Source organism: Apaloderma vittatum, unplaced genomic scaffold (genome assembly GCF_000703405.1).
Source record: "Apaloderma vittatum isolate BGI_N311 unplaced genomic scaffold, ASM70340v1 scaffold9314, whole genome shotgun sequence".
In the NCBI taxonomy this organism is placed as follows: domain Eukaryota; kingdom Metazoa; phylum Chordata; class Aves; order Trogoniformes; family Trogonidae; genus Apaloderma; species Apaloderma vittatum.
In genome coordinates, this window is record NW_009712079.1 from 1 (window position 1) to 50,466 (window position 50,466).

General features: G+C 39.0%; 3 protein-coding genes across 3 annotated transcripts; 2 read left to right on the top strand and 1 right to left on the bottom strand.

Annotated features, from left to right (window-relative positions):
- Nucleotides 1-7: 7 nt before the first annotated feature.
- Nucleotides 8-5,142, top strand: POLG2 (polymerase (DNA directed), gamma 2, accessory subunit; the record flags this gene model as incomplete). The annotated part of the gene is made up of 8 exons (XM_009867848.1): nucleotides 8-119; nucleotides 512-638; nucleotides 788-893; nucleotides 1,212-1,385; nucleotides 2,413-2,553; nucleotides 3,346-3,426; nucleotides 4,013-4,113; nucleotides 4,941-5,142. Coding segments are annotated over 8 exons (1,008 nt in total), but the record flags the coding sequence as incomplete, so codon positions are not given.
- A 238-nt stretch (nucleotides 5,143-5,380) lies between these two features.
- On the bottom strand, nucleotides 5,381-13,443 carry MILR1 (mast cell immunoglobulin-like receptor 1). The gene is made up of 10 exons (XM_009867850.1): nucleotides 13,405-13,443; nucleotides 11,381-11,684; nucleotides 10,022-10,066; nucleotides 8,919-9,206; nucleotides 8,315-8,599; nucleotides 7,696-7,809; nucleotides 7,161-7,250; nucleotides 6,012-6,074; nucleotides 5,635-5,691; nucleotides 5,381-5,490 (listed from the first exon to the last, which is right to left on the bottom strand). The coding sequence occupies exons 1-10, from the start codon at nucleotides 13,441-13,443 to the stop codon at nucleotides 5,381-5,383; spliced, it is 1,395 nt and encodes a 464-aa protein (XP_009866152.1).
- A 4,416-nt stretch (nucleotides 13,444-17,859) lies between these two features.
- Nucleotides 17,860-48,300, top strand: PECAM1 (platelet/endothelial cell adhesion molecule 1). Its single transcript, XM_009867849.1, has 16 exons — nucleotides 17,860-17,893; nucleotides 18,024-18,050; nucleotides 19,876-20,169; nucleotides 21,110-21,409; nucleotides 21,492-21,761; nucleotides 22,150-22,410; nucleotides 23,399-23,680; nucleotides 25,735-26,016; nucleotides 26,428-26,535; nucleotides 27,380-27,407; nucleotides 27,862-27,932; nucleotides 28,566-28,622; nucleotides 30,828-30,896; nucleotides 35,952-36,008; nucleotides 42,896-42,918; nucleotides 47,745-48,300. The coding sequence occupies exons 1-16, from the start codon at nucleotides 17,860-17,862 to the stop codon at nucleotides 47,772-47,774; spliced, it is 2,193 nt and encodes a 730-aa protein (XP_009866151.1). The 3' UTR covers nucleotides 47,775-48,300.
- Nucleotides 48,301-50,466: the final 2,166 nt, after the last annotated feature.

Below are 50,466 nucleotides of genomic sequence, written 5' to 3' on the forward strand. Positions count from 1 at the left end.
GCTCCTGCACTCGGAGACCGTGCGCGAAGCCCGCCGGGGCTGTAGCCAGGAGCTGGGCGGTCCGTCTCTCGAAGAAGTGCTCGGGAGGGCGGGGATGCTTCGGGAGAGCCTGCTGCCAGGTAGGTCCCTCGTCCGGCACCGCAAGGGTGAGGCGGTTTCTCGGGGCTGCCCAGACTCTGCTCGCGTTTCTTGCTGGGAGCGAAGCAGCTGCGTTTAAGGGAGTTTTGCGGGTGTGTGGTTCCAGTTTGTGTCCTTTCCGAGGATCTGAGCGGTGTGAATGCCGAAGTGCGCGTTGGATGTTTTCCCTCGTATTTAGAGGAAAGGCACGTTAACATCACGGTTGCCAGCGTACTCTGAGGAATCAGGCTGCTGAGCTAATCCCTGCAAAGCGTTAATGGTGGTGGGACTGCACGTGCAAACAGCACATGTGTCATATGTGCTACATTCACTGTCCATAGAATTAATTTTTTTTTCCTGAGGCTGCTAAAATTAATGGTTTGTGTTTTCACAGGTGCTTTGGCGCAATATGTTAGCTGCTTAGAATTGATGAACAAAAGACTGCCTTGTGGCCTTGCTCAAATTGGAGTGTGCTTTCACTCCGTTGCAGAAAGTGAACAACACAACAAAAACGTTAGAAGGTAGAGTAGTAAGAGGGATTAATCCCTTTCCATACTTAAACCAACTGTATGTAGTTGTTTCACTTCTGGATTATTTTTGAATGCTGTCTCTTGCTTTTTCCCTGTTATTTTTGAAGGAGTTAACTTGCTGACCTTGCTATTGTTTAAAGAATAGGCGAAAGGACCACATCTTTGCTTGCATGGTTTAGTTCTCCCAGAACTTCAGGACAGTGGCTCGATTACTGGTTACGCCAGAGGCTCCAGTGGTGGAGAAAGGTAACAGCAGTGCACCCACAGGAAATCTTGGCCTGCTCCTTTATATCTCAAAGAGGGGAAATAAACACCACGGTCGTTTGGCGTTTCATTGCTGGCTTGTTCTGGTCATTGAAATATACGTGCTCTTGACTTGCAGAAAGGCAAATGTTTTGTGTTCTTAAGTGATTTCACATCCAAATGCTCTGAAGCAACAAAGATATTTGGGCTGTAATTTATAAAAATCTTTTTTGTTGAAAATCACAGGCTTCAGCTTGTGTTACAGACTTATTTTTTTCTGGTTAATACGGCATGCACAGTAGTGATCTCTTTTCTTTTTAGTTTGCAGTGGGCCCATCTAACTTCAGTAGCAGTGACTTTCAGGACGAAGAAGGAAGAAGAGGATTTAAGTTACATTACAACTTTCCTTGGGGGACAGAAACAATAGAAACTTTGAAGAATCTTGGTGATACTGAGCTGTTACAGATGCATCCAGGGGATAGTTCAAAATTACTTGTAAGCTTTACTATATTAAAAATATTTTCTGATAAAGATGATACTGTGTGAGAGCAGTGGTTTCTTTGCAGGTCCATGCGCTTAGCCCATAACTGTCTTTTTTTATTTTCTTGTTGTAAAAATAGTACAATTGATACTCTGCAGTCAGATTTTCATATTGCAACACAGATAAAATAGTGTTTGTTTGGTTTTTTTTCCCCAGGAGTTAATTCTTTATAATTAGAAGTGAGGTGTATTGACAAGATAGCTGTTGTCAGTTGCACTGCCTTTCCCTGTATGTGTGAGTGGATGGCGAAACAAACACGTTCTGTGTTCTGCAGCGTGAAGTTTGCATCAGGAAGAACCTGTAGCTTGTTCAGTTACATATATGTGGATTATGGATTATAAACCCTGCAAATGGCATTATAGAAGTTACCACACTCCGCAGGGAGAATGGGCAGAGGGAAGCCTGCCCACTGAATATATTGGAGAAGGACAAATTTCTAGTGAATGGCAATGTTTGAAAAGTCAGGTTGAATAGTTAAAATGAGAGTAACTTGGTATTTCACCAGTAAATTACAACCTCCTCGTGACCGTGCTGTCTGACTTCCCTGATTTTGCAGCTTATTTCTATACAGAAGGCAGGAGACTGTAATTTAACCTACAAAAATGTGGGTTACCTAGTAATTTATCAAAAGGTGGAGATAGATCCTTGTGGTCACTTGAAAGTAATCTACAAATCTCCAAAAGAAAATTCAGAGCTTCAGGTGTATTTGCCCTGGGTTTAAATTTATGATCAGAGGCAGGACAAGAAAATAACCTCATCCTGCACAGATCTTCTGTTTTCCCTGGTGTTACAGTCTTACCTAGTTAGTGTCATTTTTAAGATTGCTGTTAACTTTTTAAAGTACATGCCTGGTTGTATTTGGTTGTATTTTAAATATAATAAGGGTATTTGAGCTCAGTGCCTCATTATACATTTAACGCGAACAAAAGGCTTTTTGGGACAGTGTTTGAGGGATCCCTTTGTGGTTTTTTTCCTTTTCAGGCCCGAGATGGAAGGAAGAATGTTATTCCTCATGTTCTGTCTGTGAGTGGAAATCTGGACCGAGGAGTATTAGCCTATCTTTTTGATTCTCTACAGCTAGCCGAGAATCCAATAGCAAAAAGAAAAAATTCACAGAGAAAGGTAACTTTTCATAGAATGCGTAAGGAAAGTACAAAGCCCACAGACTGGTAAATTTGAGCATGGAAATACCTCCCTTTTCTACACTGCTTTCCTACGTTCCCAGCCCCAACAGGGGCAGTCAGAACACTTCTCACTGGTGGCAATAGGCTGGTTCCGTGGGACCGCCTTTGTGCTCCTTTTCACCCACAAAAGCAATTTTTCTCTCATTCTGAGGTTACCTTTTGCTGTTCTACCTTCTTTCTCTCTCATGAGCAGGCAGGCTCTTGCCATGCAAATGGTAGAGTTAAGAGGAATTGGAATGTAGATGCTGTGCACAGGAAGGAGAAGTTTGTCTCTTCTGGCAGTGCTGGAAGGTTGCTGAGAGGAGTAGAGAAGGCAGTTTGCAGATGGCAATGGGACATTTCCTCAAGGACCACCATTATTCCCACTTGTACCCTGTTTTTCTGGAGTTAGAGTGCTAGCTTTCAACAGCTCTTGTTAATCAAAGAGCCATTTGGTCCTTAAGAACAGGCAGTAGAGTGGATAGTAACTGCCAGTTGGGCTGTCTCTGATCACTCTGACTCTATTAAAGATGATGGAGCTCTGATAACAAAACATAATCTCTTTTTTGGGGCTCAGCCAAAACAGAGTAGTTTCTTGCTAACCTAGCTGGCGTGTCTACTAGTTATATAAAATACAGCTTGCATGTTTAGAACCTTAATTTCAGTGAAAAAAAACCAGTATTTCTTAGTTCTGTTTAGAATGTCGCATTAAATGCATTTAGTAATCTGTTGCTTTTTGTAAAATTATTAGGTACTTAAGCTTCACCCTTGTTTAGCACCTCTTAAAGTGGCCTTGGATGTAGGAAAAGGTCCAACAACAGAGCTGAGGCAGGTAAGTTGTAAGAAGATATTTTAATTTTCAGCATTGACTTTCCTTAAACCTTCTGTTACAATTCAGACACTGCTTACACTGGGGAAAATCAAGGTGCTGCTTTGATTCTTGGAGATCCATGGCTGTACAGATTTGACAGTGCTTCCAGTGTGCACCTCGTGAGTCGTAGCCAAAGGCATACCCTGCAGGCAGTGGGCAGCAGATCCCTTCCTTGCTTTAACACGCTGCTTTTAGTGCTATTGGTAGAGTTGATACTTGTTCCATGCAAAATTAAGGAAAATAACTAACACAATCCCTCTCCGCTTCTTAATCTTTCAGAATTATATTGACACATGGGTCACATCTTCAGAAGGATTTTTAAAAAGATTATAAGTCAGTCATTAAGGCAGTCTCCACAGAAGGCAGGAAACTTACACTGATGTGTTTTAAAATACCAATGGAGATTTAATTGAGATTATTTCAGCCAGAAAATTAACACCAGATAGGAATGCTAATACCATACAGACTAGAGTTTTAATGTTTTCTTTGTATAGGATTTCACATCCTCAAAGTCTGTCTTTTAACTTTTCTTTTTGAATAAACACAGGTTTGTCAAGGATTGTTCAATGAACTGTCAGAAAATAGAATTTCTGTATGGCCGGGTTATCTTGAAACCGTGCAGGTATCTCTGGAACAGCTTTATACAAAGTAAGGAAAAAACAGTCTTTTGTAAATTAAACTATGAAGGTGAAAGATGACTTTCTGTGGACTAGTGAAAGTATGCCTCTTTTCAGTAAGAAGTCATCGAGTGCAGTAACTACATGACTGAAGGCATGTATCCTAAACTGTACACTTGGATTCAATTAGTTAGAATAGCAATGTCAGATAGTTAATTTTTTAAAGTACAATATAAGCCCTTCACACATAAGTGTGGTTTGTCTGGAACTATGAAACACCTTTTAGAGACTCTCCTATGGAAATTGCTTAAGATGAGTCATAAGCTCCCAGAACTGTTCCCACTCTCACCCTCTGTTTTTGCATCTGAACTGGTTCCATGTTTCATTCTTAAGTACTCTTTCACGTAGCACACTGCGTCTAGTCTTGAACTTTAAAGTTCTTCCAAGTCTGAACCATTAGCGTTAGTGTATGTGATATAATTCTTTGTGCAGAAAAGCCTGCTATTGTGATTGTTGATCAAAAGTGAATTTTTTCCCAAGAGAAAATAAATAGGAGTATTTGTTCTGTGCAGTAGTCTTCAAAGTAAATCTGTCCATTCAGAAAAACACATTCTGCTTCTACAAAAATACTCTTGGAATAGGTCACCAAGTAATACTGGTTTTGTGTACTGCAGTAACTAAATAATTTTAAAAAATGTAATCAGGAAAGCAAAGAACAGCAACAAGAAAACCAGTATCACACTGGACTTAGTGCAGTATAGAAGAAATAAATATTTACAGCTTATGGTCATTTGTACCTAACTTAACGGATTTTTTTGTACACCAAAAGCAATAACAGCTGTGCTCTTTTCTTTGCAGGTACGATGAGATGAGTGTTCTCTTCATGGTCTTGATAACTGATGCCACTCTAGAGAGTGGAGTGGTCCAGCTGAGGAGCAGAGACACCACCATGAAGGAAATGATGCATATTTCTAGACTGAAGGACTTTTTAACTAAGTATGTGACGTCAGCCAAAAATGTATAAACTTAAATTTTTTGAATAAAAGGAATTTCTTAAACATTTGTGCCTAAACTGGCTTCTATGGTGTCATGGACTCAGTGGTTTCTCTGCAAATCGTTCTGCTAAAACTTGGTGGTGCATCTGTTTTCTGACCTATGCAGACCATCTGCATCTCCCAGGTCACCTTGAAAAGAGTCCTTTCTGCTTATTCATCAGATGTGTATAGTGCCAAGCTACGTATTGTGTCCAGCAGAATGTTACCTGACAAGGATTGCTTTGTTTTGTTTCATCTTGGTTTTTATGCTGCTGTTTGGACAGTAAACTGCTGTTTGTCTAATGGGGTGGCTGTCTGTTCTGCTTTTTCTTTTAAGTTCAAGTCCTTAAGAGACTGTGACTTGGGGATTTTGCCTGTTCGTAGAGAATGAGTTGTATTGCCTGTCTACAAAAGTACTAGGCCAGGAAGCTAGTATCTAAACATCATCTCTTTCTGTGCAGACTTGGTACTTACTGCATCTAAAAGATTGTTTAAAAATACATGATTAATCACCTTACCTTGTACTGGAGCTCTGATGAGGACCTTTGAATAGTCTGTAGCACATGCCCTCTTCTCTGCTAAACAAATGACATAATTTGGAATTTATTTTTTTTTAGATACACAACAAAAAATTAGTATTCAGCAGCTTGGTGACTAATAGCATCTCTTGCATAGTTTCATAATGAGACTGTTGAATTTTTGGGTCATCAGATGATTGATAGCCTTTTTACTTGCTTTTTTTCCTCCTCAGAAGAGTCCTATTTTAATTTCTTCACAGTAAGTAAGCGATTTCAGTATGTAACTGCTACTGTCTACACCCTGCATCTCAGCAAAATCCCCCCCAAATGTATTTGTGTGCATCAGATGTTTCAATACTATAGCTTGAGGTTTTTACCTTTTACGTCGTCTCTTCTAAAAACAGAAAAGTTGATGTATTCTTCTTCTGGTTTAAAAGGCTCTAGATTAAAGACAATGAACAGCAGTTAACTTACTTGTAAGAGACTGACCAGATTTATTTTTTTTTAAAAAATCTTGAAACAATTTTTTGAAACAAGGCAATGAGATTGAATATAAATCTACCATACTTTTGTAGCATTTGTGGACCCTATCAGAGCTGTTATCACTGTCCCTGCAGGCTACGTGGGCAAAATACTGATTGATATCTGGCATGAGCAGCTGCACAGAGCACAACTAACAAAGCAGGGCAGCTAGAATTGTACCTGTTCACTACATGGACAGGAAGGGAGATTGGTTCAGAGAAAGTGTTCCCTTTTTGATACTTAGAAACTGGAAACAGTACCTTAGGTCTTGGTTTGTTTTGGGGCTTTCTTTTTCCCTTGAACGTATTGACATTCACATATAAGGCAAATATAGAAAACTACAAGATAACGGTATCGTGGCTTTCATGTGATATCTTCATTATTGTGTGTTTTCTTCAGTTGAAGTAGTACAATGCCTTAAGGTGGGTTAGTTGCTTTGTTCTCTAGCATTACTTCACAATTTCAGTTTGAACTGACTTTGAATCTTGTCAACGTTAAGAAACATGGAATGAAGAATGATCATGTACTGAACAATTTTGAGCAGAATGCAGGAGCTACATAAGTTTTATTTTGCCACAACTTACAGCCCGCTTTTGTCTCCTAGTAAATGGGCATTGCGCCTTTGATCTATTTATTGTCTTTTAATTTTATTTTCCTCTGTAATAGCTATTTCAGTCCTCACCATGAGTTGCCAGGCGCAATTCTTCATTTTACTTCTGTTTACAGTAGATTTTTGTATAGAAATCATTTAACCAGTTGCAGTTTTGGCTGCACAGCTGACAGGTAGTGCCAAATGTGTATTGTGAGGGACACGAAATAACGCCTCTGCCAGGCACAGTCAGTAGGAGTATTGGCTCACTGACTGAGTGGCAGTAGTGTCCCCTTCCACTGCTTTTGCAGTACCTGAAGAAATTTGCCCATGCTAGCTACAAATAGTATAGCATTCTTCAATCAAGCCCCTGCAAGTAAGGTGCATGACTGCAGGGGAAGTAACATGAACTCACCAATCTCTGCATATATGACGTCGTTTTCAGACTCGTCCACACTCATTGTTGAAGTAAGGCCAGCTGGGGATCTAGCAGACTTCAATTTTTCTGCAAATGGGAGAAAAACACATGCCTATATAAATAGATCAGGGTTTCTTAGAGAGAAATAAACAGCTCCATGCTATTTTTTGAATACTTGGAGATTTTAGATAACACTATTTTCATGATAAAAATTACTCCTTAACCAAGGGTGATTTTAATAGAATTTTCTTTCTTAGAACAATGAGATCCTATTCCTTCCAACATTTATGTTTATTAAATTAGATGTTACTTTCCTTCCCCCATCCCAGGCCTGCCAACTAAAACATAGCTCAGAGGTTTTTGCCTTGCAAATATCTTGTGAAGTTGGCTATGCTGGTTAAGAGGAGACTTGACAACATCCTAAATTATCAAGAGCATAACTCTACTTGTAACTTGACGCTCATGCACTAAAATGTATTGACAACATAAATGAGCAACTCTGGAAAATTAAACAGACATTCAGATAACTCACTTGATTTATATGAAGGAATTATGACAAATGGAATCACCAGAGCAGATCCTATTATGAATAGTAGTAGGATCAGCCCAAGAGAAATTATTAGGGGTCGAGAATGACTCCTCTCTTCTGTCAAAAAAGATAACAAAAAAGTGGTTATGCATTGAAAAAAGGTTATTTCGTATACGAAGTATTTCTGTAAATTAAAATCAAGACTTTGCATTTCTTTCAGCTTTTGGATTAACTGGTTAATGGACAGTCCCAAGTGTACACTGCCACGGCAGAAGGAACAGAGCTTGCTGGTGCGAGGACACTCTCTTCCATAGAACCAGAGAGAAAAACGAAACGACTCTCCCCAAGGTGGAGCAAAGCGGACCAGAGGTCTCTTGTAAAAATTCATCTTTTACAGTCATCCTTCATGGTCACTTCAACTTCTATCTAGGCTGCATGGAATTCTATCTTTTTGCATTAATTTTAAAAACTTAAATTTCTTTTTTTGGGAAAGAAAATATATTTTGAACATTACATTGCAGGAACAAAATTTCTGGCTAAAAAACTTGGGTTGCTACAACATTCTGAGTTTTGTGTGGCCCCGTGTTTATGGGCTGTAGTAAAATGTTTCACGCATGCATACCTGCTAATGTAAAGTTGAAACCGTTACTGTATTTTGTACTATTGCAAAAGCTGCTTTTAGCTCTGCATTTATAGGTGCCAAAGTCACTAGAGGAATTGATGAACAGAAAAATCACAGCTGCTTCCTTCTTCTGCATCTTCACTGGAGGAGAGATGCTTTCTTTTCCTTTGAAGAATACATATGTGATAGGAAGAGAGCCATTCTCCGAGAGACAAGACAGGGTCACATTCTGGCCTTTCTTTGCTTGAGAGGTGGGTGAGCTCAGCACTGGTTTGGAAATTGGCTCTGTGAAAAGAAAACTGAAGAGACTGCATCACTGAGTACAGGACAAGCTCCAAAGCAAGCCTTGGAATTAAGCAGCAACATTAGCAAATGATGTGAGCATCAAGGATGGAGGCCTTGGTGAGTCAGATTGGAATAGCGCTGCCAACTCCTGCGGAAACAACAGCCGTTTGCAGTAAAGTTCTGCTCTGCAATTGAAGCAGGTGCATGCTTGCAGTCCAAAACTGTCCCACTGACTCCTGCTGCTCCAGATACGTTCCATCTCATGTGGCTAGGTGCCCCTAAAATGAAATGTGCTGTGAAGGTATACAGCAAGACATACCTATAAGGGTGAAGTTGAGACTCTTGCTGTATTTTTCACCTCTGGAGATGTTATTCTCAGCTTTGCATTTGTATTCACCCAAGTCGCTGGCAGAGTTGATAGTCAAGTTAAACAAACTGGGAGTCAAGTCTGGCCTACGTGAAGCAGATACCTTCTGACTGTATTTAAACAACGTGTATCTGACGGGTGGAGATCCAGAGTCTGAGTGGCAGGAGAGGGTCACGTTCTGGTTCATCACGACATTCAAAGTCCCCTGAACAGGTATGAGCCTGGGGTTGGACAGCATCTCTGGAAAGAAGAAATTTATGAGTGATTTCACCTGTTCAAGAAACACTCAGATTTTTCACAAAATACATTGAGGACCAGGCTCTACTTATTTCTCTTGAAATATGAGGTGGTATTTTTTTCCCACTTCTGGTAGCATTCAACACAATTGTGCATTTATAGAAATCAGTATGCAGCTTCAAACCTTGGTGCATGTCTTCATGCCAAAGAGAGCACATACAGAAAGCCAATAGATGTATCCAAATGAACCAGCAAAAATACTTTTGAACTACAGCAGCCATGAAAATAATGGAAATACAGAAGAAAAATATTTATATTACGGGATGCTAATTTTAGGAGAAATTAACCTTATATGCTAGTTAAGAGGAAGCATGTCAGCCTGAAAGGAAAAGCAGTATTAGTGGCTCTATGTGAACAGGCAGAATTAGCTTCCTGTACATAGATTAAACTTTTGAACAGTAGCAGCAGGAGCTTTGACCACACATCAAATTAATTTGCTTTTAGGATATTATGTATATAAATTTGTAATAAAAACTGAAAAAGTCCCTTTGTAGAAAATGGTAATAAATATGTCTTGACTAAGTTAAATTATGACACAGAGAGGAAAAATATGTTGTAACAAATTAAAGCAATTTTGACTGTACATACAAGTCAGCAAAGAGACAGTTAACTTTGTATAGAAACTTGTAAACTAGGTCACTGCACAAACAAGGCAAAAGATTCAGGTGAAGGTTTTGGACGTTTTTAAATCCCTCCCCCACTTTTCTGTTAGCAGTCAAGTTCAGCACATAGCACAAAAGCAAAAAAGGAGAACCTACCTTTGCCATTTGCAGTAGCTTTCTGAGTCTGCTGAGACATTTGAACTAAGAGAAGAAAAGAAAGCTTTCAGACAAGAAACAGCGATTCTTGTTTAGAAAGGTTTGTAATATATAAGAAGTTTGTCCTTGGCTTACGGTAGGAAAACAGCAGAATTGTGAGAAAACACATCTTCTTGACACTGAGAAAGACAGCGGGTGGAGTTACACTAATGAGATATTTGAGGAATAGCTGTAGAGTTTGAGGAAGTCCTAAATACGGAGAGGGCTGATCTTTACAGATGTTGTGTAATGACTTCTATTATATCCCACTTACATTTAGCCTATGGCAGACAGAGCAGTGGGCAGAAGAAAAAGCTGTGTAGTGAGGATCAGCAGTTTGGGGTACAACTAAATGTTACATACAGTGCTAAGATGTAGCTGAAGTAATCCGCAGCTTTTCCATGTAAGAAAGAGCACTGTTCTATAAGAGAAAGAGATCATGGACTCCTATCAAAGTCACACATTTGCTGGAGATAATGCAGGAGATCACATGGCTGGCACTGACTATGCAGTACTGTCTTTGTAAGCACTAATATAATTTTTTTTAAAATGTCAAAAAAAAGACTAAAATCTGTAAAAGTTTTAAGATACTAGTAAATCGCTAGCCAAATCTTTTGGTCAAACTTCAAATATTAAGCTGTACTAGAAGGTACAAATCTCATCGGGAACTTGAATTCAACACCACTGCAGATACAAAATTGATGACTAATTTTATTATCTAACTAATAATCCAAAGCTACATAATTACAGTTACAGCAAGTAGATGTTCTTTATTTGTCATCCTCTGAGTAAATGTAATCTTTAGCTGTACATGGGCACTGAAGAACTCTAGGCCCTGTTGCACGAGAAGTGACTACTTGAATATTGAATGCTTTGAAAGAGATTTTATTTTTGTGCACAATCCTTGTTTCTTTGTCTCCACTTCATGAAGATAACAAGACAAGGCCCTACAGAGCCTGTCTTCTTCTCTTGTGTAATACAAAATCCCTCACAAAAGCCTGGTCTGCTACAGCACTTCAAAGTTTGCTCGGAATTTTGTGCGCAGCTTCCTTCCTCCTGGCTTGTTTGTTGTTACTGTGGGGCTTGTTTGTTGTTGCTGTGGGGTTTGTTTTTTTTTTTTTTAATTATCTCTTAACGCAACCTCCACCCTCCCCTCACAAACGTTTCTTAAGCGGAAATGCTGACAGCGAACCACAAGACTGAAACTTTTTTTTTTTTTTTTTTGCAGCTGGGAGGAAGCATGTGTGGAAACACAACCGTCAGGAGAAGAACTGGGAGCGTTTGTGTTGTGGCAGCCCGTTCTTTGACAGAAAACCTCACACACAAAAATAAATAAAAAGCCCTTATGACGCTGCCCGCCAGGTGAGGGGCCCGGGCCGCTCTGAGGGAGCTTCGTGTTCCCGCCCTCCCCTCCCTGACGAGGCGGAGACGGGAGGGGCTGCGCGCGGAGCCGAGGGCGGGCTGAGGAGGGGGCACGAGACTCTTCCTCCTGCCCTGTGGGGCCACTGGGGCAGTGGCGGGTGTTGCTCACCCGGACCGAACGCTTTCCTTTTTCGGAGAAGCCGAGGCGTTTTGCTTGTGGGTAACGGCAAATGGTTATTGCAAGTGGTGAATTTGTCTGTAGCTAAAAAAAAAAAAAAAAAAATTGTCACCAGGATCTCCCATGGATGGCAGCTTGTTTGGTTCCTCAGGGCTGGGTACCCGGGGAAGGCAAGTGCTGGCTCTGGGTTTTGCTGGGGAAGTGAGGAAGCCCTTCCAGAACTGTTTGTGCCTTTCTCGCCTGGTTTGGGCTCTGCCAAGCAGCCCTGCTCTCTCTGTTTCCTTGGGTGGAGGTCCCATAGTTCAGTGCATCTGTGTCCTCAGTGTTTGGTTTAGTTCTTGTTAGGTTCAGTTTGCTTTCCTTGAAATGTGGATTTAGGGGCTGAAATAAGAGGGAATGTGGGTTTTTTTTGACACCATCCATCTCAATTACACACATGTAGGATTAGGGTGAAGAATTGCATTTCATTTAACTGTCCAAAACTTGGACCTAGCTATTACGTTTGCTCAAATATCTGTTTACGTTTCAACTTTTGTGATTGTTTTGCAGAGCACTGATGGACATAATTTCTACATAAAGACATTTTTGAACCATTATGATAGGATTTGGTAGCTGAGGCTTACTGATGAAGTTTTTTTAAAACCCAGGCTGCAATGGCTAGATCACCACTGGAGTAGTAACATGTACTGCCTAGAAAATGAGACTTTAGGGGAAGTTCATAATGTAAATTATTAGGTTGATACAAAGAAGCTTCCAGAAAAATTTAGCTGGCTACTCAGTCCTGTAGGGCTGGATGTACTACAATTCTGTTGAAAGCGTAATCCAGCAGGCTGTGTGTACTCGTGGGAGTTATGTGTGCCAGTGATGCATTATTGTTATTATTTTCAAGCACTGCTCTTGGAGTAATGCTTTTAATTTCTGCTGGTTTATGTGAATATACTTGTGATGAGTACTCAACAGATCTGAAGGTGATTAAAACTTTGTAAAAGGCTTTAAGGCAGTATTCTTTTCCACGTGTGCTGAAAGTGTCCCAAAAGTAAGAGGAGCTTCATTAAATCCTGCAGTATTACTCTGAGACAAAATATTACTGTTCTATTTTGCCCTTCAGCAAGGAGAACAGCATTCATATTGTCCGTATGGCTTCCAGGTAACATTAGCCCTTTCTGTGAGGTTTTGAATACTAACTTTAACTCCTGGATAATAATAAATGAAGCTTACTTTCATTTTGATTGATTGTTCGGCAGACTTGGCTATTGACTTTGGACTAATATATAACGTTGATTTGTTCAGCATATATACTGTGCATGCTTGGAATTCCCGCTTTATTAGATTTACAAATTTCCTGCCTGGCATTAATGTGTTGTATATGTAAGAAGAACTGAATAAATGTAATGAAGAGTAATGAACAGAAGTCATCCAGTCAGAACAAGTAAGTTAAAAAGTCTGAAAGCAAGATGTTATCACTTGCTGCTGTGACAGTATTCTGCCTCAGGCAAGCAGGTGGAGGAGAATAAAAGCCAAACTGAGCTTTCATTCACAAGATCAATTCCTTGACTTGAGAATGAAAATAGTGTGAGATAGCATTCTTTAGTAAGGGTGTGAAGGCTTTGAGAGAAATTTGCATGTTTCAGCAGAATTATAGAAGTTATTTCCAGTCCCAGTGTCTCATACAGGGAGGTTCTCTGTTCTGGAAGAGTGTCTGCTACAGTAGATGATATACTGACAGTTACGTCTGGTGATGAATTAAATTAAGCACTTCTGTTTTGTCTGCAAAAAGGTTTTACTGATAGAGCTGGATCATCACCAAAGACCGTGTTTTTACACTCCTACTCAAAATGGCCATGGTGGCAAGTCTGCTCTTTGTTTTAACTACTTGGTATTTCATTGTGAGAAGAATTCATTCCCTCTCCAGCCAAAAGATTCTGACCTTTATTCTGGCACTGTCCATAGTCTGTGATGAATATTATTGCAGAGCTCAAGGCTGTTTTTCTGCTGCATCCAGAAGTGCTGGATGTTTAGCAAAACAAGTGCCAATTCTGGAATGTTGCCAGATAAGCACTGTGTGATAGTGACAGTTTGTAATGTCTGTGTTTAAAGTGAATAACTTGTTAACCCAGTAGAAGACAGCAATTTAAAACATCCTCAGGATGTAGAATCTATCACTTATGTACACTACTGGAACACAGGAAGTTTGAGTGGTGGTATTAGAGACCACAGTCATAACATAAAGCAACAAATAGATTTCACACCTCTGAATAAATTTCTAAGGTACGTGGAGATGTGTGATATATGAAATACAATTCAAGACTTCATATTCCTAGTCTTTTCAATGTTTTGCTGTGTTGGGAAGAAAGTGTAGAGCTAAACAGTAATAATTAACTCTTGTTATATTCAAAGGGAAAATTTCAGTGTGAAAACCTCAGTAGTATTTCTCATTATCAGCTTCCTGCTTCCTTCCGTTTGTTTTTTGGATCTGATTTATGCTGCTGTTTGGAGGAGGTGTTGGTTTAATTGTGAAAGAGAGAAGTGAGGGAACCACAGTGTGCTTCACTGTATTGGTCATCTCCCAGCAGATGGTGCCATTGGGAAATGCAATTTATTCTGAGAAGCACAAACTTTTTGGCAATCAAAAATTTCCATAAATTATAGATTTCTGGAAAAAAGTGTTCATTTTTTTAATGTTCTTTGTAAATATTCAAATCCAGGGATAAAATTATTTTTTTTACTCCTCTCCAGGGAGGTATAAAGAGACATTTTTCAAGTAAAGACAAATGATGTATATCTAACATTCAAGAGAAGACAATATACCCCCAAAATGTTTGTAGAACAAACTCAGCTCAGTCCCAGTTCTCCATGGATTTTGTCTAGACAAGCAACGCTTGTTTTAATTCTATTATCTATGAGTATAGTGAAACAGGAAGTGATAATTAAGCAAAACAGGTCACAGTTGTAAGGAATCAAAATGATTACATGTTTATATGCATTAGGGAATGGGGGATTAAAAATCAGAGCTGCTTTTCTATTCCTGATTTAGTTACTGAAAGCTTATGTTGACATTGGTATAGATGGACACATATCTCTGAATTTTTATGAATGTTTAAATAAAATTTAGAAAATCACAGACCTTTGTAGATATAACTCTATAGCAATTAACTGCTTTTCAGATCAGTGAACTTACACAAGAAATTATGTGGGACAGAATCGGGGACAAGACTTGATGACCCAGAAATGATGTGTTAAGAGAAATGTTTTGCAGTAAACCAGTGAGATAAAACCTGAAAGCAATTCGTGTAGATGCTTCATATTTTCTAAAGAAAGTGAAAGTCCCATCAGGAACTGGGCATTTGAGACCAGGAGACAGAAGATTCGCTGTAATCAGTGTGTGCTCTGCGAGGAGGTAAGATGTCAGTGCTAAGGATGGGTACTGCCGTGTGCTCTGTACCGTCACGGCAGGCAGCTGCAGAGGGAATGAAGATAAACAGCTGGAGCGTAGTGTGAACTCAAAGCTTCGTTTCCTGTCATAAGGGTCTGGCTGAAAACATTGTATTTGCAGAGGGAAAAATTTGAAAATCCTGTTTAGCATTTTGCTCTTAGCTAGGAAAATAGGCTTTGCCTCTGAGTTTTAGGCAAAGCTCTGTTCAGATGACAAAGTTGATGGTTTTTAGGAAATATCACGTGTAAGCAAGTAGCGGGGAACCCAGCCAGCAGAAATGGGATTTGTGAATTCTCGGGTGAGCAGAGTTTTAATGATTAAGGGTCTGTTTCGTAGGTAGTAAATTAAATGTAATGATTCCAATAGATTATAAAGGGTATTACACAAGATTATAATGACATTCTGCCTGCTTCAGAAGGTGTGTTGCATTTTTGAGGTCAATCCTACTTTTCCCACAAATATAGTAGCGTCTGAATAGAATTCTTTATAGGGTGTATATTAGAATAGCTTTGTATGATCTTGGATATTTCAGAAAAACATATCTTGAGAGATTACAGTAAGATGACTGTTAGGAAAATATGCAGCTGTATTACTTGCACAGGTATTTTAAGTTTAAATTCTTTTAAGTCAATCTGATTTCCAGTTTAACAGTGGAAGATGGTCTCAAACAATTCTTTTGCATTTGAAATGCTTTTCTTCTCAAATTTCCTGATACTTTGTCTTAAGTTTCTGTGTTTGAATTTACTTCTGGAATTTTTTGTTAGTACCAGCTAGATTTTCCTCTCGGGTGCAGTGTCGAGGGCTTATCAAGAATATGAGGGTCTTAATGGCCCGTGAGGTCTTCCAGAATATCTCGCAACAGCCTCAAATTTTTGACAACATTAAACCTAATTCCTGACCTAATTCATGTTAAAAGCTGGCCTTTCCATCTCAGTCTGAAACTAGGCTGGTTCTGAACTTGGCCATATTGGACCGCTTGACCACGTTTTCTCCTTCCCTCGCAGTAGCTGAGAGGAGAGCCTTTGTCTCCATCGTGGGAAAGCCTGTTGTGGTTTTGCTGAGCTTTGTATGTCCTGCTGAATTCTTTTATGGGGCAAAGGGGAAGGGGAAAATCTCCTTCCTTCCTATTTTTTGTTATCAATAGCAGAAGTTGATCTACTTTTGTTCTCCCCTTGCCACGTGTCCTCCTCCTCTTTTCCTTTACCTGGCTCTGGAGACCGTTGTTGGCAACCAGCCAAACCATCAGTCTTGTTATTTCAAACAGACTGGGTTAAGCAGGACAAATACTATTGCTAGTTAACCAGCTTACTTCTTAGTCTTTAATTGCTGTGCCTGTTGTGCCATTTTGTAGTCCCTCCGTGCAAAACAGCTAGACAGATGCGTGTTCATATTGCCAATACCTTGTTAAACAGATGAGTGTTTCCCTCCTGTTTCCTTTTGCAAAATAACTGTGTGTGTAATACAAGTATTAGAGCATACTTACAGCTTTAAACTATCGGGTTTTGGGAAAAAATGCAATTTTCGTTTACCTCAGGAGAAAAAAAAGTTTCATATAAAAAGTGAAGCTCATGAGAAGTATATGTCTCATTTATAGGCTTCTGTGAATGTATTTAGTAGTGTTTAAACAAGGCTGGAAAATGTCGCTGGAAGTAAAAGAAAGCATTGATTCTGTCTATAAAGGAAAGAAACAAAGGGATTAGAAGTTGAGCACTCAATTTCCAAGAATAGCTAAATCACTGTTTGAGGAGTTCTGGGACACAATCTGAGAAACGCTTTTTGAAAGGCGTGATTTCAGCTCCCTTTATCAAGCCTATAGACCGAGTCAGCGTTAGGGCTCAAGTGGAATGACTTAAGTCTGACTTAAAAGTGGACTGATAAACCCAGAAGGGAGTATCTTGAACAACTGAAAGTTACTGAGCATTGAATTCCTGAAAGTTACGGAGTAAAATTTTTCTGGAAAAATGTAATTGGTTACTTGAATCAGCCGCCTTGTTGTGCCAGTGCTGCTTCAGATTTCTGCTGAGAATTTAAATCCCAAACAGTTGTTTTCACGCGAGGTTTAAGTTTTTTGATTGTGTATGTTCTGCACTCTCCTAACTACATAGAATAAAATCTTGTGCAGGTCCATGATTTTGATACTTGATGGTAGTATGAGAGGTCTGCCTGCCAATATTCCAGTCTAACACGATAGTAGGTATGGTTTCTGGGATAATTTGAATTTATTGTGCACCCTACAGTAAAACTATTCTTTGCCACAGCAAAGATGAGAGACCTAGAAATGAAGGTAAAGGAGAAAAATGAGTAATTATGTACATATATTCTCTGAAAGTGTTCTCCATGTCAGGATGAAAGGAAATATTTTCTCAAGGATCTGCTGAGGTCAAATAGTGAAGGTAATTTGTGTTCATAAATGGTTAATTGTGACTTAAAAAGACACGTATATACAGGAACGTCAGGATAAATGTCATTGGAACTTCTTGTTTTTTTAATACACCTTAAGAAATTAAACAAAGCAAATGCATTTGGTGGTGCCCTCAGGAAAAGTCCAGTCACTTCCTGAACAGTAATCTGCCTGTGAGCAGCCGATAGATTCTCATTGTTTGCCATTTCCATTTTCCAGTAATGGGAACGATTACTTGATCTAGCCAGTTTCTGTTGCAGAGCTGGGAAAACGCACATTTTAATGACAACATTTCTTCTATTTCCACAAAACAACACAGAAAAAAACCCCGAAAAGCATAACCTGATTTTGGTACCGAGAGGCATCACTTCTGATGATGAATATTGTTTTATTTTGGAATTAAGTGTCTATTCTTCAGGAACGAGATGTATCTTGCTGTTCTGGTGATTTTCTTGCAGTGTAAGTTTGATAACTAAATATCTGGGTGACTGCATATGTTTCTGGTCTGTTGGGGCTTTTTACTGTTTTCCATTACTGTCTCTCAATCTGTAAGCTTTGAAAATAACATTTTTTTTTATTTTTTTTCCAGGTTCAGAAATTTACACTCAGGAGAGAGGTAGGTAATGATAGTTGTGGGTTTTTTTCACATACGAATTTAAAATAAGTGCTTTAACTAATTCTTCAGCCATTGTGTATCTATAATATAGTTTATCTGGATTTACTGTACTATAGCTCAGTATGAAATTTGACCATATAAAAAAATAAAAAGTCATTATTTCATGCCGTTTCTTGGCATAGTGTTTAAATGAGAGATGTGCTGCTCATGCACTAATAAATGTTTTGGTGAAATCTTTCCTAGAGCAATTTACTTTACTGAGGCATACGAGAGAAGAGACGGGAGAGGAAATTTAATTACTAGCATTTTATTTTTGTCTTTAAAAAACTCTTTCATGCCCATAAGCAAGGAGGTAGGATAAAATTGCAGAATAGAAGTTAATGGCACTCTCTCTTTCTCTTGCACAAGGGAAGATCATGTCTGAGCGGAGTACAGAACTTGGGTGCTGAAAGGAATACATTTACTTTTTACGTTAGCATCTTGCTGACTTCCAGCATGTACACTCTGCGTGCTTCCTTTTTTCTGTCACCAGGGAGAAATGTTTGCTTCTTGTTTTCATGTAGTCTCTTCACATGAAAAACATTCACAATTTTTGCAGTGGTTATATGCCCCAAACTCTCTTTAATAAGGACAATTTATAAGTAGCTGGGAAAAAGGGACTTCTTTAGGTAAAGGAAAAATTTCCTATTCCTGTAGCAAATTTCTAACAGAAATCCTGGACAAAATGGCCATGCCCAAAAGCTGCAAGTTCTAAAGGAAGGAAGAGGGAATGAACTCATAAATCTTTCTCTATACTTCTTCATCTAGCGGTGTGAATAAAAACATTAATTGTACTAGCATAAAAAAAATATTTAAAAAATTAAGCTGCAAATTAATTGTCATTGTGACTATAATCACAGCTCTCTCTGTATAGATTAATGCTATTACAAACTTTATTTTGCAAAGTGCTTGTTAATTATTTAAAAATAGGAGTATTGTATTCAGTATACTTTTTTCAGGGACTAACATGTCTAAATTAATTGGAAGCACTGTTTCTGCATATGATTGTGTATTTGAATTAATCAGACTATGAGTGTGAACGACTCTTGAGAGTATGCTTGCTAGAATGCCAACAACTTAAAGTTAGGCATGTACATGTTTGCGTGCAGAACTTGAACCCAAATTTCTTGTTACGCTCCAGTTATCGTAAACTAGAGATTTAAGATTATCCCAAGCTTGTGAGTTACATGTTTAAAGTGGAATTTGCTGAATGACATAACCCTAAACTTGCTTTCGGATAAAAAATACTGAGGTAACTCCAGGGATTTCTGTTAATTGGGGATGAATTGGCTTGGGTTTTTATACAACTCTAAGCAAAACGTTAAATTTTACTATAATTTTTCAGTTTAATCAGACAACTATAAATACAAAATTATATTCACCTCCCAGTTCTCCCGCCAATTAGAGCTGAAGACAACAAACCATGAAAAATAAGGAAACCCAAGAAGGAGATGCAAACCTATTCCAGTGTCCTCTGTGACTTCTAGGGAATTTAGAAGCTTTGGCCATGAGTATGGTCAAATCAATGATTCTCTTAGTCCCCCAAGGCAAAGACTGAGCAGAAGGACAGTGTGTGCTGTAACAATCAGCAGTGGCCTCTGCTTTATCTGTGCAGGTAAAGCTGCTGCCATTTTCAGCATTTGTGAGACCTGACCACAAAAATTGTAACACTGTTAGGGTACAATGAGTTAATTTTTGTGATTAAAATGTAGCAGCTTGAGATAACAGTATTACATTGGACTTATTGAAAATAAATATAACGTCTTTTTTTTTTTCCCCCATGAAGTTTTTACCTTCAACACAGTTGAAATCAAGGTTCAGCCGTCTGTCAAAGTAAGGAAGGGAACTCCTATCTCAGTTATCTGCCATGCTGATATTAGCAAAAGCAGCAATTTCCAGCTAAAGCATAATTTTACATTTTTTAAGAATGGCAAGCTTGTGTTCAGGACTGTATCAGACAGTGAAGATGCACGATATGAAATACCTGTGACTAGATCTTCAGATACAGGAGAGTATGAATGTACTGTGGAAGCAGGCGGAAAGACAAAATCTAGCAACTCCTTACATGTTTGGATAACAGGTGAGTGTTCCTTCAAACATGGCAGTTTTCTAAGATACAAAAATGAGAAGGACCTTCCAGGGGAAGGTGCTAAATAGTATAGCCTGCAAAGTGTTTTTTATCTGTAGGCATCACAGGACTTCACGAGAGTTTAATACTAAATCCTCATGCTAAGGCACAGGAATGAAATCACAATGCCAAGAATACGTGGTAGATCAGTGACAGTCAGGAATGTAGTCTGTGCCTCCTGCGCCACCATCTCCCCTGTCCTGAACCTCTGTTCCCTAGGCTAGAGAAAGTTTTATTTGTGAAAATTTGTGCCTATAGATCATAAACATGGTGGGGTGGGTAGGTTACTGGAAAAGCTGGAAATAATGTGTTCTGACCTTCTGGCAATCATTAGCAAAGCTAATGTCAACTGGATTCCTTTTGTAGACAATGTTCTATCAGTCTTATTCTTTTATCTCTTATGAGAACAGGGGCCACCCCCATCTATACTCTCTCTAGGCATGTGTTCTTGATTGCAAGTGACATTTTTCCCCCTTGAAAAAGCAACTTAGAATTCAACATTAAATATTTGCAGGGTGTGCAGGGCCTGTAGTGTTTCATCAGAGGACTGCACCTCTAGGTACAGAAGTTGGGATGGCATTTAGTTTCTTTGCTTGCTCATTTCTGAGTGTCAGTAGGAAACACTGAGGAGGAAGCAATCTTACCTTCAAAACAGCAGGTTTCATACTTCACACATTGCATCAGGATTGTACTACACTCTTGAGGGACATTTTATTCGTCTGAATGTGCCTTGGCATGCGCCCAGAGATCAAAGGAACTGTCTTCAAAAGCTCAATTCTTGCAAATCATTTGCATTTGTTCATTAGCATACATCAATACCATAGTCATGAGAGATAGCGTTTATTTCAGGATTTTGCAATGTTCTATTTCCTATCTTATTTTCTGTTATAAGGAATGAACAAGCCAATCCTGACTGCTGAGAAAAAAGAAGTTTTAGAGGGTGAAGTTGTGAAATTACGTTGTGAGCTGCCAGAAGAAGAACCTCCTTTATATTTCTTTTTCCGAAAGATAAAGATCAATTCAACACCTAAAGAAAAACCTGTATTTGAAGCATACCAAAATTTTTCTGTAGCGGAATTTTCTGTTGAAGAGGGAGATAATATTTTACAATTTGATTGCTTTGGTAGGAGAAGTGTAAAACTTGAATTTGAAAGCTCAGAACACAGCAACACAACACTTGTTACAGTTAAGGGTAAGTCTGCTTTTCTTTTTACATTTCTTTGCTTGCTAAAATTAAAAAGTTGGGTCGTAAGGTTTTATTTATTCTTTTGCAGAACCATTTGTAAAGCCTACCCTGAAGGCTGGGCCCTCAAATAATTTTACAGAAGGAGACAGAATGCAGTTTGAATGCTCCACTATGGTAGCCGAAATGCGTGGCATAGAAATCATACTCCAGAAAAACAAAACAATACTGAAGAGTGTACGAGACAAGAAACATTTGAAATACTATGCAGTGGCTACTCTAGAGGACAGTGGTGAATACCTGTGTAAGGTGGAGCAAGGGAGAGCATCTAAAACCACCAAACTGCGTGTTGTTGTATCAGGTAGTGTCTCTGTTCACCTTAGATTTCACTAATTGTATTAATATTTAAATTTAAATTTGGTAGAGCTCAGGATCCAAGTGTAACCTCCAGATCCAAGTGTAATTTTTCCCTTAGTTAAAGGCTATTTAGATTTAGATTTTTGTTTCTTATTTTTGCCTGCCAACACCTTCCAAATAAAATAATAATTTCAAATAACACATATGAGAAGTGGTTTCAAGTGATTGCTGAGTTTGTTTTCCTCTAAAAATTTTATTGTATTAAAATAACATGATTGTGTTTTTCCCTGATTGTAAACTTTCAGTATTTCCTTCATTCTGTTTACTTTGAGATAGTAGTCATATTCTTTTACACTCATTTTAAATGAATTAATTCTCTGTTTTTCTTGCAGAGTTATTCCCCAAACCAATATTGGCTGCGTCTATGAGTGAGCTGGATGAAAATAAAGAATTAACTTTGAGTTGCAGCATTAATGGTTTTCAGGGAGCTAACTTCACTATATTACGGAAAAAGTCAAACAGAGACATCTGGTTGAAAAAGTCTAGAAACGTAACTATGAGAGTTAATGTGAATGATACAGGATCCTATACCTGTAAAGCTGAAGTAAAAGGAATAGTGAAGGAGAGCAAACCTGTAGTGATAAATGTTTACGGTGAGTTGATAACAGAGGCTTAGAACCCCATGGTGAGCAGGGAAAAAATCAAACCCATAAGCTTATAAATGAGCATATCTGTTTACAGAATCAATCTCTAGTCCATGAACTAGCAGAGTGTCTATTCTTGCAATATCGATTTCTGTGAGAGGTGCTTGTCAGCTTTAGCTGTAGAGGATTTGGCCTATCGTGGTCTAATCAGGTCAGGCTTTTCCAGGGCCAGCCCTAGGAGAAGGGAGTTGGCATGTCTTCCTTCTGTTCCCTTGCGTCGGCTAGGTGCCAAATAAACTGTCATTCGTTGCCATTTGCAGGAGCTGGGAACGTTGTGCAAACCTTTCACTCACCAGTTTGATCTGAAACTCTGTCACTGCCTTGAATCCCTCCCCCTGGCCTTCCAGGCAGAAAGCCGTGAGAGCCAGAGGTCATCTGGATAGCTCTACTCCAGAAAGCCAAGTTTTTTGCTATCAATACAACCCCCTCACCAGCATGCTAATGATAAGCAGCCTAGTTTCCTTCCCTCTCATGGAACAAGTACAGTCGGTTCTCAGGTCTCGAAAGGGGGTTTAACTGGGCTGTGTCTCCCTGTGCTGCAGAAACAGAGGTCCCTGATTAGGTGCTGCAGGATCCAGCGCAGGTAATATGGGCAATGGCACTTGCATATATTTTTGCTCTACAGACTTTCTCCTTGGGTCAGAGCTAGGTCTAGAGTTTGGATGATCCATAGCTGTGCCACTAATCCTTTTTGTTTGTTTGTTTTCCTTTACATTCTCCTTATATGCTGTTTTGTTCTAAGTCATATATGTTCTGTTATCTATGTTTCTGTTTTGTTCTGCTTCAATTTTGTCAAAGAGGAAGAGCTTCCCAATATAGGCTATGTGTGCAAACTAGCTAAATATAGTATGCTTATGTTTTCTATAAAATAGTATTATCTTGTTCAGCCTTACGCAATGTAATTTGCAAATTTTTTTTTGTTTTATTCCTCCTTTAGCTCCAGTCTCTAAGCCAATTCTTTCCGTTGTCAGCGGTTTACCGGAGGTGGTGTTAGGGAAGCCTCTACAGTTAATCTGTCGTGCAGTGATGGGAACACCGCCAATAACATTCACGTTCTACAAAGGAAATAAAGTTCAGAAAATAGTAACTAATGACACATATGCTACATTCCTGGATAAAAATATTACGCAAAATGACAAAAAAGAATACAAATGTGGAGCTAGAAATAATCACACCAGTGGTATGAAAACTAGCAATATTCTAAACATCACAGTAATAGGTAAGCCTGTTTTATTCTTCTTGTCTAATGTCATATTTTGATTTTTTAAAACTGTAGCAGCAAATGATGGACTAGGCAAAATATATATGAAATGTTTACAAATTGTAGTCACTTAAATTAAAACTAATTGGAGATCTGTATCAGAGGCTATTTGTCATTACAGTAAAAATCCTGATAATAACCTGAATCAAGTTAACTGGAATGATATTATTTCAATGTTAAAACCGGATATGACTTGAAATCTTACAGAAGCTATTTTAGTAAAACTAACGATAAAGACTTTCAGGACCAGATCCATTTTCCTCAGGTTTCATTTTCATAGGATTAAATGTGTACACAATGATATGATTTTATGATTCTATGCACAGAATATAAATAAATTCTATGCATAGAAGTTCTGAAGCATTCTATGATTCTGTATTGGAGTTAGTCTGTAATTTTACTCACTAAAATAGCGCTAGCTAGATTCCTGGTAAGATCCAAATCTGCACTTTCAGTAATCCCTCTAAATACCTCTGTTACTAGTTGCAGTTTTCAAAGGCACTGAGTATATGTTCAACACCAGAAGCTGCAGTTGCTATGTCACTCTGAAAGTTCTGTTATGCTTATTAGCAGCTAAGAGTTACTGTATACGAGAAAAGTATCTGATCTACAAATATGTGTGAAGTAGAAGGGAAAATTCCTCTGCCCATGAGGGAAGTTGGTAGCTGAAGTTTAAAAAGAAGATAAATTGGAAGAAGAAAGCATGATGTCTGATATAGGCTGGGAATCTTAGCAGTACTTCAAGAAGGGGAATGCAAGTGAAAAACTGTGATTTGCAAGTGTGCCATTGGCAGATACGAAAAGAAACTGAAGCGAATAGTAATTCTGTAGTAGGCCACGTAAGACCAGTATCAGGATGGTTAAATCTTTAAAAACTGTGTGTGTGATATTTCCTCTCATTAGGCGTGCAAGGGAGCATCTTGCCTTGGTAGGATTGTTAAGGTGAGATACCATGTTTCTGTAGATTTGTTTGGTGTGCTCAGAGCAGATGGTAGTGAGGTTTCATGTGGCAGTTCCTGGTTTAGATCCTAGTGCTTGAAAGCTTTGGCTCAGAAAATTCTGTCGCTGATTTAGATACGTTCCAGTCCCATCACAAGCACTTCCCTGTACAAGAACTTACTTGTTAACAGCAGGTTTTGCTCTAAGCCTTAAGGAAGTTTCTTGGATAACCTGTACCCAAGATACGGATTGTACCTTGAATTTAGTTTCAAAATCTAAGATAAATAATTGTGGACAACAGAGTAGCTGTTTGAGGAGACATACTGAAGCCTTCTGCACTAGATGACGTTCCCTAACAGTTGCAGGCTTCATGCTGACAAATACTATCTTTCTGTAAAGATATGACTTACTGTCATCTGTAATAGCAAATGAGGTAAGCAGAAATATAACAGTCTCCTACCTAACTGGAAATAAAGCATCGATTGTGGCTGCTGCTCCTGACAATATTCTTAATATTCCTGAAAATATTCTTAATCTACAGAAGGAACCAACTAATTGTTGGTGTTGACCTTTTAGTAAAGCTAAGCTATGCATCCTGTGCATATTGTTGGCACCTATGTCGTTGTCATTTGACCAGATAGCAACTGCATACAGCTATTGGAAAAAAAATAGAGGCCTTTGGGACTGTAAGTAAGGGAATGGGTGGTGAAAGCATAGCTACGTAAATTGAGTTATCATTATTTGCACTGTCAAACTACGGTGTGTATTAATTTGTAGGTTGGGGCCTGAAGAGCATCCAAGGAGTTTAAGGAAAGAGGCTGGCTGACTTCTGTGGAATGGATATAGTTTCCTTCTGTGTCTGCTTTGTTTCTTTATAGTGCCCTCTCTCTTTCTGGGTGTATAAAATATTTACTAGAGATGATATCTGGCAGAGGCTGTTCCAAAAGATTAATGCTGTGCATTCAGTCTTTGTTTAACTAAGCATTAAAGCAAGTATTTCTAAATACAATATTTTATCAACAAAGTTATTTCTAGTGGTGCTAATATTTGTTTTCTTTTACCTTCCTCTGTAGTACCAATCAAGAATGCCAGCTTGGGCAGTATTCCGTATGGAGAAGTGGAAGATGGCAGTGAGACTGCTTTTCTCTGCTCTGTGAAAGAAGGATCTTGGCCAATCCACTTCAGATTTTTTAGAAAAACTGATCATGAAGTTCTTCTATTTGAAAAAAGTGAAAATGCAGACAGACTCATGTGGCGCAAAGAAGCAATGAAGAGGCAGGACACGGGGACGTATTACTGCATGGCTTCCAATCGAGCTAATGTGGATGTGAAAAGCCGTCCAATAACCATCAGTGGTGAGCTAACTTTTGTGATAAGCTGCAAACTATGTCATCGTGACAAATGAGGTCATGTTATCTGGGATGTTACTAAGTATAACTCCCTTATTTATTTTTGTTGCACCATTGTTAGAAGCTAAACAGCGAGATCTATTTATAAATAGAGATTGTCTAACTTACACAGAAAAGTTTAAGGGATGCTCAAAAGCCAAAGGAGCCAGATGCAAGTTAGAAGCAACCTGTAGTTGTACTGTGTTGTCGCAAAGGAGAGGCTGGCTAGTGCACTTGGCATGCAAGTCTCCTTAAAGTACTTCCCCAGTGTGTAAGAAGGCCAATTTGTAGTAAAATCAGTGGTCAGAGACCGCAAAAGTTGGTAATGATGACCTGTCACTGTACATGCTCTCTTAAATGTGTCTTTCTTATTTCCAGTCATCTTGGCGACTTGGCAGAAAGGAGTCATTGCTGCATTTGTCCTAATACCTATTGCAGGAGCAGTAGCTTTCGCTTTATGGTGGTTTTTGTTTAAGAAGAAAAAGGGTAATGAATAGTTCCCTTCCATTTCTCTGGTGGCAAATGTGTTACATCTAAACTCGCATTTGTTTTGAGAGAGAAGAACTGCGAGGAGGGAGGTTTCAGGAGATGAGTAATTTAAAAAAACTAAAAATCTACTTAAAAATGCTGGATGGCCCAATTTAAGCTGCAAGTGTGCTGTTTTCCAAGTATATTGGGCAGAATGGGAGTATCTAACTACTGGCACTAGTGAAGCAAATGTAACAGGAGATAGGCCAGGATTGCACTGTTCTGATGCGGTCCTACGTCTGGAATTCAGTCCTGTGCAATGTAGAGACAGACAGGGCCTGGGGAGCTTTTTGATCCCTTACAGAGCTATGACAATTTAGTTTTGGGGTTCCAGCTCGGGTGTAATTGAGGGGCTTCTCTAGTCCTCATGAAACAAAGATTATTAGGTTGTGGGGTTGTTTTTCTTCTCCCCATGTAATTCATTTAAGGATTTGTCCTTTATCGTTAAGGTATTCTTTCAGATCTTACTCTTTTAGAAAAGAAATACATCTGGTTTATCCTGTGATATGCAGTACATTGCAAAATATTTGGTAAAATTTAGAGTATCTGAATGTCCCAGACTGCTTAAATTGGCCAGGTTAACGTCTGGGGCTTGGGATCTTGGGTTCTTTGTGAAAGAGACATTTTAAGGGACATGGGTAATAAACAGGATGTAAGACACAGTTTAACTGGTTTATGATAGGCAGGAGAAATTATTATTATGAGCTGGGTAGATAATCACTATATTATTGTTTTGATTTTTACTTTTAAATTCTTTTATTAGGGCAATTACTAATAGATGCTTTTATTTTTCTTTGTTAAGCTAAAAGACCGTCCATGGAGATGTCTGGGTAAGATGGCTTGCGTTATGGTAAGGGTGAAGTATTTCTGTTTAAAGGGCTGCAGGCCTTCCACCAGACAAATATAGTTTATTATGGCACACACCTGCAGACAATAGATGGTTGTGCTTCATGTACCACCTGCTAACACAACAACAGGATGAGGAAATACTTTAAAAATAGAAAAAAAAAAAAAGCCAACTAAGAGAAATTAAAGTTTCAGGCCTGCATTTGAATATGGAATTTAAAATACAGAAATATTAAAGAAGAGTAATGCAAGAGGGAACCTTTTTTTACCTTAACTTTCATTTGTGCTTCTCTTAAAGACCAAGGCAAAATTTTCATTAGCTTCAATAATTCAGAATGTATGGTAGCATAAACAATGACTGATCTTTGCATTTCATCATGTTGGTTTTATTGACTGGTTTTGGATAATTTCATCAACTTTTGTTTGTTTGCTTTTCAGTTCTGCCTTAGCCACAAGCTTGACAAGTGAAAAACTGACAGGTCCGCACAGTGATGGAGACTACTATTCAGGTAGGATGTTGTGCTGTAAGACTATTAAACCAACTCATTAAGTAAATATTTCTTTAGTTTAGGACTTAAATGGATATTCTTCCAAGTATCTTCTATGGTTTTGTCTTTGTACAGTTTTTTATGAGGAAGTCTTATACAAAGATTGGTTTATAAGTGTGCTCAGACACTTCTATCAGGCAATCGGTTAGCAATATTACAGATGGAGAAATCTGGTAAAAGAAAATTACTTCCTGTTTCTGATAGTTTTGACACAGCTGCAAGAAAATTATTTCGGAGGGAAAATTTGTGTTGTGGCACACAGTCCTGTGATGTGACCCGGGTACAGCCATGTGAACTTGTAATGACTGAGCACGTTTCGTTCCAGGATCTCAATGCACTTTACAGACAGACAGATATGTTGTTTAAAGCACCTGATATAAAGAAAGTTACCTCGTGTGTGATTTTTAGCTGATCATTTGAAAAGCTGCATTATTCTCACCTGTGTTATATGAATGTCTTAGGTGTGAATCTAGAAGTAGAATTTCTCGTATGTAAGTAAACACAATGCAAACAGAAGTTGCAGCTGTATTGCTCATTTATTTAATTAACTGTAATAAATATTTTGTCAGCTCAACTTTTGCCTTAATATTTTAGGATCAGGTTACATTGAAGATAGTGAAAATCACATGAAATCAACAGATGAGAGTAAAGGTAATTTCGTACTGCACAGTAGATTTTGAAATTATTTTGCGATAGGAAGTTGGCATGATTTTAGTGATGGTAATCGGAATTTGATAGATCCAGTCCTTTCCATTTTCTCTTTGATAGGGGGGAAGACTTTTTCCTTTGCTGAACTTAATTCTTTTTCCTTATGTGCAAATTGCAATGCCCATTTATCAATTGCAATATGAAATGTAATGGTTGTATTCCAAGCCATCTAATAAATGATGGTTTAAAACTACAACTTAGGCTCAAAATTTAAAGTTCTATAGATCAAAAATTCAGATTTTTTTTTAAATATCTTTTCTGCAGACTTCTGCTTCTTTTACTACTCTGTCCATTTTTAATTTCTGCAGATCTTGAAATATTTAAGCATTAAACCTAAATACAATTTCCTGTGAAATCTGAATCAAATAACCTTCCAAATACCTTGAAACATCAAGGGGAATATATATATATATATATATTCATTAAAGTGTGTCATTAAATACTGCATCATCTAGCATATGTATTCTTCAAGACTGGTGGTTTTAAGATATTTAATCAAAGAATAGTACTTAAATATGTCGTTATTGCCATCTGAAAGTGTATTTTGGTGCATATATTTTTGGTTTATATTGTTGTGAAAATATTCTCACGGGTTAGATGCAATTTCTGATACCTTCTAGAACATTTTGACTAGGTTGTCTTTTGGATGATGAGTTGAAAGACATCTTGAAAGGCATCTAGGGTAACTAAAGATGAAAGTTAGGGTAATTTAATCCAGAGCATGGAACTAGATTCCTGCATAAGCCTGTATGCAACATAGGTGGCAGGAATTTTTAATTGGTAACTTTTAGATGCAATTCTGCGTGTGCAGGGCAGCATAGTACCACAAAACCAAGAGAAAGGTGCTGCACTAAGTTCATGTCACAGGAAAACTTGGAAACAACCTTTGGAAACTCTAGCTCCATTACTGTTGTTTTCTTCCATTGTATCCTACCTGGTTCAGATGAAACGGGCTCTGGTCTAATGATTTGCATGTGTGCCAGAAATAAATGGTTTCAACCCTTACCTACTGTGGATTGGACAGCTTCATAAAAACCAACTAGGCTATTGCAGATCTTTCTACCAGATGTGAAAAACAAGTCTATTATTCATATACCTCTAAAAATAGCAGTATCTAGTCTACATTTGTGTGGCAATAGCTTTTACTTCAGAAAGTGAAAGGGAAGAGCTTATAGTCAGTGCGTGGAAGTTATTCCATTGTGACCTGAATAAGTCAAATTAGAACTCAGAAGACATTCTCATGCAAAACAAGGACAGCAGAAGCACTGGAACATAAGGCTGTATTGATCACTCAGAGTCACGGCTATTGTAGGACACATGTAATTCAAACTTTGTTATTAACTAATATGCTACCTTAAACACTGTTTTTTTCAGCCTCTTTTTTCCCCGCCTTCTCTCAAAAATGCTGTTGGAAGGCTGCTCCAAAACTTTGGTATTCTAATCATTAGATCTTTCTCTAATTTCTGTTCTAAAAAACCCCACAAACAGTTCTGCAGGATTCCAGTCTGGATGACTGTTGTGGTTCCTTTAAACTTTTGTACAAGTCTTGTAGCAAACCGTTTCCACCCTAAGGAAAAGTCAGAGTAGAAAGCTAGCACTGTTTCTTATGTCTGTTGTGTCCAGGTAGCCAGTACCAGTCAGCCAGTAGTTTTAGTGAGTCAAGTGTATGAGAGGTGATGTGGGAGGCCACAGAAGGCTTTAGATGTGAAGAAAGTGGAGAATGGGAAGTGTCCCACCATAGCAGCCATAGAAAAGGAGAAAAAAGTAATGGCAGGCAGAGAAATAGAAGAGAGAGGAGCTGAAGCAGGAATATGGGACAATCTCAGATAATTCCCTGCTCCATTTGTATCGTGCCCCTTTTGAATAGTTAAATCAAACGTACGTGTTTTAGACATAATTTACACATCCCACAGTTTTGGAAATCTGGCTTGAGTTGGCCCTACTGCCTTTCAAATTGGGATGACCCTTAGGAGCGTGTTGGCCTTACAACTCAGTGACTCACATTTGCCATAAGTAGGGCCTGGTCCTGCGTGGATTGAAGTCAGTGAGGACTTGTCCATTAATTTCAGTGGCAGCAGGATCAGGCCCACAACTCAAATGCAGCATGCAGTCCTACAGAGAAACGTCTTCTTGATATTTTTGGGGCAGGACCTGACCTTGAGAGTGCTGAGGTGGAGTACACTGAAGTTGAAGTATCGACGCTTGATCTTCACAGAGGTAAATAACTTACTGGCCTCAATGGTTATGTTTTGGGAGCAACTCAGGGCTTTTTGCTACTCCCTGGCACTGGGCTGATGTTGGCACCTGTGAATGTGGGTTTTTGTGTGCATGACAGTTTCATGCCAGTAGTGCTGCTTGATCTAGCTGATGCTGTGGCAGCCATGCGGTTGATCATTGTAGCCCTTCTTCCCTCGGGATCCCCTCGTGCACTCACCCTTCCCATCCACATGAGGTCTGTGCAGAGCAGAGCTCCCAGCTGGAGCTGTGGCTCTGGGCAGCAGGCAACCTGCTGTCAATCTTTGTGTCAGACAGTCCAAATTCACCGAGATGTTTGAGGTTAGCCACAGTAGGTTAGGCTAATGGAGAGAACAGAAAGCAGGGGAATTTCCTCCTTTATAAAAGAACTGGTTGAAGGGTCAAAGCTGCAGTTCACTTATGATAGAGAAGGAGGACAGACCAGCTTAGATTTATTCTCGCAGCTGGGAGAGGCCTGGAGACCATTCTAGAACCTGTGGCACATTAAATAGAATATTGATGCCCAGATAACTTTGGCTTCCTACCTGTAGTTCTGTGGTAGCAGTAACCAGACCTCATAGCATGAGGCTAAGGTACATGTCTCTGCAACCTTGAAGGAGAAACGCCCACTGAAATTTATTCTCAGCACCCAAGTGCACATTTAAATCATTCTGTGTCACCTGGAGAACCGTGAGATCATTGTGCACCTGTGTTGAAAGCTGTTGCGTGTTTCAGAAATGCACAAGGTTCAAGTGGCTAAGAGTGAACAAAACTGGTGAGAGACGCTTATGCTATGGTCTAGCCTCTTTGCTTTAGCTGAATGAGAAGCAGACTGAGGAAGAAATGGATAAATTTGCTTTTTCCTCACACGAAGGACCACTCACTTCAGAGCCCAAAGACACAATAGTGTAGTTAGGGCAAGATGTTTGGGTAAGAAGGCTCACCCTTCAAGCCTGGCAGCAAAGCTTTCCTGCAACAGCCAGTCCTCCTTTCTCTGCTCTTGTTTGCTGGTATCGTTCATCACAAAGTTTTCCCTGTGTTCTAAGCACGCTATTTATCCACCTCTGCTAAATTCTGCTCTGACATACCATAGTAGTTGTAGTCTTTTTCAGAATAATGCTAATACTTAATTGTTCAAACTGTTTCTGAGCGTGGTGAAGATATGCTAGTGCATGGTTATTTAATTTTAAAGCCCTATTAAATGGTAAAGATATGATAGTGTGTGATTATTTAAATGTAAAGCCCCATTAAATGCAAGATCAGCATCTCTAAAAATAGCCTTTTCATCCCATTCCTGATATGTAATACTATTCCAGTAGATGAGACTGAGTAGTAAGACAATATCCATGCTATGTAGACTGAATCCCACTAAACTGCAAACTGCAAAGCAATATTTGAAAGATGGTGTGTAAATGAAATCAGATTATTTTAGCTGAATGCTCTCATGTTACAGACCTACGTATGACATACAGGATGTTAACTGGTTCTATAAGACTAAACAGTGCTTCGGGTATATCGAGATATGGTAGCTAGCTGCCTAATCTCTTTGTTTCATTGCACCGAGGACGTAAGTGAATGCTTGGCAAATGCGTGCTTTGGTTACATAAATGGCAACTGCACTGCAAGTATGTAATGTGTTAATCTGACAGAGTGTCTTGAGGATGCTGCTTAAATAGAAGGAGTTGTGTGCAGCCAAGTTGCAAGATTAGTTCTTTCAGCTCTGCACTGCCTATCACAATGAGAACAGGTTGAGATTTGTTCTTGGGAAAAGAGAAGCAAAGCCAGGTTTCTTTATATACCCTTGTAATAATCATGTACACCCACAAAAATAATTCAGCCACAGGACTGCCACCAATACTTCTGCCATGCTGATGTTATTGTACAAGTTTTGTTTCAAATCCTAATATTCTTTCATGTCTGCCTGTGGGTTAGGACCAGTCCTTCTTAGGGAACACACCTTTCAGATTATCACCTAGCTCCAAATCCCTGTTGTGCCTCTTTTGATTCCACCTGTTTTCTGAATGAAGACAAAATCTATCACACTTACCTTTTATTTCGGGCATTTATATTTCATCCCTCAGGCAGCACATAGACCCTGATTCCTTTTGCCTTTTGAGAAACTCCAGATTTCTCTAATCTCTTAGGACAAACTTCCAATTAATTTCTCTTCCCAACCGTTGGTTCATCCTGCTGCTGTTGACAATGCCAATGCTAATATTCATCTCAGGAGCAGGAGATTTTGTTATTGTGAAAGACTACTGCAGTATCTAAGCCATAACAGTAGCCCTTGTGTCACTTTTGGGAATCGAGAGGAATTGAATGACACCTCAAAACAAGTTTTCATAGTTGCAGAAAGATGTACATCTTGTCTTTGATGCTAAAGAACTACTTATATTTCCAGACGATGGTTCCAACTTTTCTTTTGTTTTTCCCAGTCATGTCTGCACTAACTGGTAATTTCTAAAACACTTCTTAAAACAGCTTAATGACTAATAGGCTAGTGCTTCAAGAATTTTATGTATACTGTGCTTCCATTTGGAGGAGCAAAAACTAGGATTCATTACAGTGTGACTGACAGTGGTAAGCTTGCTAGAAGCAAACTTTTGCTACTTTACTTTAAACCTTCCACATGGAAATAACTTCATACCTACTTTTCGAAGTAGAGGTGAAGGAGCTAGACAAATATGAGGTAAAGCTGCGGCTTCACAGTCCAGCTTTTATTTGGGCTAGTCATAGTGGAATGTTAATTTGATATTTAAAGAGGTTGTGATTCTAGAGAATGATTAAATCAAATACTGACAGAGATGATATGCTTGACAAAAATACAGTGGTTGTCTTTTCTAAAGCTTAGTTATGCAAAAAGATGGTAAAGTGATTTAGATCCTTTTTTGTTAATCTAAGTAAAGCCAAAGGCCAGTGCTAAAATAAGATCAGGAAATGAAGTGAAAAGGGAGAAACTGCTTATCATGGCTGAGTAAGAACATGCTCCCTCTTTTACTGTTGTAGCTGGTTGGTTATCTGCAGGGTGGCAACATTATAAAGTTAGTGGGAACAAAATGTCAAATCATCCAAGTAATTTCTCCTAGCACATTTCTTCAGTGCTGAGATGATTTTTGGAAGATTAACAAAGAAAGTAACAGGCAGAGTAGCATTATATCACAATGCAATGAAACAGATCTGAAAAAAAAGAGCTAGCTAAGGAAATGCCACCCACCAAGTCTTTCCACAGAGTCAACAGGAGTAGATTTAGGACTGCAATATACTGAAAAAAGTGTTCAAAAGTAAATGAACTACCTCTCATTAAAACTGTGAGAATTCATACTTCCCTGGAAATTGATCATTTAAGCAATAGTTCATAAGCACATGAAATGTCCTTCAAGGTCCTCAGATTGTTTTGCAAAGAAAGGTCATGCCAAAAGTGCAGGTTTGAAAGCATGAATAGGCACTCGGTAAAGTCTAATTCCTACCGTCATTGAAATTAGTAGCAGTTTTGCAACTCAATTCTGATGTGTTAGCTCCTAACGTTTACAGGATCCTTAACAGATTTTTTTAAATTTTTTTTTAAAATTAGCTTTGGAAAATCAGAATGTGGTTCCAGAGACACTTATGTTCTTCAGAACAATGCAGAACAGTAATAATCCCGATTAAGAGTCTGGCTGCAGATCAATATTACTGAATTCTTTAAATGTGTTTTATTAACTAAGGTACAGGACTCTATCCAGAAATGTGAATTTTCTGTCCAGTTTCTTGTAGAGAGGGAACAATTTTTTTTTTTTACTTTTTTTTTTTACTAGAAAAATGTAACTTCCCAGCTTATTGAAGATTCGCAGAAATTGGAGGTGATATTGACAGAATTCTGAGGTTTTCTAAGAGATTTGATTTAACTGAAATGCATGATTTTAAAATGCTTTGAAATCCTTGAAAAGCAAGCTCCTAGACCCTGTCTGCATAGGCCTTTATACCAAAGGAAGAAAGTGGTTTTAAATGCACAGAGTTTTGAAGCACTTTGCTTTACTGTGGTTGCCAAAGGGTTCTTAATCTATAACCATGCGAGAAATCAAGGAAATTGCTCTAATCTCTTCCCACCCAGAACTGTATTCACACGGAACCCAGAGAAGCTGAGTTCTTGCTATTTTCAGGGCCTTTTCCTTGCCTTTTCCTTACCAGTGTAGCATCCGTAGTTTGGTATCAAACCTCTGTGGATAAGTTTTCACAGATGTCAGACAGCAAAAAACAGAGGGCTTTTTGCTTTCCATCTCATACCAGAGCAGAGGTTTATAAGGGCTTATGTGTAAACCTAAGGATCTGAAAGTATATGTCAAAGACTAACATTGCATTTGTATCCCAGCTGTGTCCTTGGAGGCACAAATCTTCTCTGCTTGTTTTTTCTCTTTACTTTCCATCTTTCCACAAGCTTTCTTAGTTGTCACTCCTGCTATGTCCACCTGATCTCAGTGGAAGAGTTCACCACACTGAGCAGCTGAGACCTGTCCCAGATAGCACCAAACTATGAGCTACACAGTGTGAAATCGGTGAAATGTTTCAGAAGAATATTTGCAAAGAACAGCAAATTAGATTTTTTTTATGTGCCCATAAGATTTAATAAGGCTAGTTGCTGAAAAGGGGTGTAGTTAGTCTTCCAAATACCAGACCTCAGTTCTAAGATTCCTAAATCCTTAGGACAAATCTTCAAACTGATCCAGTGAAACTCTTCTCTAGAAGTAGATGTCATTATAAAATTAAAGCAGTATCAATCTGAGAAGTTTAATAGAATGTTAAATTCAAATTTAGAAAGAGAAGCCCATTTCCATCATCATTTTTATATGGAGGGAGAGATGTCTCCCTCTCAGAACCTTATAGTCTAGGTTTGGGGGAGGGGGTGTGGTTGCTTCTTTGTGGAGACCCCACAGGCTCATTGCTGCTTATGTAAGTACTTCCTCCGAAAGTAAAACAGTGTGTTCTGTTTGTTTAAGGAGCTTTTCATAAGGCAATCAAAAAAAGATAAGAAATTGATTCTGTGCCAATACATTTTTCCAGCTCCTGTACAGAAGGGGACTGAAACAGTTTATAGTGAAATCAGAAAAGCTATTAATGGTAAGTAAGCTAGTGAAAAATTAAACACATAAAGGAAGCATTTGTATAGAGGTGAGGGATAAATTTGTGACTGAATAGTTTAGAAGATAAGTGCCATGAAAAAGATCCGTGTCACATAGGAACATAGTAAAGGGCAGCTATGAAATCACAGGTGTTGACAGCTTGTGTAACACCTTCATGGTTTCCCATAAACCAAGGATATTTAATGTGGTGAGATTAATATTTGTACCATCTACTTCATCAGCCTGTTTGCAGTGTATCTGCCAAGTAGTTTGGCCATACATCTGGAGCTGATTCTGGAGCTGAACATGCTCTCTTAGGGATTTAGGGATGCTGTGTTATCTCATACTACTCATGAACACCACTTTTCCTCAGAGTTGAGCATGTTTGCCTTATGTTTTAGAATATTACACTGGTTTTGGATATAACCCCAGCAAATATGTATAAAGCCTCCAACAAAAAACTCTTAAAAACCTTTAAAGCGATATGATCACTTCAGTAGGGTGGGTTGGTTGTTTTAAGTACCATCAGAAATTGTTTCGGATCACATGTACCAGCCACTCTACCCTTCCACCTCCTGTAACACCAACTTCTTTATGTGGGCAGTAGCAATTTACTGGCAATTACTGTCTATAAATGTTCTGGCAGTAATGAGCTCAGAGACAGTAGGTTAAAAGTGTTTCTTCATAGTTTGTCAAAGACTAAATCAGAAGGGATTTCCTTTCCTCTTTTTGTGTTAGGGAGTCAAGATGTGTAAATATTAGGACTCTAAATTGTTCAGATTTTGTCCCCATCCACATTACCAGCCAGGTTTGCAGTGTGCCATTTTTAAATTTTGATCATTGCATTTTAATTTGCTATTCTTCTATTTTATAAGAGATTTCCCACCTGCTCTGACACAGTATTCTGTTTCTAGGGAGTCTTTTGGCTGAGGATCTCCAAGTACTTTAGAAAACATTACTTAATTTTCCCTTGTGAGGACTTACAAGGCAATTTTTATCTCCATTTTACAGCTGAATAAACAGAGAGATTAGGTCATTTGTTTAAGGCAATGTGTTAGCGAGTGACAACACTGGGAACAGAATTTTAGAATCCTGACTCTTGGCTTGATGCTGAGCCTAGAATTTGTGCCCATTTCTCACAGTGAAAAGCAGAATATCCTTTACGCTAAAGAGCAGGGCCAGGCACTTCAGCGTAGGATCACCTGGCAGTATCATGAGAGAAAACCACCTCATTTTAGGGCTGAGCCTGAAGGCCATTAGTGTTCTGAAATGTTTTCTGGTGAGTGTGGCTGGCACCTGTAACAAGATGCGGAAGCCGGTTGTATAACCCTTCGTTTGCTTTCTGCCGAGGTGTGAAGCCGATTATTACACCTTTCGCCATTCCTATTTTTGACATAACGGGAAGTGTTATATACTAGAAGGATGTTCTGTGAGTTGTGATGTAATCTCAAGGGTGGTACAGCAGAGCTATAATTCAAAGCACTTACAAGACTGTACTTGCCATAAAGTGGGAACTGCAATAAAATGAGATATGATTGAAAGACTGAGCTGAATTATCCAGATGATATGTAAACAGCCCTTAATCTTGCAGTCCACCTGCTCTTTTATGCATAACGTTCTACAGTTTCAGTTATTCTTGGAAACATAGTAACAGTTTATTGTTTTAATCACGTCTGTTTTTCCTGACTGATAGACAGGAAAAGTGTTTCAATTAGATAGGCAGTGCATCACAGAGCTGTGCAGTTGCTTTGGATAGCTACATTACAGTCTATTTAAATGTAACATTTACTTTGATTTTTGATAGGCTGTGTGATTGAAAGGTGGCAAAGTATAGACACAGTGGAGGATCCCTAAGAAACAGATCTATCTTTCAAAGAACTTTATGTATTAAAAGTATATGAAAGGCCAACTGTGAAAGATGTTGAACATTACTAGTGAGTGCAGAAGGTGGTTTACCATCATGATCTTCCTTGTGTTTGAATATTCTTTTGAGATTTTTTGAGCAAGTGCCCAAGAATATAATCCGCTTCAGGAAGTTAATTGTTTAGACAAATGTGTCCTCTGGGAAAATCACATGAATTTGGGAATTGGTGTCAGCTACACGGTTTGACAGGCTTAACACTTAAGGCCTAAGAATCATTTTTTTATTATTTGTTTGTAGGTAACTGTTGAGGTTTGGGTTTGTTTAATTACAATTGAGTGCTACAGAAGCAATTTTGTCTTTTCAAGGAGTTGTCTGTGCATTCCAGAAATTGTTGCCACTAGAGAGGAAGCTGAAGAGTTGTACAGCTATTGGTTGTCCTTATCCCATAGTGCAGATAATGCTCTGACCTTTCCCAAGCCCCAGGCCTTTTGCAGTGTGCTGAGCTTCTGCCATTACTCCTTTTCTTTTTATTTTCCTGCTGTTGACCATGTTATCTCCTGTTACTAGCATTTTAGTGTCTCCATCACACTATGGTAAGGCTTTCCCTCCTATCTGCTGTGCTGCTTTTGTTATTCTGAGTATTAGGCCTAAAGAGGTATTACATTAAATGTAGGCAGAAACAAACTGCTAAATGCACATTACAGGTTCCTAAAGGCCTGCATATGGTTAACTACAGTTAACCGCAAAGAGTAGGAAAGGCAGGTCATTTGCAAAATTCAAGTCGTCGGGTGTATTTTGATTGAAAGTCAATTAGACAGTCAAACAGACAGTAGATAGAGAATTTCAGTCTCTGCAGTTGGATGCTAGATTTCCTCCGGTTTAAGGAGGATGCTGATCGCTAGCATTGTCTCTGGAAGTGACTCAAAGACATGAAGTTGTCCTTGCATTGTTACTGAAAGGTTAGTTTAATTTAGAGAAAGAAGATTCAGTGTTCAGGAAGTTCACCCAGGTTTTGATTTTAAAAAACCTTTTCTAGGGCAATAGGCTGTTACTTTATGTAAAATACCTAAAGCTTCAAAGCCTCAGCTTTAAACCTTATACCCAGTGGCATTTTGGGGAATGGTCATCATTAGTACCACTCAGGTCAATAACGCATTTGTCTAAAGGTCCTTTGCATATTTCCTTGCTTTCTCTGGTTGCTCTATGAAAAGGTCAAAGTGTACTTGGAGTCAGGAATATTCAGCCTAGTTCCAGAGCTGTTTCTTTTTTTGTTCAGAAAGAACCGAGACAGTCCAAGACTTAAGCAAAACAGGCAATTGTCTAAACCAACAGTCTGCCAAGAATGATAAAGAGACTGTTGCCCTGCTGCCTGCTTTGCCTGTGCTGGAGTCCCAGCAGGCCAGGCTGGCAGCTGATGCTCTTCCTGAGAGACGGGTCAGGATGTGTCAGATGCTAAGTTCAGCTGGATGGGTGGAGGCTCTTTTAGATGCATGATTTACTTCCATCACACCTTTCATCCTCCTGAGAGGCAGTAGGGGCAGGAAACCCAAACATCTCTATACTGATTCTTTATCTCAGCTCTGCCTCTTCCCTCAACATTGATCCCAGTTCTTGGATTTCCTTGCATTTTTACAGGGCACTTCTTGTGGAAGACATTGTATTCGGACATTCTTGCTCCCTAGTGAACTTTGCTCTGCATTAGATCCAAAGCTCACAGAAGGCAATGACAGGCTTTGCACTGATCCCGCTGTGCACTGAATTGAACTCATAGTGGCTTATTGCGAGATAGAAGTTCCTAATTTTTTATTAGGAAAATGGGAATCTAGTGAACAAAATGCAGAGCCACCCTTTATGCTGCAAAGTCTGGAAAAATTAATTGGTCACTTAGAAGCAACTGCAGTGGTGAGACAGGAAATTTTAAGAATCCTATTGTAACCAACAATGTACTATGGAAAAAACAAATATATCCCAGTGGAAAGTGGCATGAGAAATCCCCGTTGCATTCAGTGGTTTGGAACAAACTATTAGAAATCAGTTCTAGCAATCAGGAAATCTGCTCAGATACTTTCCTGCTACTGAGCCTCAGGCTTAGCACCTCTGTACTTAGCCAGAGTTTCCCACTGAATGTCTTTTCCAGCATAAAGAAAACTCACGGGGTCTGGGGATTCATTATGTTATTCAAAACTCAGGCCTTATGGAGCCCATGCTAGTTGCATGCAGTCCAAAATCATGCAAATAATCTGTCCCTCCTCCAAAAGAAAATCTTTCAAGACGTATTCTAAACCAAAGCCCAGATCTGTGAGACATTGATTCCAGAGCCAAATGCTTAGATAGCTGCAGCCAAAAATTAGTCAAAGCCAGGTGGTTTCAGTAAGACACAATTATTCAGGGAGCTTCTGACCTTACTTGAACCTAAAGTGCAAAGCTGAATTGCGTGCGTGCCCCTGTGTAAGATCTGTTCCCAAGCTGCCTGCCAAGATTCTCTGTTAGAAGCTACCGCTCCAGTGAAGCACTTGGCAGAGTGTAGGATGTCTCCAGCATCTTCAGCTGATAATCTAGTATCTTAGCTTTCACCAGAGTGGGCGATGCGTTTGAGATGGCTTATGAATCGCAACAGTTTAGGTGTATACTCTCTTCTCCACAACCTCTAGCAACAAGGAAGGGCAGAGCAGGTAGGGATGACAGTGTCTTAAATTCCTACCATTACTGTATTCTTCTGTAAAAGCGTGTTTCTTGAATTTCAAACTGCATCAACTAAAAGCAATAGAAAGAGTTTAAAGCCACCAGAAATCCATAAAAAAACCTACCTTTAATAGACTTAGGTATATTTCAGAAATTACCAGCACCAACCTTCAGCTGTGATTCCTTTCATGAAATATGCAGCTTCTTGTTTGCCTTGCTATGGCAACTTGACCAATTTTTCTTTATATGACTAGAATCCAGCATATCTTATTTCCCTGGTTTTGTTAGTAGGGGGAAGCCAAGTGTCATCTGAAAACCTCTCTGTTCTCTTTCATCACAGTAAAATCAGTGTGTTTCTTGTAAAAGACACTTCATATTTTTAATAGCAATGAGATAAAAAGGTTGTGAAAAAATTGACGTAGCAAAGAATCAGCAAAAGCACCGTATCGTTGTGCTTTCATTAGAGCCTACTTGCTGGTTTGCCTGATTGGTGCCTTATAGAAATTGTGTCGTCTTCCAGCAGCACTTTCAAAGTACACAGGTTATGACGTTTTCCTGGTGGAGATATGACAGTTAACTAGAAAGCCACGCTATTTTGAATGCGGGTGACAGATAACAAGGAGGTGGGATATCTGTTAACGTGACCTCGTAGCTTTGGGATAGCAAACATCCCGTTGTTTGAAGTTTGGAATTTATACAAAACTTCTCATTTCCTCCTTCCTGTAAGCACAATACATTGTGAAAGAGGACTAAATGACAGCTCATTAATACCTCACTTCGTAAACGTTACATACACTTTTGTGCACCTAAAGTCAAGCTTTCATGTAGCCCTGTGTCAGCAGTGTTTTTGTTCACTTTGTCAGCTTTCAGGACACAAAAAGCTTTTACATATTTCCTATGTAACTTTTTATTTTGTTTCTTATCAAACTGGCCAGATGTGTAAGGATCAATCTTGCCAGATAAAATTGAGATCAATTTTATACTGAAATTAAGTTTATGCAATGGTATAAGGTGCTGTAGTCAGCTCAGTTTTTAATCATTTTCCTAGGTTAGAAGTTCTGGCTAGAACAGTCTTGGAGAAAACTGATCGTGTACAGTGCCAGTGACATTGATGTAGTCTCTGCATGTCAAGAATTGCAGTTCGGTTGTATAATGTGTTCATGGTGCTGCTTTCAGTGAAGCAGAATCACAATCCTAATGTAATGAAAACATGGATGGTAGAAACTATATGAGCTTAACTGCACGTCAATGGATGTAATCAGAAAGGAGAGAGAAAAAGAGACTTTGGCATTGTTATCTGCAAAGTTAGTTTCACCTCTGTTCAGTTTCCTTATTACTTCTGCTGGCTGGCAAGGGAGCCTCTACAAGACCTTTATTAAGGTCTATTTAAGGTAGTAGTAAGTCTGCCTATGAGAGGACTGATATTATTGTTTGCTATTTAAAAAAATGTACTTTGAAAAAAACCACAGATTCAGAAACTATCCCACATTTATAGACAAAAATGTTGGCAAGATTAAGCCTAGTCCAGACCCACTGCTTTGATCATTAGATGAATGTCTTTGACGCAGTCTCTCTCCACTGTTTGATATGCTTTCCAAGAATATACCCTTCAAGATCCAGCATACAAACAAGCACTGTTAGCAAGACTTGAAGTCCTCTTCTAAAAGCTGTTACTTTCTTTGTGTCTCTTAGATCACCTTGCTTTCAGAGTGAAAAAAACTATTTGTTTTAGTTTTCAAAGATATTCTGTGAAACTTCCGAATAGTTAAATCCATATTAAAAAAAAAAAAAGCCTAGGATCTGATCTAATCTTAAAGTTCACTGATCCTAAATAAAAAGCGCCCACTAGCTCTCAGTCATTCATTTGGAACAAGCGTATTTTTATAAATAAAATTTCAGGTGTCTTTGCAAGATCTGGATTTGGCTCTGGAAATTGCATCCTATACCGGATTTCTGCAGTACGTTATTTTCCTGGCAAGGAATTGGAAGAGGAAGTATAGCACGCATGAGAACTTACCTCTGAAAGGAAGACTTTTTTTTGTCCAGTAACAGCTTGTGCTATCAGTAGAGACTTCTGCTCTAAACCATAATCAGGAAAGCTGTCAAACATGTACTGTTCAACACAGTCTTTGAAGTGTCTGGTCCTACCCATGTACTTGAATTCTGTTAGTGCGTGGAGGCTTCTTAGGACCAGAGCTTGAACCTTAGCTGTAGGTAGCAATTTTACATCATTTCAAGGTGATCAAAAAAAGTTAGATTACATCTATTTTGGGGAGCGTAGAATTGATCACTGTGCAATGTGCCATTTCATAATTTGTACGTTGTGTTTTATTTTGCAGATTCTGTGGAAAACAGGCATTCTGTAAGTATACATTTTACGCAAGCAGTTGAAATTAGGGAAATTGGATTGAGATTATTGTTTATGTAGTGAGACAGTGTTCAAGTGTTGCTACATTTTAATTATTTGTTGTTCAGGACATTACTGGACAGCTACTGGGCAATCCTTTCATATATATTTTTAGTAATCAATCTTTCAGTACAATGTTTATAGAATAGTTTTAAAAGTCCATGGAACTGACTGGTTTTGATAGTGCTGGTACAGGAGGCAGGTGACGAATAATGATCTTCCAAGAATTTGTGTTGAACATCACACAGCTCTGGATACGTAACACACATCCTCATACTGAAAGAGTAGCACAAAGTTACTGCTTGCTTTAGGTTCCAGGTGGACCTGAAGCACTCAAGATTTGCATATGAAAACCTGCAACACTGATTAACCTGTCACTGGGGACAGAGCTGTGGTTCCAGGCCCAGGCCCATCTGTGAAATCTCTAGATTTTACAGGGGTGTGCCTGTTCACATGCACGCACATACATGCTGTGACTGGAACATCCAGGGAAGTGAGGTCCTTCCTAAAACATGAAATGAGTTAAACTAAGGAGGAACGGCCGACTGCCTGAACTTGTGGAGGTCACTTCTATTCACTGTCTCTGACTCCTTCTGAGTTCAGTTTCATTCACTGGTATAGCAAGTGGGATGATTCAAAGGGCTGGTGGCAAAAACTGAGACCCTCTAAGAAATTTTAAAGGCAAGCAATTTTTTACCTCGGACTACATAGCTATGTGACAGCGATGCTGCCCTAACCGAGAGGTGAGAATAGAACCATCCATATATGGAGATCTCATCCAAACCATCAGGAGTTTTGTGAAAGTCCTAGAGGTGGTGAACAGCTTTATAGGGCTAAGAAGTCAGTGAAAGAATATGCATTTGGAAAAAAAAAAAAAAAAATAAAAGAATGATCTATTACTCAGCTCTCAGACATCTAAGGGGCAAAGAACTTATATTTCAGGAGTTCTTTCAGGAATGTTAGATAAGCTCAGTTAACCTCAAACCATGCAGGCTGTGTGTTTTTTCTGCCCTCCATTTTGTGACTTTGGAATTTGTACTTAAAAAGAAAGAGACTCATAAATAAGAACCACAATAGCACAGTCTACGTCAGCTTACGGCATCCATTTGAGTTTTGAAAGGCTCCATCAGCACTCACATCCCCATGGGATAAAAAGCAGCCCATTGTATTATTTACAGACACTGGCAGGGCACTGAAGGTCACAGATTGTGCTACAATAAACAGACATATACTAACAGGCCAGTAGGGTTTATAGTATCATTGTCTCTCTTAGTTTAAAGGTTTGTTTTTATTCTGTGCTCTCAATTTTCTAAAAATAAATTGAGCAGAGCCCTCCTCTGGGTTATACCAGGAATTCCTTGGAGAGGCACGCAGAAGAAAGTTTGTCTCTGCACGACACAAAAGGAAAAATGGTCAAGGGTGGCTGAGATAAACATCTTTTGTCTTCATTTTTCCACACGCTACGTAATTTATAATGGACATTGGAGGAAAGACTAAAGTTTTGTGAAGATTTTTTTTTGTTTCATTTCCTGTGGCCACAAGCAAGTAAAAACCTCCGTGGAAGTATAATGAGGCTGCTTCAGTGAAAACACACTGACTAACCCCTTGGAAATCACTCTTGTCATAATTAATTGGGCTATTAAGGTTTGTTAAACCAGACAATCTATGAAGTAATGTTAGATTCAAGGGAGAAAAGTGTCAGCTGAGGGCAGTGTGTTTGAACAAATTCCTATTAACAGTAGGAGAGTAATAAAACTAGTTACACTGTAAAACTAATTACATTTTCAAAAACACCGCAATCAAAAGTCAGTTTATTACACTTTCATGTCGTGGTTGACTTTTCCTAGAAGTAGCCTTACTCAGTTCATGTCTATGACATTGTCCCCTCCTAGGATACTGTTCATGTACTTAACATAGTAACTGTTCCTCTTTTTAGAATATTAGTGCTTTAAAGGACCTAGCAAGGAAAAACAGATCCCCATCTTCTACTTCTTAAATTCCCACTTGTACTCCCAATAAAACCTGTGACAAAAAGCATCACCATCCCACTTTCCAACTCTCCAGATAGGTCACCTCGATTTGGACTGGACAGTTAAATTGTTAACTTTCTGTGTAGATTTTTCCATTCTCCCTATTTGTCTCTCAGCACTTTTCAGGAAACAGACTTAAGTGCAGAAGAGGCAGGGAGCTACTAAGGTACTTTTCTATCATTATTTTTTGAAACTTTTTTTTGTGGGGGATAGCTCATTTTCACACAATGCTTAGCTGTGATGTACCTCAGAGGTCTGGTTCAAATGAGGAGTTGTTGATCCTACTCATGAAAAGGAAAATGCTCCTTATAAAGCGATCAAGTGGCTTAAAGTTCCTCCCCAGCTGTTCTGCTTCTTTCTAGCCAAATAGAAGTATTTGGCTCAGAGGTTAAGTTGCTTTCAAACTCCTCCTCTCCTAATTTGTGAGCGAAAGGAGGCCTTCAGGAGCGAGGCTGGTCAGCTGGCACTTTAGTTGTGTGAAATGCCAGAAGGATTATTTAACTATAGTAACGTGTCAAAAAACTTGTAGAATTTAACTCGGTTTAAGAAGTAACAGGTGTTCGGGAGGTGGGGGACAAAGGGCACCGCAGCAGAGTAATGTTTTGCTAAGAACGATGTTTTCAGAGAAGGAGGACATGCAGCCTTTTCATTTCAGTAATGATTGCAGAGACTTGACATCAGATCCTGCTGTTCTTTTCATTCTCTAAATTCAAATAACAGTGTGGGTTCCACTCCTCAGATAAATTCTGTTAACTTATTCAGTTCTTTCAGACTTCTTTCAGAAGTCACAGGCAAAACAGAGTTCTGCACTGTGGAAAACAAAGATGAAGCAAATCATTTTAATGAGTGCTAGCCCTGCTCTTGTGCATTTGCCTCTATATAGTTTCTGTCAGAATAAATATAATCCAGCATGGAAACCTGGGAACTTGGCTTCATTTTCACTGAGAGACCATTACAAAATTGAGCTCATGGCTTTAGTAAACACTGTGTAGTGACAATAAGTGTTGTGTTACACAGAGACATTGAAAGTGTTTGTATTATGTCAAGAAAGGTGGTGCGTTAGAAAAACAATCAGTTCAAGTTTGAATAATTTGAATTTTATGAAGGTCCAATTGCAGTGCAGGTTCTGACCGACTTGCAATCAAGAGTACCTTGAACCTGGATGTCTTGGACTTCTAAGTCTTCTAGAAACTAACCTGAAGTTTTGGGTTGGGGGTTGCTTTCCTTTTTCCTTCGTTTCAGAATTTTGTATCTTAAATGCCATCCATAGAAGTATTTGCGAAAGAAATGAATTACTTAGAGAGGAACTGGGAGGAGGTTTCCTTCCTGAAATCAGAGCTGGCAATCTTTCTAAGTTATTTAATGGTCCCAGTTTCTGAAAACATATTGAAGGAAATATCTTAACAATGAGATAGCTGCTTCGCCAAATACTAATTGGTATTGTGTCAAATTTACCTCAGTGGTACGTTTTGACTTTGCATCTCATCCACTGCTGTTGCCTCTTAGATGTGTGTGGTTGGTTGGTTCTATCCTAGAGGTGCACGAGGAGTCAGGATACAGCGTACTTTTAGATGCCTATTTGTTCAACCTCAGTGTGTAGCCAGTGAGACAGAAACCTGTACAATTTAAATCTATTTGGAGAACTTTCTGTGTTTCGTTTGGGTTTTTCTAACTACTTTCTCATCTTATTCAAGTGAGCCCAAAAGCATTTTGTAAATTCTCAGGGGTAAAGGAACCTCTTCACCCTGCCAGCTCCAAAGGAGGACCTGGCACATGTTTAACTGTGCATGGTAACATGGCACAATAGCTTCAGACAGGAAATGAAGATGAAGGATGTGTCCATTTAAAATTTGGGGAGGGAGGATTTCAGGCAGTCAGGATATGAAGAACAAGGTGATACTCTGAAATAAACATTGAATTATAAACCAGGAATTCCTGCCTCTGACTCACTGGGCAAATCCTTTGGGGGTAAGTCCACAAAAGGAATTAGGCGCCTTGGCACCGACAGACTAAACTATTAGGTTAGAGGCCACCGTGTACTCTTAGGTATTTGTTGGAGGAAAAGTTGCTTTGGCAACTGATGTCAGGAAAGACTTGACAGTTGTGAATCCTCAGTGGACAGAATCATTTCTGTCATCTGATGTAAAGACAATGAAGTCTGGCATCTCTCTTTGCCCTTTCCCATTAGCTAGTGTGGAGAACTCGCTGTGTGCGCTGCCTTTTGTGGTCCTTGGTGCCAGGTTCTGTGTCACTGCTGTGCACTGAAGATAACCTGTTCCAAGGAGCAGACTCTTTGTAGAAATGTGGTGTCTAAAAGTTAAACGCTGCATTGCTCACAGCTGAGATATTCAAGTGCTTCTTTGGAAGAGGTTTTAATTTTTGTAGGGTGCAATTGTGGCAGTTGAGCATCTTCTAGTAAGTGAGGGATCTGACTTCCAGATTTGTTGAGTGCCAGAGGTTCCCTTAAGAATCCAACTTCTATCAGTGAACACCCAGTTGCAGATGTTGGTTTTAAGTATTGCAGCCTGTAGTTGTTAACCTAAGTCTCCCACTGTCTTATTTCCTTCTTTATCTGATGAAGATAATATCTCCCCGGGGAATTGTGAGTATTTATTGGCTCATTGTACAATACTCTAAGGAATATGTTACTATATTTAATGTTTTTGTGTTGATCAAAAAGGACAGGAGAGGACGAGGGGGCATTTATACTCACACCTTTTATTTTTTCCGTTGTGGTCTTGTTGCCAACAGAGAATACAAGGGCATCCTGATGCTACTTAGAACAATCATCTCAAAGATCAGCTGGGAGAAGAAAACAAGCCAAGATGGAAGATGTTGCAACTGTTTCAGAAGCTCTGCAGCACTTATTTATGAGTTTGCCAGGCTCTTCTTTTCAAAGTTTATTTCCTTAGCGGGAACAATAGATATGTTCCTAAATCATTCAATGGAAAAAATTACAAATGAAAATTCCTATAGGAAAGTGGCTCTAGGAACCGCTGACCTAGGTTCTCATCTTTAATTTCTCCTGCTAATGCAATTTTGCCTTTCTAACTTCCAGTTCATCACACTCTGAGGAAATAAAAGGGGAAGCTATAGCTGAGGAAGTTCATTTCTACAGTGCAGTAACTACTGTGATACCAGCAGGATCTAGAAATGCCTAAGCTTGCTTTAAACTAGCTAACTTGGTTGTCATTAACACTACTGTGGCAGAAGAGGGCTCAGCACAGCTCCACCAGCCGTGTATATACTTTGCCATGATTTTGCAGCTTGTGCTGAGCTCCCTGTGCTGCAGCAGCTGGACTGCTACCAGTCTTGGAGCCAGCTAATTTCTAGCTGGATGCTGCATTGTGATGATGGCTGAACTGAAGACTGAGCTCTGGGCTCTCTAAAAACTTGAAAAGCTGCTCAGAGATTCAGTACTTTACCAAGTGTTTCTGTTAGTAGAGGCACAGCTATTCTTTATTTTTTACTAAACTACTTTTCCTCTTTAAAAGTTCTGATGCTTGTTGGATATTTTGGTGTGATGGTTCTTCAAGGAGTGACTGCCCATCACAGTTATTTTGGATGGTGCAAAATACTGGTCTTGAGTAGGTGGATGTACTACACCCAGGTCAGTGAGTTTGTACCTGAAAATCCTGTTAAGTATAATCCTTATTCATTTGATTTTAGGAGAGATCTGAAGTTGTATGTGTGTCCAGTTTGTCCAGTATGGAACTCCATACCTATACTTTTTTTTACGTAGTGTGATAAACCACTAAGGCGGATCCAGTTTGGACCTGGATCTAATCTTTTCAGAATGTCTTTATTTCAGTTGTGTGAGTTTAAAAACACAAAACAAACCAGAAAAAGTACTGTCCCCAACCCCTTAACCAGCTGGTCTATGACACTGCAATTGCTCTCCTTTTCTTACTGCAGATTAAATTACTACAAGATCTGGGCCACAGGTAAGAATGTTCTCATTTTAATTAGAAAATAGTGAAAGAGAGAACATGAATTTGTACATACATATATAGTTACTGCTTTAAGCATTGTGTTGAAGGTGCAAAACCAGCAAGAAATACAAAAGGGCTTTATATCCTCATTCCAAATGTTTAAATTTTCAAACTCCAGTTACTGGCTAATACTTCTAATTTATTGTTCCCCATGCAAATGTTGTTTGTATCATAAGCCTTTCACAAATGACTGACTTCATAGCAATCTTCTGTTGACAAATGTTCTTTCCCATGAATGTCCATGCAAATGCATTGATTTAAGGAATGTGAAAAAGTATTTTAATAAAGAAAACTCTGAATTGAACTTTGCCCTGGATCTTGCATATTCATATTAGCGACCTTTTTGCAAACTCATGCCTGTCAAATTTTTTATTGGTGATGAACCATATAGATACATTGAATAAATTCACATATGGAAAATGTCATCTCTGCAACAAGTGATGCCCAGCACTTGGACTTCGTGCCATGAACTGTTTTAGCAGTGGTTAAATTGGTTCAAGAGTTGAGCACAGGAGTGCTTGCATTCGAATACCTCGGCAATTTAGCAAAGGAGTTAAGAGTTCCTCCACAAACCTTTCCACAGTCCCTGGGACAGCTCAGGAAAGCAGTGGTTTCTGGGAAGTTCCGGAATGTCGTCTGGGCATGATGGAGCTGCAGCGAGACAATTCATTCATCTATTTCAGCTTGTCTCTTGGCCAGAATAATCCTAACCTATTTCGGATTTAGTCTGTAATAAAAGTTGTTTGCCCTACTGAAGCGTATCTGATCTATCCACTTAGAGTGCTGTGCCCTGCTTTGAGCACTTCTGTTTTGTCTTACAGATACCAAAAATATTTTAAAATATGGGACATTAGATCAGCAGACATCTCCGGTGAAGACAAGGTAAATGGGCCCATGGAGGAAACAGCTACACAAGGAGTCATAATGTCCTGTTATGAGCATGTCGTCTAGATGCCAAACAAGCTTCATTGTCAGATTTGGGAAATAAGTCTTGAATTTGTTACTGAAATAGATTAAAGCTCAGATCAGATCTGAAATACGTTATTGGAAAACAACGAAAACACGTTTCAGATTTCATTGTTGTCACCAGTTCGAGCTCAGCAAATACAAAATGAGGTGTGTTACTAAACATTTACTTTTTGAGAGGACAAAAGGGATGGGACATCCTCCGGCCCTCTGTGGCAGCCTTGTCCGAGTGGCTCCCGGACAGAGCTAAGTGTGTTCCAAAGGGGGCTCACCTGCCCCACTGCCTTGCTTGGTTAACTTTATATTATTTTTTCTATTGCAGAGCAGAGGCTTTAGGGATGAGATCCAGGAACGCTATAAATCAACAGATTCTTCCTCCTTGCCACTGTTTTTCTTGTTTTCATTTCCAGCAGCCTAGCAACTGCTTATTTTCTTATCTTAATGTAAGTAGATTTCTTCGCGCCCTTCCGTGGAGAAGTCCGTGAGGATGTGCCGCCGGGGTCGTGCTGAAGCTC

Bases quoted from the DNA above. Each gene is read 5' to 3' on its own strand.
- PECAM1 (XM_009867849.1), top strand. From the start codon at position 17,860: ATGTATCTTGCTGTTCTGGTGATTTTCTTGCAGT. The intron at 21,410-21,491 runs GTAAGTCTGCTT...ATTCTTTTGCAG, and splicing joins AACACTTGTTACAGTTAAGG to AACCATTTGTAAAGCCTACC. The intron at 27,408-27,861 runs GTAAGATGGCTT...TTTGCTTTTCAG, and splicing joins CCGTCCATGGAGATGTCTGG to TTCTGCCTTAGCCACAAGCT.
- MILR1 (XM_009867850.1), bottom strand. From the start codon at position 13,443: ATGGCCATTTTGAGTAGGAGTGTAAAAACACGGTCTTTG. The intron at 10,067-11,380 runs GTGAGGTTTTCT...TTCTTCTCTTAG, and splicing joins CTTTTTATTTATTTTTGTGT to TTCAAATGTCTCAGCAGACT. The intron at 8,600-8,918 runs GTATGTCTTGCT...TTCTTTTCACAG, and splicing joins TCTCAACTTCACCCTTATAG to AGCCAATTTCCAAACCAGTG.